This window comes from Lonchura striata, chromosome 6, assembly GCF_046129695.1.
Source record: "Lonchura striata isolate bLonStr1 chromosome 6, bLonStr1.mat, whole genome shotgun sequence".
In the NCBI taxonomy this organism is placed as follows: domain Eukaryota; kingdom Metazoa; phylum Chordata; class Aves; order Passeriformes; family Estrildidae; genus Lonchura; species Lonchura striata.
Genome location: NC_134608.1, coordinates 57,228,270 through 57,285,941, shown reverse-complemented (window position 1 = coordinate 57,285,941; position 57,672 = coordinate 57,228,270). Strand labels below are relative to the sequence as shown.

The window sequence follows — 57,672 nt, the reverse complement described above, 5'->3', positions numbered from 1 at the left end:
ACATGAATGGAACCGAGTGAGGCTGGGGCAGGAGGGTCAGGCCGAGCAGAGAAGGGGGACCCTCCCTCTGTCCATGCCAAGGCCCAGGGCAGCCCTGTCCCGGGAAGTGCGCAGGGAGTGGATCCTTGAGCTGCTGCACCTTCGCACTGCCCTCGCTCAGCCCAGAACCCCCTCATTGCCCGGGGCAGCTGGTGGCACTGGGGAGTGGAGAGGGAAAGAAGCAGAACACAAGGATCTGTCCTACACCCCCACATGGACTGTGATGCCAGCTTCACGGGCTGCAGCAAATGGCTGCCCTGTTGGGACCACCAGCAGAAACCTCCAGCAACATCCTAATTTACTGCTCCGGAAAAATTAAAATCCCAAAGATTAACTCCAAGGCGGATCTTTGAATATCTCCTTGGCATCTAGAGATCTACTATCTGAATCCAATCATGAATGTCCTTCAGGTCTCCTTCCCCAGGAGCAGTTAAACATGAGATGGGGTTAAGGCCTTCTTTCCTTCATAGATCTAAATCTCCCATGCCAGCAGATGCTCTTTTGGTTAACAAAAACATAATTTGTTGCGAACCTTTAAGACATGAGAGTCTCTTGCAGTCTTCAGTTACAATTAAAGCCGTGGCTTTATTTTTTTCTAATCGTATTACAAGTCAAGCTGTGGCTGCACAATTTTGCAAACACTGGGGCCACCCCTCGCCGAGGGGTTTAACATTTTAGCAAGATGGGCCATCGGTCTTCAAGTACAGCCCTGCGGTGTTCTTGCACTAGAACTCCTTTGGCGTGCTCCTGTTCAACATCCACATAAAATTCAACTTCTTTTTCCCTGTCTGGAAGGACTAGGGATCGGTTCATCTGCTTTTTAACACTTTAGAATTCTTCAGAATTCTTTAAAATTCTGCCTTACCTGGCATGGATAGCAGTGTTCCAGGGAGACATCCGTGGCTCCAAAAGACCTGCCTTGAACAGGAGCTCAGTACACAGGCTGGAACCCCTTTCCTTCTCTCCCTTGAAACAGGGCATTGCTTTTTAGACACCACTTGTCCTGGTGGCTCCAAAGTGATTTGGGGAGGTTCCAGATCTAATTTTCCACTTTTCTGTGGGTCTGCCCACACCTCTGGGTTTACCTCTCAGTAAGTAGGCCTTCTCAGACATTTGACACTAAGTTGCAATGGTGGTAGCTTCTTTATCAGCTTTCACAGTGATGACTGACATTCCCATTTTAGCCATCAAATCCCTGCCCAGTAAATTGCAATCACAAGTAGGCAGAAACAGAAATTCATGCATGTTAGACCTATCTCCACATTTACCAATAGTAGTAGGGTGTTGCAGCATTTCTGAGAGAGAGAGAGCGTGATTTATGTTTGGAATAAGATTGAGCCACTCCAGTCTAGGCCTCAGATTTGGGCCTTGTGAGGCCCTCTAAGCCTGAGACGAAGTTAGAAATTTAGAGTTTGTGGTGCAGTTAGAGATTATATTAAGGTGTGATGGGAAGCACTGGGCTGCCTGGGTGTGAAGCAGTATAGCTTTATAGTGTGAGGTTTAGGCGAACTTAAGACAAAGACAAACAATGTTCACTTGCCAATGAGAGTGCCTTTGTAAACTCTAAACTCTATAGAAGTGTATATAAACTGCCATCTTCTCTCTAATAAAGGCGGAACGTTGGATTAACCATATTGGTTCGACGTGCGTTCTGTCCTGTCCAGCTTTCCTGTCTTATGAGGACCCTGGTTTCAGCAGAATCCTGTGGGAATTCTGCTCTCTGAGCATCCTCTCTGCTTTTAGCTGTTCCCAGTGTCCTTGTCCCACAGAGCCTGGCTCTGCCAAGTGCCACTGGCTTCTCTGGGTGCCGAAGGCTGTCCAACAGGAGAAGGACAGTGGTGTTACAGTGATTTTTCATGTGGAATTGCCTGGGACAACTTGGACCAGAACAATATCTATGATGCTGTAGCGTTGGATGGGATTCATCCCAATATGTCCCAACAGGAAGCCCCTAAATCCTCTGCCCAAGATCCTGAATGACAAGGAGGTCCATGCTGGCTCTGTGTTCTCCGGCTGTATCTGACCTGACAGGAAGGGCTTGGACTCTCCAGGAAACTCCAGCCCTGATAATCTGATCTTGATAGCAGGAAAGGCCATCATTGGCTCTACTGGGAAGTGATGGAAGGACAGGGCCAGCATCTGGACAGGGCAGCGTGAGATAACGGAGGGAAATGTAGGAGAACAGATTATGGGAGGCAGGGAATGGGACTGTGGCCCAGCCTCATCCCTAATGGGGTGCAGCTGTATAAGACAGGTGAACAGCACTGAAGGAACAGAAGCATTGAATGCTAATGTTTATTGGCCAACCACAAAAGAGTAAAAGGCCACTCAGTTATTATGCATGTGAGGGAAAAGGGTATAGAAGTTTGTACTGGGGAATAATAAAATGCTGGCGCTTGAAACCTCCCATGGTGTCAGTCACGAGTCTGCAGTCAGGGACATTCCTGTCTGATTGACTGTGCCACTACCAGCAGGTCACCCGTCTCCTGGATGATGGGAAGGCAATGCAGGTTCTATTTGAGGATTTGGAGTTTTGATTCCGTCCCTTGCAGAAAACATCTGGAGCAGGTGTCCAGGTGTGAGACAAACAGAGACAGGGTGTGCTGGGTGAAGAATGGGCTGAGGTACTGGTTTTCAATGGGATAGGATCCATTTTCTTCCCAGCGAGCGGCAAAGAGCTGGGTTTGGATTCAGGACAGGAATGTGGTAGATAGCACAGTGATGGCTTGGATGTTGCTGAGCGGGGCTTGCCCTCCTCAAGGACTTTGCAGTGTCCCATTGGATGACCCATGTCCCATGCTCTGCCAGCAAGGAGGTGAGACCATCAACATTCCCCACTTCATCCCTGTGTGCCACTTAAAGAAGAATCTTCCACCCACTGTGCTCCAGAGAGCTGGCAAGTGCCCATAGGGAGCCCCCTGATCCCTGCTGGGGCCTTGCGGAGGGCGGGGCCGAGGCAGGGCTGTGAGGGCACAAAGGGGCAGAGCGCTGGCGTGAGGCAGGGCTGTGATGTCCCAGGGCTTTGCTGGCCGCAGCATTGTGACATCGCTGCGACATCACCGCGCTGTCGCTGGATAAAAGGGGCCAGCGCCTGCAGCTGCCAGTGCAGTCGCGACGGGACGTGCTGGAGCCATGGGTGCCGGTGACGTCCTGATGGCTGCGCTTGTCCTGCTGCTGGCCGCCGTGGCTGTCTGGTGGGCCTTTGGCCACCGGCAGCCACGCAGCCGGCGGGCACGGACAGCCAAGAGGAGCAAGCGCCGCGGGGCCCGGCCCAGAGGCTCACGGAGGAAGCGAGGAGCCCCTGCAGCTCCCAGGCTCCCCAGGCCTCGGGCCACTCCTGGCAAGCGGCCGCGTGCTCCCGCCAGCCCCCTGGGCAGCCCCTGCGGCTGCGGCCCCTGCCTGGCAGAGGCCCGGGAGCTGCGGGAACTGATGCTGCAGCTCTGGGATGGCAGCGGGACACGTGCGCCGCTCTACTCGGGGATGTGGCAGGTCTTGTGGGCAGAACTGCAGGAGCTGCTGAAGCGAGGCCACCTGCCCTGCTGTGCCTCGGACAGCTCCTCCAGAGGCCTCCATCCCTTCCAGAGGCTGCTCCCAGAAACATTCTCCATCCCTGGGAGAGCCTCGAGGCCTGCAAGGATGGCACAGCAGGCGGGAGACACCACCATCCTTGCAGGAACCTCCGGCTGTCAGAGACCCTGCACCCTGCCAGGAGCCTCTGCTCTCTCTGACAGCCTCCATCCCTCGCAGAGGCTCAGTGAGACCCATCAGCCTGCACAAGGTGCAGAGCCCGTGGACAGGTCTCCCAGCTCCCTTGGACTTGTGGACATCAGCAACACGGGCTCAATCCTGACCATTGACGTGGCAGGGGAGAGCCCGCAAGTCCAAATGGGAGCCCAGCCCGATGCAGGGGAGCCTTCTCAGGAGCAGCTGGCAGGGCAGCAAACATCCTGGAGCCAGCAGTGGTCATCCCACAGCGGCCAGGACGACCAGGACGCTGTGCTGGTTGTGCCAGCCAGCAACAGCCCGGGCCTGGTGGTGGAGAGGAGCCTCCAGACACCAAGGAGGTTCCTCCACCTGCAGGGAGCTGCCCCAAGACAGCCCTCGAGTGCCGAAAAGGGCTTCCTAGTACCAGGTGAGATCTCCCGCGGGGCTCTGGAGGGGCGCGGCCCGGCCAGGCCAGGGCCCCCGAGAGCAGCCTAGTCGCTGGCTCTTTGCAGCGCTGCGATGCACGGTGTGAACAAGCCCTGTCTGCTTTGCAGCCGCTCCCGGGACTCCCCTGGGCCAAGGCTCGGGCTGCAGCCCCGGCCGTCGGCAGGAGCGGAGCCCAGCCCACGCCGCCGGGGACAGCGACGGTGCCGCCCCGGCCCGCTGCCCCGGGGCTGCCGCAGCCGCCTGTGCGCGCTGCCCCGGCCCGGCTCCGCCGCTCGCCAGCCCGGCGGCTGCAGGGCCGTGGCCGCTGCCCGGCGCGCAGCACGAAGCAGGTGAGAGCGCGGCGGCCGCGGGGGCCCGGCCCGCTTCACTCGCGGGCACTTGCGGGGCGTTCTGGGCGCCAGGCTGACGGCTTCTCTCGGCCGCAGGGCAGAGGAGGCAGCGGCAGGAGCGGTACCTGCTGGGCCCGCAGCTGGGCAGCGGCGGCTTCGGCACCGTCTACTCGGGCATCCGCCTCTCGGACGGGAGCCCGGTGAGTGGCCGCCGCGGCCGGGCGGGGCAGGAGGGGCAGCGGCGGGGAGCGGCAGGGCTGGAGCTCAGCCCTCCTCTCTCCGTGGCTCGCAGGTGGCCATCAAACGCGTGGACCGGGAGAGCGTCCTGCAGTGGGACGAGCTGGTGAGCGAGCGGGGCCAGCGGGACAGAGCGGGGCGTGGCGGGCAGGGAGAATCCCGGGGCGGGCTCGGCGTGCGGAGCCGCAGCCCCGCGGGCCCGGGCACGGCCAACAGCGGTGCCGGGGCCGGGCAGGGGCCCCCGAGCATCCCCCGGGCGGGAGGCAGCGCAGGCGGCAGGGAGGCTGCGCCAGGGGCACTGGGGCATCCCGGGCAGGGCGCAGCGCAGCCCCAGGGCTGCAGCAGCAGCAGCAGCAGCAGCAGCTGCAGGCCTGCCCGAGGCACCGATTGTCTCCCGCTGACAGCCCGACGGCACCCGCGTGCCCTTGGAGGTGGTGCTGATGGAGAAGGTGGGCTCTGGCTGCCACAACATCATCCAGCTCCTGGACTGGTTTGAGCTGCCCGACAGCTTCGTGCTGGTGCTGGAGCGCCCGGAGGCATCGCAGGATCTCCTGGAGTTCCTGCAGGAGCAGGGCTGCCTCTGCGAGGTGCAGGCGCGCTGGCTTTTCTGCCAGGTGCTGGAGGCCGTGCGGCACTGCACCGCCTGCGGCGTCCTGCACCGGGACATCAAGCCGGAGAACCTGCTGGTGGACCCGGAGAGCGGCGACCTGAAGCTGATCGACTTCGGCTGCGGCGCCTTCCTCCAGGAGCGGGCCTTCACGGGCTTTGCCGGTGAGCCATGGCCTGGGCCCTGCTCCCGGTGCCTTCTTGGCCTCGCGGAATGGTTTCGTGCCTTTGGCCAGCTGGCCGGGGGATGCGGGGTGGCCTCGGGGGGAAGCTGTGGCCGTGGGTGCGGGCCCTGCCTCGGCCAGGAGGCTGGCGCCGGGCTCTGGAAGGCAGCAGCCTGCGCCCGGCCAGCGCCGCCCGTCTCCCCTAGGAACCCACGCGTACAGCCCGCCCGAGTGGATCTGGCTCGGCTGCTACCACGGCCACGCGGCCACCGTCTGGTCCCTGGGCGTGCTGCTGTACGTCATGGTGTGCGGGAGCCTCCCCTTCCAGGACGACCATGCCATCGTGCTGGGCAAGCTCTCCTTCGGGCAGCAGCTCTCTCCAGGTGGGTGTCTGGCCTCAAGACGCCGGGCTTTGGCAGCTGGCGGTGCTCAGCCCGGCGTGGCCCTCACCAGCTCGGCGGGACGTGGATCTGCCTCCAGGGCCGGCCGCAGGAGGGGCCCGTGCCGACGGGGGCAGCTGGCCAGGAGACTCTGCCGCTGACCGGCGCTTTCTGGCTTCTCTCCCCAGAGCTCCAGCACCTGATCCGATGGTGTTTGGCCAAGCACCCTGCGGACAGGCCGGAGCTGGACGAGATCTCGTGCCACCCTTGGGTGCGGGGCCGGCGTTCTTGATGCCTTGCCGGAGCCTCTGCAGCACCCACTTACCGAGTCCCACGCAGGACGGAGGACCCGGAAAATAAAACAAGAAATCCATTGCAGTGTGTCAAGGATGGTCCATGTCAGCAACTTCAACTAAAGTGGGATATTGGTGGGGAAAAGGGAGACAAAGGATTGCTTGGGGGGCTGAAAACGCTAACGGTGGTGCGGGAGAGCCCAAGACACTCCTTCTCCGTATCCCTATCCCTTCCACTGGGGAAGCCCTGGCTAAAATCCAGGAAAATCAGTGCTGTGGATCCGAGGATCAGAACCAGGATCTGTGTGGAGAGCGGAGCTCACAGGAGGCACATGAATGGAACCGAGTGAGGCTGGGGCAGGAGGGTCAGGCCGAGCAGAGAAGGGGGACCCTCCCTCTGTCCATGCCAAGGCCCAGGGCAGCCCTGTCCCGGGAAGTGCACAGGGAGTGGATCCTTGAGCTGCTGCACCTTCGCACTGCTCTCGCTCAGCCCAGAACCCCCTCATTGCCCGGGGCAGCTGGTGGCACTGGGGAGTGGAGAGGGAAAGAAGCAGAACACAAGGATCTGTCCTACACCCCCACATGGACTGTGATGCCAGCTTCATGGGCTGCAGCAAATGGCTGCCCTGTTGGGACCACCAGCAGAAACCTCCAGCAACATCCTAATTTACTGCTCCGGAAAAATGAAAATCCCAAAGATTAACTCCAAGGCGGATCTTTGAATATCTCCTTGGCATCTAGAGATCTACTATCTGAATCCAATCATGAATGTCCTTCAGGTCTCCTTCCCCAGGAGCAGTTAAACATGAGATGGGGTTAAGGCCTTCTTTCCTTCATAGATCTAAATTTCCCATGCCAGCAGATGCTCTTTTGGTTAACAAAAACATAATTTGTTGCGAACCTTTAAGACATGAGAGTCTCTTGCAGTCTTCAGTTACGATTAAAGCCGTGGCTTTATTTTTTTCTAATCGTATTACAAGTCAAGCTGTGGCTGCACAATTTTGCAAACACTGGGGCCACCCCTCGCCGAGGGGTTTAACATTTTAGCAAGATGGGCCATGGGTCTTCAAGTACAGCCCTGCGGTGTTCTTGCACTAGAACTCCTTTGGCATGCTCCTGTTCAACATCCACATAAAATTCAACTTCTTTTTCCCTGTCTGGAAGGACTAGGGATCGGTTCATCTGCTTTTTAACACTTTAGAATTCTTCAGAATTCTTTAAAATTCTGCCTTACCTGGCATGGATAGCAGTGTTCCAGGGAGACATCCGTGGCTCCAAAAGACCTGCCTTGAACAGGAGCTCAGTACACAGGCTGGAACCCCTTTCCTTCTCTCCCTTGAAACAGGGCATTGCTTTTTAGACACCACTTGTCCTGGTGGCTCCAAAGTGATTTGGGGAGGTTCCAGATCTAATTTTCCACATTTCTGTGGGTCTGCCCAAACCTCTGGGTTTACCTCTCAGTAAGTAGGCCTTCTCAGACATTTGACACTAAGTTGCAATGGTGGTAGCTTCTTTATCAGCTTTCACAGTAATGACTGACATTCCCATTTTAGCCATCAAATCCCTGCCCAGTAAATTGCAATCACAAGTAGGCAGAAACAGAAATTCATGCATGTTAGACCTATCTCCACATTTACCAATAGTAGTAGGGTGTTGCAGCATTTCTGAGAGAGAGAGGGCGTGATTTATGTTTGGAATAAGATTGAGCCACTCCAGTCTAGGCCTCAGATTTGGGCCTTGTGAGGCCCTCTAAGCCTGAGACGAAGTTAGAAATTTAGAGTTTGTGGCGCAGTTAGAAATTATATTAAGGTGTGATGGGAAGCACTGGGCTGCCTGGGTGTGAAGCAGTATAGCTTTATAGTGTGAGGTTTAGGCGAACTTAAGACAAAGACAAACAATGTTCACTTGCCAATGAGAGTGCCTTTGTAGACTGTAAACTCTATAGAAGTGTATATAAACTGCCATCTTCTCGCTAATCAAGGCGGAACGTTGGATTAACCATATTGGTTCGACGTGCGTTCTGTCCTGTCCAGCTTTCCTGTCTTATGAGGACCCTGGTTTCAGCAGAATCCTGTGGGAATTCTGCTCTCTGAGCATCCTCTCTGCTTTTAGCTGTTCCCAGTGTCCTTGTCCCACAGAGCCTGGCTCTGCCAAGTGCCACTGGCTTCTCTGGGTGCCGAAGGCTGTCCAACAGGAGAAGGACAGTGGTGTTACAGTGATCTTTCATGTGGAATTGCCTGGGACAACTTGGACCAGAACAATATCTATGATGCTGTAGCGTTGGATGGGATTCATCCCAATATGTCCCAACAGGAAGCCCCTAAATCCTCTGCCCAAGATCCTGAATGACAAGGAGGTCCATGCTGGCTCTGTGTTCTCCGGCTGTATCTGACCTGACAGGAAGGGCTTGGACTCTCCAGGAAACTCCAGCCCTGATAATCTGATCTTGATAGCAGGAAAGGCCATCATTGGCTCTACTGGGAAGTGATGGAAGGACAGGGCCAGCATCTGGACAGGGCAGCGTGAGATAACGGAGGGAAATGTAGGAGAACAGATGATGGGACGGACAGAATGGGGCTGTGGCCCAGCCTCATCCCTAATGGGGTGCAGCTGTATAAGACAGGTGAACAGCACTGAAGGAACAGAAGCATTGAATGCTGATGTTTATCGGCCAACCACAAAAGAGTAAAAGGCCACTCAGTTATTATGCATGTGAGGGAAATGGGTATAGAAGTTTGTACTGGGGAATAATAGAATGCTGGCGCTTGAAACCTCCCATGGTGTCAGTCACGAGTCTGCAGTCAGGGACATTCCTGTCTGATTGACTGTGCCACTACCAGCAGGTCACCCGTCTCCTGGATGATGGGAAGGCAATGCAGGTTCTATTTGAGGATTTGGAGTTTTGATTCCGTCCCTCGCAGAAAACATCTGGAGCAGGTGTCCAGGTGTGAGACAGAGACAGGGTGTGCTGGGTGAAGAATGGGCTGAGGTACTGGTTTTCAATGGGATAGGATCCATTTTCTTCCCAGCGAGCGCCAAAGAGCTGGGTTTGGATTCAGGACGGGAATGTGGTAGATAGCACAGTGATGGCTTGGATGTTGCTGAGCGGGGCTTGCCCTCCCCAAGGACTTTGCAGTGTCCCATTGGACGACCCATGTCCCATGCTCTGCCAGCAAGGAGGTGAGACCATCAGCATTCCCCTCCTCATCCCTGTGTGCTACTTAAAGAAGAATCTTCCACCCACTGTGCTCCAGAGAGCTGGCAAGTGCCCATAGGGAGCCCCCTCATCCCTGCTGGGGCCTTGCGGAGGGCGGGGCCAAGGCAGGGCTGTGAGGGCACAAAGGGGCAGAGCGCTGGCGTGAGGCAGGGCTGTGATGTCCCAGGGCTGTGCTGGCCGCAGCACTGTGACATCGCTGCGACATCACCGCGCTGTCGCTGGATAAAAGGGGCCGGTGCCCGCAGCTGCCAGTGCAGTCGCGACGGGACGTGCTGGAGCCATGGGTGCCAGTGACGTCCTGATGGCTGCGCTTGTCCTGCTGCTGGCCGCCGTGGCTCTCTGGTGGGCCTTTGGCCACCGGCAGCCACGGAGGCGGCGGGCACGGACAGCCAAGAGGAGCAAGCGCCGCAGGGCTAGGCCCAGAGGCTCACGGAGGAAGCGAGGAGCCCCTGCAGCTCCCAGGCTCCCCAGGCCTCGGGCCGCTCCTGGCAAGCGGCCGCGTGCTCCCGCCAGCCCCCTGGGCAGCCCCTGCGGCTGCGGCCCCTGCCTGGCAGAGGCCCGGGAGCTGCGGGAACTGATGCTGCAGCTCTGGGATGGCAGCGGGACACGTGCGCCGCTCTACTCGGGGATGTGGCAGGTCTTGTGGGCAGAACTGCAGGAGCTGCTGAAGCGAGGCCACCTGCCCTGCTGTGCCTCGGACAGCTCCTCCAGAGGCCTCCATCCCTTCCAGAGGCTGCTCCCAGAAACATTCTCCATCCCTGGGAGAGCCTCGAGGCCTGCAAGGATGGCACAGCAGGCGGGAGACACCACCATCCTTGCAGGAACCTCCGGCTGTCAGAGACCCTGCACCCTGCCAGGAGCCTCTGCTCTCTCTGACAGCCTCCATCCCTCGCAGAGGCTCAGTGAGACCCATCAGCCTGCACAAGGTGCAGAGCCCGTGGACAGGTCTCCCAGCTCCCTTGGACTTGTGGACATCAGCAACACGGGCTCAATCCTGACCATTGACGTGGCAGGGGAGAGCCCGCAAGTCCAAATGGGAGCCCAGCCCGATGCAGGGGAGCCTTCTCAGGAGCAGCTGGCAGGGCAGCAAACATCCTGGAGCCAGCAGTGGTCATCCCACAGCGGCCAGGACGACCAGGACGCTGTGCTGGTTGTGCCAGCCAGCAACAGCCCGGGCCTGGTGGTGGAGAGGAGCCTCCAGACACCAAGGAGGTTCCTCCACCTGCAGGGAGCTGCCCCAAGACAGCCCTCGAGTGCCGAAAAGGGCTTCCTAGTACCAGGTGAGATCTCCCGTGGGGCTCTGGAGGGGCGCGGCCCGGCCAGGCCAGGGCCCCCGAGAGCAGCCTAGTCGCTGGCTCTTTGCAGCGCTGCGATGCACGGTGTGAACAAGCCCTGTCTGCTTTGCAGCCGCTCCTGGGACTCCCCTGGGCCAAGGCTCGGGCTGCAGCCCCGGCCGTCGGCAGGAGCGGAGCCCAGCCCACGCCGCCGGGGACAGCGACGGTGCCGCCCTGCCCCGCTGCCCCGGGGCTGCCGCAGCCGCCTGTGCGCGCTGCCCCGGCCCGGCTCCGCCGCTCGCCAGCCCGGCGGCTGCAGGGCCGTGGCCGCTGCCCGGCGCGCAGCACGAAGCAGGTGAGAGCGCGGCGGCCGCGGGGGCCCGGCCCGCTTCACTCGCGGGCACTTGCGGGGCGTTCTGGGCGCCAGGCTGACGGCTTCTCTCGGCCGCAGGGCAGAGGAGGCAGCGGCAGGAGCGGTACCTGCTGGGCCCGCAGCTGGGCAGCGGCGGCTTCGGCACCGTCTACTCGGGCATCCGCCTCTCGGACGGGAGCCCGGTGAGTGGCCGCCGCGGCCGGGCGGGGCAGGAGGGGCAGCGGCGGGGAGCGGCAGGGCTGGAGCTCAGCCCTCCTCTCTCCGTGGCTCGCAGGTGGCCATCAAACGCGTGGCCCGGGAGAGCGTCCTGCAGTGGGACGAGCTGGTGAGCGAGCGGGGCCAGCGGGACAGAGCGGGGCGTGGCGGGCAGGGAGAATCCCGGGGCGGGCTCGGCGTGCGGAGCCGCAGCCCCGCGGGCCCGGGCACGGCCAACAGCGGTGCCGGGGCCGGGCAGGGGCCCCCGAGCATCCCCCGGGCGGGAGGCAGCGCAGGCGGCAGGGAGGCTGCGCCAGGGGCACTGGGGCATCCCGGGCAGGGCGCAGCGCAGCCCCAGGGCTGCAGCAGCAGCAGCAGCAGCAGCTGCAGCTGCAGGCCTGCCCGAGGCACCGATTGTCTCCCGCTGACAGCCCGACGGCACCCGCGTGCCCTTGGAGGTGGTGCTGATGGAGAAGGTGGGCTCTGGCTGCCACAACATCATCCAGCTCCTGGACTGGTTTGAGCTGCCCGACAGCTTCGTGCTGGTGCTGGAGCGCCCGGAGGCATCGCAGGATCTCCTGGAGTTCCTGCAGGAGCAGGGCTGCCTCTGCGAGGTGCAGGCGCGCTGGCTTTTCTGCCAGGTGCTGGAGGCCGTGCGGCACTGCACCGCCTGCGGCGTCCTGCACCGGGACATCAAGCCGGAGAACCTGCTGGTGGACCCGGAGAGCGGCGACCTGAAGCTGATCGACTTCGGCTGCGGCGCCTTCCTCCAGGAGCGGGCCTTCACGGGCTTTGCCGGTGAGCCATGGCCTGGGCTGCTCCCGGTGCCTTCTTGGCCTCGCGGAATGGTTTCGTGCCTTTGGCCAGCTGGCCGGGGGATGCGGGGTGGCCTCGGGGGGAAGCTGTGGCCGTGGGTGCGGGCCCTGCCTCGGCCAGGAGGCTGGCGCCGGGCTCTGGAAGGCAGCAGCCTGCGCCCGGCCAGCGCCGCCCGTCTCCCCTAGGAACCCACGCGTACAGCCCGCCCGAGTGGATCTGGCTCGGCTGCTACCACGGCCACGCGGCCACCGTCTGGTCCCTGGGCGTGCTGCTGTACGTCATGGTGTGCGGGAGCCTCCCCTTCCAGGACGACCATGCCATCGTGCTGGGCAAGCTCTCCTTCGGGCAGCAGCTCTCTCCAGGTGGGTGTCTGGCCTCAAGACGCCGGGCTTTGGCAGCTGGCGGCGCTCAGCCCAGCGCGGCCCTCACCAGCTCCGCGGGACGTGGCTCTGCCCTCCAGGGCCGGCCGCAGGAGGGGCCCGTGCCGACGGGGGCAGCTGGCCAGGAGACTCTGCCGCTGACCGGCGCTTTCTGGCTTCTCTCCCCAGAGCTCCAGCACCTGATCCGATGGTGTTTGGCCAAGCACCCTGCGGACAGGCCGGAGCTGGACGAGATCTCGCGCCACCCTTGGGTGCAGGGCCGGCGTTCTTGATGCCTTGCCGGAGCCTCTGCAGCACCCACTTACCGAGTCCCACGCAGGACGGAGGACCCGAGAAATAAAACAACAAACTCATTGCAGTGTGTCAAGGATGGTCCATGTCAGCAACTTCAGCTAAAGAAACCTCTTGGGAAAAGGGGGAATCAGATTGCTGTCTTCAGCTTTTGTCAAGCTTTCCATGTCTTTCCTCCAGAGTGGCACTTTTGTGTCTTCACGCTCAGGCCGTAGTGAGGGGAGGAGGGGCTTTACGAAGCCAAGATATGCAACAGTGAAACAACAGCTGCCCTTTCAAAGTGGTAGGGCTTCTTGGTGTCTCCTGAAGTGGCACACAGCCCGCAGGTTTCAGGGACAGAGACCTTCTTCTCTTACCAGAGCTCTGACGAGAGCCATAAGGTACAAAATATCATTTCTGGTTGACCCCTGCTGAACTCTTCTTCCTCCCTCTGAAATGGGAGGCAGGGCTGGGCGCTTGACCAGCTGGGTATGCACCATCTTAAGTCATGTGCATGGAGCCCACAGGAAATGTTGAGATGCCAGAGTCATTCCCATGGTGCTGGTCTCATTTTACCTTCCAAAAATATCTTCTGCTGCCTTAAAAACAACCAATGGTAATGAAAAGTGCAGTAACCAGTCACAGGAAAGCACCCAGGTGCCTGCCTGTGGGCAGGTACCATCTACTAAACCTGTGCCACCTTCTGCCTACTGCCCTGACCTCCCAAAACAGGGAAATAAATGTGGGGCTTTTTTTCATAAATGTGCCTGCTCTTTCAGTTTTCTTCCCTGTTGCAGAATTTCTGAGAGCGAGAGGGCATGATTTATGTCTGGAGTGAGAATTCAGCTACCCCTCAGACTGGGCCCCTGATAAGCGGCTTTGATGGGGCCTAGGAGCCTTTGACGCAGTAAGAAATTAGTGTGGGGCAGTTAGAAATTATGTTAAGGTAGCTACAAAGTAATGAGCTATCTGAGTGTTAATTAGGGTAGAGCTGCAGTGTGACAAGCTTGATCACCTTAAGGCAAAGGTAAACAATGTTAGCTTGCCAATGAGAGTGCCTTTGTAAACTGTGAACTATATTGAAGTGCATATAAACTGCCATATTCTCACTAATAAAGGGAGAATGTAGCATTAACCATATTGGTTCCATCTGCATTCTGTCCTGTCCAGCTTTCCTATCTTATGAAGACCCTGGCTTCTCTTCCCTTTTATGCTGGCTGCTGACTCCCTTGTGCCCTGAATGGCGCTCCCAGTCTCTACCTGTAGACCTGACTTGAGCCGTGATCCTTCCAGCCAGGACCCCACTGTGACAGGATGGTGAGAGCTCTGTGTGTCAACCATCATCTGGAGCCTGAGCTGGGAGTGGTAATTATCCCTTTTCCAGAGGCCTGTGAGTGGTGACTGCCAATTGTCCAAGGATCATGACACATTTCCTCCAGGAGCTGGAGTTCCCCGTGTCTGCACAGCTCTGGGATGCTGGTGACCGCAGGCCTAGAGCCATTGAGAACTGGAGGTTTCTGGTCACCCCATGCTGCAGTTTCTCGTCAGGCTACAGGAGATGACATCAGTCTGGGGCCTGCCAGGGTCCCACCTCACCTGGGAAGCATGTGGATGTTTGACACATTTGGGTGTTTCCCCAGTTTATCCTCATTTCTTCAGGGGGGGCACTTGCACCTCCCAGCTTGCCCTAAAATGGTGGCTCCTCCCTCACCCTGGCCCTGGTCATTATGAGGGGACATTGGGGCTCAGCTGGGGGTAGAAATGGTCCCAAATGGTATTGAACTTCTGTGGGAACCAGGCCAGCAAGGAGGTGACACTACTTCTTTCAGGGAACTGTACAAAGTCAGAAGATCCTCGCAGAAGACCTTCTCCATTTCTCCAAGATGAGCTCCTCCAGCCGATGTGCTCCAGAGCCTTGACTAAGGGATTGCTTCCAGCTGCTGAGGCACAAGTCCTGAAAAATTCACCAGCAGAAAATTCGCCGTGTCTGCCACCTGGGGAGATGCTGTGCAAAAACGAATGAGTTTTTCACTGTGGTTGCCAGGATAAAAGGGAAGGAGCTATTTCAGGCACAACTGAATGAACTTGGGATCCGCCGATCTGCTTACCCAAGTAGCTCCACTGTAGCAGGGACAGCCTCAGGGACAGACCCAGGGACAGCTCAGGGACAGCCTCAGGGACAGACCCAGGGACAGCCTCAGGGACAGCCCCAGCGACAGACCCAGGGACAGCTCAGGGACAGCCTCAGGGACAGCCCCAGCGACAGACCCAGGGACAGCTCAGGGACAGCCTCAGGGACAGACCCAGGGACAGCCTCAGGGACAGACCCAGGGACAGCTCAGGGACAGCCACAGGGACAGCCCTAGCGACAGACCCAGGGACAGCTCAGGGACAGCCTCAGGGACAGCCCCAGCGACAGACCCAGGGACAGCCACAGGGACAGACCCAGGGACAGCCTCAGGGACAGACCCAGGGACAGCTCAGGGACAGCCACAGGGACAGCCACAGGGACAGCCTCAGGGCCAGCCTCAGGGACAGCCACAGGGACAGACCCAGGGACAGACCCAGGGACAGCTCAGGGACAGCCTCAGGGACAGCCTCAGGGACAGCCCAGGGACAGCCTCAGGGACAGCCCCAGGGACAGCCCCAGGGACAGCCTCAGGGACAGCCCAGGGACAGCCACAGGGACAGCCCAGGGACAGCCCAGGGCCAGCCTCAGGGACAGCCCAGGGACAGCCACAGGGACAGCCCAGGGACAGCCCAGGGCCAGCCTCAGGGACAGCCCAGGGCCAGCCTCAGGGACAGCTCAGGGCCAGCCTCAGGGACAGCTCAGGGACAGCCCAGGGACAGCCCCAGGGACAGACCCAGGACAGCCCCAGGGACAGCCTCAGGGACAGCCTCAGGGACAGACCCAGGACAGCCCCAGGGACAGACCCAGGACAGCCCCAGGGACAGACTCAGGGACAGCCTCAGGGACAGACCCAGGACACCCCCTGGGACAGCCCAGGGACAGCCTCAGGGACAGCCTCAGGACACCCCCTGGGACAGCCCAGGGACAGCCTCAGGGACAGCCTCAGGGACAGCATTATGGACAGCCCCTGGGACAGACACAGGCCAGCCCCAGGGCCAGCCTCAGGGCCGGCTCCCGGGCGCTTCCCCGGCTCCGCCCCGGCGCCGCCCCCGGGCCGTGCGTGCCCGGCGCCGCCCAGGAGCGGGAGCAGGAAGCGGCGGGGCCGCGGGCATGGCGGGCAGCGGCCCGGCGGTGAGTGAGCCCGCGGGCGGCGGGGCCGGCGGCGGCGCTGACGGGCCGGGGCGCGGAGCGCGGCCGCGGGCCCCCGGCAGGCGGCGAGGGCGCAGCCGGGGCGGCCGCGGCGCCGCCGGGGTCTGGCGGGGGCTCCCGGGCAGGAGCCGTCCGTGTCGTGCCCTGCGTGTGCCTTGCCTGTTCCCTCCTGTGGGTTTCTGCTGCACGGGCGGCACCGTGGCTGCCAAGTGCGTTTCAAATCTTCCCCGAGGCCGTAGGTTGTTTCTGGAGGGGCAGCGCTGTTGTAGGTGAGGCTGCTGTGTCGGGAACCAGCTCTGCAGGGTGCTGAACGCCTCTGTGATTCCTCCTGATGCACCTTGACCCCATCCCTACTGCTCTCCGCAAATGGAAGGATTGGTCTCTTGCCAGGAGGTTTTATCTGTGCTTTGAATTCACATCTTCGTTTGTATTAACAGAATTTGTCACGCCCAGTGAGTGCTTCTGGTAAAGGGCGAGGCGTGTGTGGTGTGCAGCCGATAAATAACAATGGTTAACAATTGTTTTGTTAACCACCAGTGTAAAAGCCATTGCCATGGGCCTCATCGACCTCATATGCACAGGAGCCACAGCATCCATGAAGATAAAGGTCTCCCAGGCCCATATCCCATTGCTGAAGACCCCAGCACCTGTGATATTGTCAAGGCTACACAGTAAGTACATGTTCTGAGTGTGCAGAGTGTTGAAATCGATGGGAGTGTCCTCAAATGTAAGCCAGGCTGGATATTTTTACAAAGGAAACATTTTCAGTTTCATTTTCCCCTGTAGTGAAAGAAGAAGAATAACTTACTGTTGCTATTGTAAATAAAAACATTTTAAGCAGCTTTGTTTAAGTAGAAAATTCTACTCGTCAAGGCACAGCCCCACTCTTTTTACAAGGCTTCCATTGAATGTAATGTGGAATTTGCTCCAGTAGGATCTGCTGTGTGATGCTTACTGAGATGTATTTTTTCTTTGGGGTGTAACTGTCTCCAGACTGGAGAATACTGAAAAAATGATAAGTAAATTGATTTGTTTTCTTTCTCATTTAAGGTATGGAATGCTAGAGCGATGCAAAGAACTGGTAGAAGCAGGATATGATGTTCGACAACCAGACAAAGAAAATGTGACTCTTCTTCACTGGGCAGCAATAAACAACAGACAGGAGCTGGTAAAGTAAGCTGGGAGTCCCTGTGACAGTAATACAGTGTATTCTGCCACTGTTACCTATAATCTCTTTGTTGCTCTTGTACTTGAAATCAAGGGAACGTGCTGCTTGAGAAGAAAAGGTAGAATTCAAATTTTAATGTACTTATGTTAGTGAAAACGTCACTGAAATGTAAAGGTAGCCCGTTTCTTTATATGTGAAATCATGTAGTACATGAAATCATTAGATTTTCCTGGGTTTGTTTCTGTAACAAAGATGAAACCTGATTTTAGAAATACCTTGCTAATTACTCTTATTTTTTCTTCAACATTTTCTTGAAATCGCATTATTTCCTACTAAACCACTTTTGTCCACTTGCTTCTCTAGTGAATTTTTTATTATGAGCAATTTAATCCTTTGGCTATGTTATCTTTAGTATAATGTTTTGCTATTTAATTGTGCTATTATATTGTGTTTGCTATCATATTGTGTTATTGCCTTATTGTGTTGTTGTTACACAGATATTACATTTCCAAAGGTGCGGTAGTGGATCAGCTGGGTGGGGATTTGAATTCTACGCCCCTGCACTGGGCCATCAGGTAGTGCTGCTTGCAACCCCCAACTGCAAATCTGTGGGTATTTACAACTGTGGTAGCGTTTGCTGAGATCCAGAGAACAAAGCACTGCTTGTCTGGAGAAAACATGACCTGAAATAATTCTTCTGGGAAAACTTCTCTGAGTGGGAAGTCTCCTGTTGGAAGATGAGTGCTTTCTTCTGGACTGTCAGTCTTTTGCCAGAGTCAGAGGCTTGGATAACTGCTCACAGGAGAAGTTACTGTAGAATAACCACCATAGTCTAAATTAATGCTTTGCCCTAGGCTCATTTATTGATGTGTATATATTTAATATAATTTAATTAATAATGCCACAAGAAGCTGAAATATTTTGTGGGATGCCTGTGAGAATTATTAAGGCAATGCTTTCATTAAAGTATCCATTTTTAAAATCATCTCTATAGTTTCATTTCACATATTGTTGTAGACAAGGACACCTTCCGATGGTGATGTTATTGTTGAAATGTGGAGCGGATCCCAGTCTTATTGATGGGGAAGGATTCAGTAGCATTCATTTAGCAGTGCTGTTCCAACACATGCCCATCATAGCCTACCTCATAGCAAAAGGCCAGGTATGTTGCTGATGCCCCAAATGTTTTTTGCTTACAAGTAGCTGCCTGTGTATGGGAGACATTTCAGAATTAACTGGGTTTTTTTTCCCTAGATGAAAAACAGTGATTTTACACGTATTTTTATGTGCTAGAAGCACAGGCAAACTTAGATGTTTTTTATATTTCTATATAGAATTTTTTAATACTCTTCCCTATTCCTGTCATTCCTTACATCCAGGTTCATCTACATTTCAGCAGGTTTAGGAGTTTTGTTATGGCTTGTGGATTTGTGGTGCTGTGAAATAACCAATGGCTTTTAAACGTGGGAACAAAAAGCAGTATATGATGTGTAGACATCATTAAGTATTTATGATTTGGTTACACCTTTTTAACTAATTATGCAGTTGTCAATAAGTTGAAGAAGGCAGAATGAATGATCAGACTAGAATTTTCTGAAATTTCATTAGAAATTTCTGTCTTGTATCCATGGTAGTTGATGTCTCTTAGCTTATATGTGAAATGAGCAGAATTGGTGGCAAGTGTAACAACATGCTAATAAAAATGACAGGAGAGTTCTTATATGATCTAGACTGATTCTGAGAAACAATCTAGTGTTAGGATTTAAAAGTTTGCTAAGTTTATTTTCTTTCTCATGAATTTCTTTTTAAGGAGAGTAACTGACTTCTGGAATGTAGGTGTAGTGGTGTATATCACAGGCTTAATAAAGTTGTTGCCCCACCTATATTCTACTAAAAATATCCAAGTGAGTAATTCTTTTAAGTAAATATGTGCTAATGTAGTGATGGATGGAGGCAGGAAGCAAGGAAACCTTTGTTGTGAAGAAGGAAGAAAGGTCAGAAAGAGGAAGGAAGATAATTTAGGTTAGATGTCTTGAGATACGTAATCCTTCTTTGTTGTTTTAATAAGCTGGTTTTATGTATTTTCTGTACATGTTTTATGTACATCTATTTACACATGGGACATGGTTAGCATTGCTTTACAAGGTCCTTCTTATTGATAGTATTTCTTTGCAAAGAAATACAATTGACATAATTCACTTAAAAATATCCTTAGTGGAGACTCAGAATATTTTGAAAGGAATGACATGCAAGACTTGTAGAGGAGGAAAAAAATTTAAATTAGTGTTGGCTTCTTGGCTGATATATTTTGATTTCTGTCCTTTTTCTGTTTATTAGTGAAGTTAAGACAGTTGTATAGCCCCAAGTTCCACTGTTTCCTGGAATCACTGGTAACCACTTGCTTGTTATCTTATTCTTAGAACATAGACACGACAGACCTCAATGGACAAACACCCTTAATGTTAACAGCCCAAAAAGCCATTGGGTAAGTAGAGAATAACTGGAGAAATGTCTATTGTATTGTACTCAAGAAGCAGTGAGGTAAATTTTTCCTTACTGTCTTTTTTAAAAACTGATATTCCTTTCCCTTCCATTTGTACTAAAATACAAGGTGTTTCAGAAATCCAGAGTTTGGGGTAGCTCATTGAATATAGCAAAGTGAAAAGAGTTTGTAAAAGAAATTTAGGTTTGAGGCTGAATCATCTGCAGCCTTGCTGTATTTTCTGTAAAATGAAAACAAATGGGTGTGGATGCAGTGAAATGCATTTAGAACTAATAAAATGGGGAGATACAAGCTATGGTGTTGTAGAAGATATAGTCTGTGTTATGTACCTCATATTTGTTAAAATGGCAAGGTAACATAATCTGGAGAAAAACTTGCAAGGCAGGTATGGAATTCTAAACATGGGTCTACCATTGATAAACTGGTTGAGAAGGCATTATGTATCTGCTGTTGTTTCACAGATGGGAGCTGTTGTTTTATAAAGTGTTCAAAAATTTAATTTCCAATCTAGTTTGTATTCTGTTTGTTAACTGTTATACTTTATTTTCATCTAGACCAGAACCCACGAGGTTTCTCTTAAAGTTTAACCCCTCTCTCAATGCTGTAGACAATGTTCAAAAGAATACTGCACTACATTGGGCAATAGCCTCAGGAAATACTAGTGCAGTGGATCTGTTGCTGGAAGCTGGTGCCAGCCTGGACATACAAAATGTCAAGGTAGGATTTCCTTTGTGATATTTTATCCCATGTGGCATGAATGTATATAATGAATGTAAAGAAAAATCTCAGTCTTCTCCATGTTGGATGTAAATTGCAGCAGGGTTTGCCTAACAGCAGGTGTTCTTAGCCTTTCCCAAAAGGGAGTTAGTACCTTTCTTGAGGTGTGGCTCAAAGTATGAATGCAGAGGTTCTTTGCAAACTTTGTGTAATGAACAGCCAAGCCTTTCCCAAAAAGGAGTTAGTACCTTTCTTGAGGTGTGGCCCAAAGTATGAATGCAGAGGTTCTTTGCAAACTTTGTGTAATGAACAGCCAAGCCTTGTGTTCACTCAACAGTAATTGTGTCCTTTGCATTCTGCTCCCTTACCCTTTTTTGTTTCATTTTCTTGGGGTGTTTAATTAGTTTCATTTTCTCGAGGCCTTGTTTCATTTCTTTATCATTTTTTTATTTGGCTGTTTTCTACTTAGAGATGTTGTCATGAGGACTTGGGCATATCTTAAAAAATACGTTTCTTAGTGTTCAGTCAGACTTGTAAAGACTTCAAATTAAGTGAATGCCCTCCTGTGAAAGCTGGTGTTTGGCAATGCCTGTTTGTACATTCAAAAGGTTACCATGTATGAAAGGCTTCAACTTAGTATTTGTAGAAATTGATAGCATGAATGTTGAAAGTATTGTATAGATATGTTACTGGAGGCAGTCCAACAGATAAGCAGATGCAATCTATTTATAAATATCAGTTTTCAGAACTACGAAGCTCTGATTTAAGCATGTTAGCACTTTGAATTTAGCTTACCTTTACGTTAAAAAAATAGTGGCGGGGGAGGTGGGGCTGGGAAATAACTGCCCAGTTAGTCTGGTTTTAATGATATTAAATTCTTGCTTTTGTTAGAAGTGAGAGTATTTATGTGTTAAGTAATAAATGAATAACCCTCTCTCTTGTTAAAGGGAAAGACACCGCTTGATATTGCTTATCAAAGTCAGAATCACTTCATGGTTTACATGATACAAGAGGAAGAAAAAATGAGAAGCAGGAAAAATAACAGGTTACTGAAAATAGTAGAGAAATATGAGGTAATTTCCTGAGTAATAACTAATAGAAATAAAATTAGAGCATGATGTGTTTAGATTGATATGCAGATTAACTCTAAGAAGAGTAATTTCTGAAATTGGATGCACAAAATAGAGTTCTTTAAAAGCACGATGGAATGGTTTGTGTCAGAGTTTTATGTCATACCTCACCCCTGCCTTTGATGTATTGATTCATTACATGAACTGAATACTTTTAAGTAAGACCTACGTGAGTACTTTGTTATATTTTAACAATAATTATTTTAACAGCTCTTCCTGATGTTAGCATCTTTCTTGACATTCGTGTGGGCGATTGGATACATCATGGACTTAAGTTCTGATTCTTGGCTTTTAAAAGGAGGTTTGCTTCTCGGCCTGCTATTTGTGATGTCTCTGTTTGTGAGGTTTGTGGCTTTTTCTCACTGTTTATGTACCTACTTGTCAAAGACACTTCAAAAAGCATCTGATGCATAATTCTTTTCAGAGTTCAATTTCAGTTAATATGAAAGATACCTCCTGAGAAATGGTTGCACAGTGTGTGAAGAATTTAAATGCATGTACTTTTTAGAATAAATGACCATAATAATTTAATGCATTTAGGTGCACACAATAATAGTTTCTTGTCACGCAAAAATTTGAAAAAAAAAACCCCAAACCCAGTCTGTTAGTTGATTTTATTGTCAGAATGTTACTGATGGTCTGTATCTGGTAGACATTGAGATATCTGCTCAGAAATGTCCTTTATCACATTTTTTTTGCTTTTTTCCTGCTATATTCTGTCGAAAAATGAGTTTTAATGAGCTATCCCCTCTCTTGCTCCCCAGACCTCCCAGTGTTATCCTGAGCCATTCCTCACTTTTCCTGCCAAAGTCAGTGGTCACTGATATGGCAATGCTATCTTTGTGCAAATAGACAGAGATGGGACTTTTCACTCAGTCCTACAGCACTTCTCAGATATATAATATTGTGCTGGAACAGAGCACTCTTCAGTTTTATTTTTACATTGTTAACCCCCTATGTGTACGGATAAAGAATGCTTTTGAGTGGAAGTTCTTGATTGCTTTGAGCAACTTGAAATATGCATGAAGTTTTTACAGTTACAAACCAGATGATTTATATTCTGTGGATTTATGTTTCAAATATATTTTGAAAAATATTTATTACTTTTAATGGTCTTTCAGGCAACTCGTGGGGCTCAAGAATCTAAGGTATCTTCCCACAGCATTTCTGCTAAGTTCAGTTTTTTGGATGTCCATGACCTGGTTTTTCTGGTTCCTGCCTGATATCCTTTATACTCAAGAAAAGCAACTTTGCTTGGAGTTTCTTGTAAATCTAAACCTTGTTGTGTAAATTATGTTGAGCAGTACCAGATAATTCCATGTAACTGTTAATTGGGATTTTTAGTATGGTATAGATGGGAACAAGATGGAGGTTTTAGGGCGGAGGCAGGTTCTTCTTCCTCGCCTTCTTCTTCCTTGTTCTTCGTAAGTTTGGGTGATGTCTTGTAATTGGTCAGAAAAGTCCACATCAATTTGATCAACTGATCAAGGGATCAGTTACTGGGTTAAAAGGGAAAATAATCTAGGTGTCATTTCTTAATTGGATAGCTTAGTCTTAAAAGACCTTGTTACAAGAGATTGTTGGCCGTTTTTGCAGTGCTTTTCCAGCGTGCAGACTGGTATAGGTGGCGTGCAAAACTTTAGATAAAATAACAATAAGCAAGAAGCTGAAGACTAAAAAAGTCCTGTGCATCTCCTTTTCGTGACACAGAACCACTCCAGGAGGGTTTCCCTCCGACAGGGGAACCCCCAGGGAGAGGCCCAAGTGGGGCAAAGAGACCGATCCTAAAGCAACATAATGTATTGCTACACAGTTTCAATTAATTTTTAATTCAGCCTTTAAATTGCATTTTCTCTTGTACTGTTCAAAATTAAAATGTCTTTAATGGAATTATCAGAATTATCTTTGATGAACTGATTAAGTATATTCCTGCTGGGGATTCACACACGTGCTTGTATAAATGGAAATGGTGTTATTCAATTATTGGGAAGGTTTAAGGTTTGTTTTATTGGTGTCATCTAAGTTAAAAGGGAAAAAAATTCCACTGTTAGGGATTTGAGTCGGACACTGCTGACGATAGTGAGCATAGCAACATTCTTGAAGTGCTAACCATAGCTTGGTGAGATGGGCCAGTACATAGGTTTCCATTTCACTGTCCAACCCTTTTTCTCATGAGTATGTTTTCCTCTGGAGCTGGTGACAGACCTGGGTGTTATAAAAGTTTTCAGGATTTTAATTAGCTGTATTTGTTTGTCAGACTTCCTCTGGACTGAGTGGAAATCCAGCCATTCTAACTAAAGATTTCTCTGAGCTCCAAAAAAACAATACCAGTGCAAATAGACTAGTAGTATCCACAAGAAACACACCATCATTTTGACTTCTATAGTTTTATCCTGCAACTGCATTGTAACAAACACAGCTGGTGTTTGTACTAGTATTTCATAAGTTATCACTTTGAATTTAATTAGAACTGTTTGCAGTGTTGTTAGTTCATAGGACAAAACAACTTTGAGGTTGCCATCTTGGATTTTTAAAAATTGTTTTCACTGGAGTTCATGGAATGACTGAGGGGGCACAGGACATGCAATTCAGACTTGAGCTGTCTGCCTGCTCCTTGGTGGCAGCAGAGACTGTTCTTTAGCAGCCTGAGCTCTCAAGTTTGATGTATGACTTTAATTTGTATGAAACTTGTCCTACCCCACATTCCTCTGTTGTTGTGTAGAGACAGTTAATCTTGACATGTTTTTCTTCCCCAGTCACCTGATACACAAATGTTTTTAGTTCATAGTGTAAAAATGGTGTTGCTAATGTCCTTTAGAAGAGTTTAGCAGTGTGTGCTTGGGCTTTTTTTTGTGTGACAAAAATAGCTTCAGGATGACTTTCAGTTACATTTTTGAATGAGTATATTAGTTGCTTTTGGCTGAAATGAATGGGACAAGGTAAGACTAAGAGGCTGTTTGAGTTCAGGGTGGGTGCAGCAGCCAAATGAATCTCACAGCTGCCAGAAGCTTAATAGCTCTGCATGTCTGACTGATATTGTTTAAATAGAGTACAAAAGCTTCAAAGGGGAAAAAAGCAATCGAATTTGTTTCATACCTATGAAATATTCAAAGGCAAAAGTGTGGAGGACTTTTAAGGAGGATCACACAGAGCTGAATTATGATGTAGGTTTTTATAGTTGTAAAAGTCTTCAGCACTCAAACTGGGCAGAATATTCAATTTCTCTGATAAGATTGCCTTGGAAGGACAGAGAGGATCCCACTGTAAAAGTGCAAGTAATTTTTTCCTTCTTGTGTCTTGCTTGTAAAGTAGTATTAACTAATTTTAGAATTTTGATTGTTTGATGAATAGTGATTGTGTGAGTTATAAGAATATAGTCCTTAACCTGACTATCACATACCACAAATGCAATTCTTAAAATCACTGTTGTGTTCAGCATGATGGGTCTTCTCTATTATTTCTATAAAACTTGGAGTACTGATCCTGGATATATAAAGACTTCAGAAGAAGAAAGAAAAGAGGTAGGTGATTTTGTAAAAACAAATGGAAGGGCGGGTGTGGTGCAACATGTATCAACCACTTCTAGTGGTTGTTTGTCATCTTGAGAAGCTTTGTTAAACTGGAAAGCAGTGAAATATTCTTCCTTAAAGAGGTTTTGGCAATGTTGTTTAACAACACAGATCTTGGAGAATTTCTCCTTCTACTGCTTGTTCCTTATCTTTGTCCTGCTATAATTTCCTTGCCTCTATCTTCTCATTGAAATGTGAGCTTTGGCCAAATATTGTACAGACCCACTGGTGTTATCTGTGATATGAATTCACATAGAACTTCACTTATATTTTTAAGTTTTGCATGGTTTCTGCTTCAGTTGTCTCTGGTTAGAAAGGAATAGTCACAGTGCTTTCCTGTTATATCATATGCTAGTAATTATTATGCTTTGAGGATGTGTATAATGGTTGGGCTTTTATGCTTTAACATTGTGCAACTCACATGCTGTTTCCTAACTATTTTATAGTGGCCAAAAGAAGTCACGGGCAGCCAGTCAGTAGAGAATTTAGTGCCTGGTCTCTCCAGCCTCTGGGTTAAGGAAAGCATTTTGTTTGTGATCTCATGGTTCTTATTGAGGTTGTATTTCTTCCAATTGCCAGGGAGAATAAACTGCAGCTTCAACATATTGCCACAGAACTCATAAATGTTGTGTCCTTGTAAAGGAGCAGGCTTCATCTCCCTGAAGTCTGGCTGACTATATGAGAGGTGGCATCTCATTTTAAGGAATATTTAATTCACATAATTTATTAACTTTGGCAACACAGAAATACTTTTCTGAGTAATCTTGTGCAGGTGGAGGTGGTATTAGTCTTTACTGGTTTGTTTTTTCTTGTGCACCTCTTTAAATAATAAGTTCTTATTCCTGTTCATGCTTGGCACTTAAAATACTTACAAACTGCAAAAGTCCTAATATAGAAATCTTCATAGCACCTATGGAAATGTTAACCAAATGCAAGCACAAAATACCTTATCTTTCAGAACATTATAGCTCTTGCAGAAGCTGAATGCTTGGACTTCAGAACATTTTGCACATCATGTCTTGTAAGTAGGGCTTTTGTACTACTCAATACTGCCATAAAAATTGTTTTTCCTCACTGCTTGTCATTAAGGTGTTACACAAGTAGTTTGTTATTTGTTGTTTAGATTTCTTTATATATTTTATGGTAATAAGAGATGCTTTGAGATCCTTGAACTCTAATATTTTAAAAATTCCATATTTTTTTTAATTAAGGTGTATGGTTCTCATATATGTTCTGTGTTGTGAGGTCTATGACATAGTAATTATGAAAAATGTGGTGGTAACTGTAAGATAATGCCTTAAATTTTGAGCAAAGTAGATGCTTCTGCTATGAGTGTGTTCTTTCCCTTCCTTCTCACCTAGGTAAGGAAGCCTTTGAGATCTGTCCATTGCCTTGCTTGCCAAGCATGTGTAGCCAGATATGATCAGCATTCTCTGTGGACTGGACAGTGCATAGGTGAGAGGGTGTTGTTTCATCACATTTGAAAATGCCACATATTTCAAAAGCTGCAGAGATAACATTTATCCCCCTAAAGAGAGAGCACACATGATGCAAGAATAGCCTGTTGATACTGAAGGACTCTGACAGGTGCCATAGGGAAATAAGATGGAAGAGAGAAAAGCAAATAAGATTATTTAGGGGTTGTTAGAGTGGTCACCCTAAGAACACATACTACACAATCTGTAAGTCTTTACTTGGAGAGAGAAGGAACAGGTGATGCGCTTGAGACTTTAAAAAAGGAAAGAAAAAAAAAATATTAAGATGGTGGCTCAAGTAAATACAGAATTATTAGCCAAGCATGTCATAGTAGAACTAGGGTTTTAAAATGGGTAAAGGAGAAATGTCTCCACATGGCAGACAGGGAAATTTTGGAGCTTGCTGCTGTAAGGTTTTGCAGACACAGGCAATATCAGCAGGTTTAGAAAGGGATTAGACAAACTTTTTTGGACAATCTGTCCAGGAGTAAATACTAAAAGAACCAGACAAGTGTGCACAGTCTGACATTTTAATGCAGTAGCTGTGGATGAGGAAAATGAACTGCAGGAAGTGACTGGACTTGTGTGTCCTCCTGAACTTCCACTGCCCCTTGTCATTGTTAGGGACAGTTCTGAGTGGAGCAGCTGTACCACTGAGATAACCCTGCAGGGCATTTCCATCTTCTTGGGTTCTTCCCTCTTGCCCTCTCTCTTCCTTTCTGGCTCATTACTGGTGATGCTAAAGATAGGAAGGTGAGAGCTTCACATTTGTAACAATATATTTTTCTTTTTTCTTTTTTTTGCCAACAGCCTTTTTCCTAGTGTTAAATGCTATTTTTGCAATATTTGCTATTACAAGGTGCCGAGACATCCTTCTGATGAGCAGTATCATTGAAATGTAAAAAATAATATCTTCATGAAATTGTTTTTCTGACAGAGGTCTAGGGTTTTTTGTGTATGTTTTCAATTCTGAAGCACACAAGGTCCAGCAAATTGAATAGCTTAGATTTCTCTGTATGTGAGACAATTTTATTGTGCATGGGAGGGAGTTGTGATTGCTTAATTAGGTCTCATCAGACTAAAACAGCTGAAGGTATGCTCTGAAAGAGAGACAAATCCTGACTGACTTTATCAGAACTAATTCTAGTATATAAATTAGGATGGCTTACAGGACAAAGTTGAGAGAGAGATCAGCCTTGCCAAGCTTTCATGTGGATGGCAGAGGTTAAAATAAGAAATGGTTTTGACTCTTTTTATTCCTGCTAACTTTAGTAGAAATGCAAGTACTGATGAATTTTAAAATGTCCAACTTTATTTTTTTTTTCCTTTTTTCCCTCAATTTCAGGTGTTGGGAACCATTACTACTACCTGTTGTTCCTGGTTTTCCTGACAATGACTGGTGTCTGGCTGCTTTATGGAACTCTTCAGTGTATGTATCCATGAACTTAGGTTTTTTTAGCTTTCAAAATCATCTATGTGTGGTCTTTATTTTTCAGCATTTCATTTCCAGCAAGTGCAACCTGCACAAGTGATACTTTATTTCAGCAGTGATGTTACTGTGTAGCTTAAGTGAAAATGCATCCTTTCTGAGTCTTCGGGCAAGTATCTGATTCCATTTGTACTGAGCAAGAACAAAGATGCTGCTATAGGGATATCCACTGGAAAATTGCTTAGCAGGAAGCATTTTTGTTAGAGAGGAAATAGGGAAGCTATGTGGCAGAAGATCAGGTGACAGGTTCTAATCTGGATGCCCTTTTCTGTAACAGAAAATAAGTTTGTAAATACATTATTGCAAAAGCTTGATTGATTTTCTTTTTTAATTTGGGAATATCCACACCAAACACAGACACTTCTTTTTGGTTTTAAAGTAGTTTAATTCTGAAGAGAAAAAAGTAGATTATTCATTAATGAGTCTGAACTGTTGCTTTATAAAATTAAAAAATCTATTGGAAAGAAGAGGCAGCCCTTATAATTTAGTTGCTGAGGATGAATTACTATAGCACCAACCTTTAAAAACAAGGATGTTTTTCTATGGATCATGAACACAGAATGTAAAGATTGTGCAGGCAGAATAGCAAGCACTCACACATCTGTGTGGGTGCTTTTAGGTGGCAACGGGTTAGATGAAACATATTTCTAGAAGATGTTGCTATGTAATATTAATTTCATGCAAATAATCTTTCCTCAGCTCTTAAGGGCTTAAAAACACAATTAACTGATTGTGTGTCTTGTCAGATTGGTCCAACCACTGTGCAGCAAATTTCCATCAAGATGGAGTGTGGACATACTTCACCCAGACAGTGTCCTGCTCTCCCTGGGTTTCCTACATCTCTTCAGTAGCCTGCTTCCACACCCTGTGGGCCTCTGTGTGGCTCACTGTTCAGCTTTATCAGGTAATGTTTTCCTTCAGTTTGTGCTTCTTGTCTAATTAAAGCTCTTCCCTGGATGATTTGCTCCCATAAAAACTCACTGCCTGCTCTCTCTGGTTACTGTCACAGCAAGGTGCTTCTCTTAAATCTCAGGGCAGACCTTGAAGTTTTACAGGTTCAGCTTGTGCACTCAGCATTTCTCTGTTGGAAGTAGAATCACAATCTGCAAATAATTCCTATAACTGAGCTTTGGGTTTACTACTCAAAATTCCAAGCCTATAAAAAGTTGTATTTAAAGACAAGAAATTTATTTGACTAATATAACTGGTATTAATGCCCCCAAAACTGCATGCAAGCTCAGTAACACAATTATTCCTGAGTTGAAAATTCTGTGGCAGAGCTCAGCCATGTATCATTAGACTGTATTAAATCCCACTGCTACTGTAAAAATATATGACCTGGATTTTATCTTGTTGAGGACTGTCAGATTTCTTGTTTATGTTTTTCAGATAAAACCTTGGCTATGCAAACAAAATTGAGAAGAGCTGTCTTAAAACATCTGTAAAACAGCTTGTTTAGCAGCTCTTAGGAAAGGGGTGTCTTTGAAGTATGTGTTAAGCACACTAAGCTAAGGGCTTGTTTTACATCTTGTTCAGTAAGAAAAACCCAGAAAACAAAAAACTCCACAATCTTAGATGTGTAGTGCTACATTTTTGCAATGTCTAAGACAGTGGGATATCATGCTGGAAAAAGACAGGGAGGACATACTTTTCAGTCATCAGTTACAGCAGTGGCTACTTATTTGTTAGATATGTCCAAGCTCTTCCCTCCTACTCCCTTCTTATTGGTATATTTTGCTCACTAGATTTTAATTTGTGGTGTTCATGTTGTAACCATTATTTATGGTTCTTTTTTTCCAATCAGACTGTGTTCTTAGGGTTGACCTCACATGAAAGAATGAATCTCCTGGTACAGAGAAAATCCTCTAAGCATCCTGTTTCACTCAGGAGGACACCATACAAGTGGGTACTAATGAATAGAGTGTTTTAAGCATGTTATCTCTTCAGTGCTGATTTGTTTCACTGCTTCATAAATGCAAAAACACTGTTTTTGGGGTGAGGAAGTGCTGTCCAAAAATTTGTTCATCAGTCTCTGTGTCTGTTATGTAGGATCAGAAAGAGAATTAAGGTCCGAACTGTCCCCTTTCTGACTTCTCATGAAGTATTTAGCTCCATTAATAGAGAAATTATTACTAAGGTTTCCCTGTTTCCTCAGGTGTACTAATAGATAAGATCTCACTAGCTTTTAAATATTTGAGTTCAACTTAATCTGCTCTCATTTGTTGGAGTAAAACATGTTGTAAAAGTTCAGCAAAGGAATAATGTTCAGTTGAGAGCTCTTCTGTTTCTTCTCCCTGAGCTGTCTGCCTTGACAGGTTAATACCTTAAGTACTGTCTCATGGTGAAGTGGTATTTTTCACGGTTGCAATCTTCTTTTTTTAGGTTTATGAATGCATATTTTTCTCTTTTTTTTCAGCCTTGGATGCTTCCAGAATCTTGCAGACTTTTTTCAGTGCAGTTGCTTCGGTATGTTCAAACCCAATGTAATTGACTGGACCAAGCAATACAAACTTTTTCATCTGGCAAAGGAGAAAAATGTTCATTCTGTGTAAAGTTTTGCTTAATTTCTAAGACAATTGAGCTGAAAGATAAATAAAACTAGATATTTTGTTAATTTCTACAAATTCTTCTGAAGCTGCTTGTTTCTATTTTTTATTATTGTTTCAAATATTAAACTTACCTTACATAAGATATAGCAGATTTGTATATGGAACAGTCACTGTGTGTCTGTATATGTATAGTTTGAGCTGAAACTATTTAAAATTTTATGTGAGGAGATGACACAAATATATATATTTTTAAAGGTAAGTTTTTGGGGCAGAATTTCAAAATTATGTTGGTACCGTTTGCTTTAATTTTCTGGTAACAAAAGACAATTAAATTTGAAAATTAAGGTGAGTGTTCATGTTTAAAAACTCAACATTACAATTACATTGTAATTTTATTGCTTTTGCTGTGAAAATCTCTATTGAGTCTTTGTATTTGAAGAGTTTACATGTAATAAAATAGAGCTTTCATACTTCTAAGTGTATTTTTGCAGATTGAAATAGATTTTAAGGGATATGTGACCAGTGAGGTATTTAAGAGTGGGTGGGCACAAAACCATAAGAAGGAGCCTGACTCTTTGCCTTATGTTATTCACATATATATACCCTGTTAGGGTATGGAAATGGGTAAGTTTTTGATGGAAGATAGCAATGTACATTAAAAGAGGGAATTGTTTCCCACTGCGTCTGTAATAGCTAATGCCAGCCATGTTCCCAGGAAATGGAGGGGCCAGCTGGACAGTGTGATATGAATGTAAGTCAAAGTAGGTAACAATGACAACCAGCAGGGAAAGAGTTCAAGATCAGGAAATTAAAGCCAGATACCATCTAGAATAGACATTTTAAGTACTGTAGTGAAATGCAATTCTTGTGAGTGGTTTCATTCACCTTGGTGAAATCCATTTATCTGAAATCTTGTAGAATGCATAAGCACAAGCAAATACAAATAAAAATAATGTGAAGCAGTAAGTAATTTATTGTAGCTCGAAAACAGGCAAAACTTACAACACTGTATTCTGAGAAAATGTTGGGGTTTTTTAAGAAATCACTCCCTCAGAGAAAGATTATTTCAAATTCTTTTTAATTGTCTCAAAGCAAATAACATCTACTTGTTTAACACAAATGTCAGCATGCTGAAAACTCAGTTAGGAGACTGGTGGAAATACAGACAGGTTAACATTGTGAAAAAAAGAAAATACAATCTAACTGGGAACACCTGGACCCTTCACTTCAGAAGGGATCCCTATCATAATGGGGCACTATGAGTCTAAAATTCCAGACTAAAATGTGACAAGTACTAGTTTAAGAAGCAATAATGTTCCATGAGGTTCCTTGTCTTTATATACTAAACACAAATACGAGTCTAGTTTTATCATTGTACCTTTTTAATCTACTCTAAGAATTTCTTAAGATACAACTCACAATTTTTTCCTGCAAGGAGGAAAATCTTAATCAAATGCCCTAGATACTTAGCAATGTGTTGTTTAATGTTTTACTTGACAGCTATCACTTGGTGTCAACAGCAGTTTGAGTCTGATGCATCCATTTCTTCTCATTCACACTCTTTCTTTTCCACTTGAGTGAGGCCACCAAACCCAATTCCTTTGGGACCAAAGTTTTTTGCATAGCAAACTGCAAAAGAAGGAGTGGGAGGTAAGTGGTACTCTGAAGGGTCTCAGAGGTAGATGTCTTTCGGTTTTCATTTTTAAATTACTATCAAATTAAGGTTGATAAAAAGGAAGGAAATATGAAATAATGTATTTCCCATAAGTTTATCCAGGTCTTAGTAGTGAAACTGGTATTATGTATTTGAATTGCACAGAAGTTGCGTCTGGTGATCTCAAAGAAAGTTAAGAAATTATATATTTTTTAGATCTAAGTAATACTTTCATTAAAGCTGCTTTTCTATCTGAAAATGTTCAGAAAACTTGGTCTGATGAGTAATACAGAGTAAGCCAGAGATTTTTAAGAAGAACTGGAGCATAATCCAGAAGCTATTGATGGGCATTTAAGTAATTCCATTTGAACTCTCTATTGGTTAGTATGTGCCTAGTTGTTTATCACAACTCTGCTAAGTTGTAATGGTGAGGATGTTTCTCCAAATATGCCAGTTTGATCCACTTGTGGTTGCCAAACTGTACCCAAAGTCACAGAACTCCAGTATTCTTCAGGGTTATCTATATATACAAAGTTTAGCTTTGTATATAAAAGATTCATGTACTTTTTTTCCCCTTAAGCTATTGCTAGGAGCCAAGTAAAGTCTGTGAACTTTGTGAATCTGACAAGAACATCTAGACAATTTTTGCATTATCTTCTGTGCTACCAATGCAGTGGAAATATCTTTAAAATTTTACTGGCAAGAATTCTATTTGGAGGACCAAAGATCTGTATCTTTGTGGATTTTTTATTCTAGTGAGTGAGACTGTGCAGGTACAAGAGCCTGCCCAGCAGATATGGCCAGTGCTCTGTTAGAAGGTCTGACAGATTTGAGGGGTTGTCCCATTTGTAGAAAAATTATAGCTTTATAGCTAAATATAGTTAATAGTAGAAGCTGCAACTGCAATGTTACTGTAGCTCTTTGTTTTCAGAAGGTTGTTAGAAGACAAAAATGGAAATTTTGGGGAGTATTAAGCGTACAGCAAGGTAAATCACAGTGGCAATCCTAGGTGAAAAGAGACTCACTTTAATTTGTTCTGTAGCCCCAGTCACTCTCACCTTTACAGTAGAGCTCTCCATCCTTGTCCGTAACGTTGGTGGATTCCAAACTCTTCCCACAAATGGCGCAGCGGAAGCAGGTCTTGTGCCAAGGCTGGGCAAGGGGAGACAATTCATTGTGGGACACAGAAAGTGCACAGCCAGCAGGCACAAGAAACAAAGAACTACTGCTTTGTGTGGTGTGGAAAGGTTAAAATTCATTTGTAGATCTTGTGGCTTCCATTTTTAGTCATTCTGGATTAGCTTTTTTTCAGTTATGTTGTCTAATATGTCTTCAATTGCCACTACACATAAATGTTTATAAATATACCTAGAGATGGAGGAAGAGCCAGCTTGTACAGTAATCTGTGCTTGGTCCTCAGATATCAGTAGGAAGCAAAAAAATTTTAAAATATTTACAAAAAGTACAAGATTTTAAACCTGTTGCAGCAATTTGCAAATTCATCTTTGTGTTTCCTTTATGAATGAAAATTTAAATGATCAAGGGCCTCTTAGCTATAATTTCTCACCATTATAAAATGGTGGAGGTTTTTTCCCTAGTGCTGAAGTCACTACTTACTTTTCCTCCTCCCATGATCTTTTCTGCAGCATACACTGATTTGCCACAACGGGGACATTTATCCACATCTACCATCTTTTTGGCAAACTTTGAAGCATTAGTTGGTGTTGAAGGGCGAGCAGGCTTTGGTGACCCCCTAAAACAGAAGTTTTTAAAATCTTACCTTCTTTAGAAAAAGGATTTAATTATTTTTTTAATAAGGCATTAAAAAATACTAAATTGCTTATATCTGACATGCAAAAAGGGATAAAAAAAAAAAGATAAGAAAATCAAAGTATTCTATTGAATTCTGTGTTGTGTGATTGAGAAGCTGGTACTGTAAGCTCTGATGTTACCTGTTCTGGGCTAAGTACATGGGGCTGGCAGCAGCCACATGCACAAAAAAATATATTTAATGAAAATTGACTTAAAAACCAAGGTAACAGGGAAAATACAAGGAAAAGAAGTCTCTAATCTTTGTAACTGGTTATCTGCTGGTACTCATCAAACTGAAAAGAGAAATTCAGGTTTTGCATACCATAGTTTCATTAAGCAGTGAGTTGGGGTTCTTACCTGGCCTAGGGACAAAATGACATCAGAAAAGTAGCTTTGTTTTTTATTTCTGGACTTTGTGCTTTAAATCATTGTGCATAAAGCCTTTCACAGAATTATTTCTGAATTACCAGATAGTTGGACTGCAACAGGTCATTTTATCCACAGGATGCAACAGTTTTGGGTGCAGAACTCTGCCCATAATGGCTTTGTATGGTACAAGGAGCTACAGTTAAATACATTGTTTAAGCTTTTATTTCCTGCACAGCATATTGGTTAATTGGTTTCTTTGTAGCAGACCACCAGAAGGAAGAAGAAGCATTGTTGATTTAGAAATGTGCAGCTTTGAGAATTGCAGGAAAATCCTATAAAAATGAACTGTCAGAGCTAATTATGTGCTTTTGGAAGATGGTATCCCATTAGAATTTCTCTGTTCAAACACATTCTCAGTCTGTTGTAAGTGTTATTAGAACCACAGGGAGGATTTAGAAATGTTATTTCCCCCATTGAGAGGAGAGCTAACAGTATGGGGTAGTGTGATTATTTCTCTAAGAGTAAAACGTTAACTGTGTTTTAGCCTCTAACAGGAAAAAAAAAAAAAATCTTTTTCTATGGTCAATGTGCCTTTACCACTGTGCTACAAATGGCAGATTACATTTGCAGTGAATATTTACATGTGTGGTGGCATACAACAGCTGCTTCTGCAGAATAATTGCCTGTTGAAGGAGGGTACAATTTGTAAAGCAGGCTTAAAGAGACTGAGCATCGTTAAAAACTGTGAATTACTGTGTTCAGGGAAGGAAAGGGTGTAGGAAAGTCAGCTCTGCTCCTTATGCTAGATGTTGTTATGGAAACAGTATGAAATATATAAAACACCCTGGTAAGAGACAAATAGGACCAGAAAAAGGAGCTGTCACTGGGGTTTGACTCACTGCTGCAGGTTCAAGCCCAGGTGGTCTCCGGTGTCAGTGCTGAGGCATCCAGCCCCTTGTCCAAAGCCAACCCCTTTGGGGCCGTATTTTCTCCCATAACAGGTTTTGCAGTAGATTTCAGATTCGTGAGCTGCTACTGTGGTGCTGTCCAGAGCCTTCCTGCAAGCCACTGAAAACAGGGAGAGAAAGGCACGTATCAGCAGTTGCCTTTTCAAATTTGAATTTATGTGGTCTAAAATAATTGCAATTAGTATTTCTTTTTGTTTAGCTTTAAAAATGTGGGGAAAGGAGCCAGCCAGCATGAAACTTGTCGGTATGAAACTTGACTGGGCTGTTGCTGAAGAGGGAGGTATGTGTGTATGCACATAACCTGTTCTTCTTTTGCCACTATGAAGTTAATCCTGTAACCCCAGGGAAATCTAGATCTGTGAAGCTTAAAATGGGCTTGAGATTGAAATTGGGCATCCTGAACTCCCAAACCTTAAATAAGGGGGGAAAGGTGTTGCAGGGACATTGATCTGAACTTCTCAGAATACTTGCTCTGAGTCTGTGGGGGCTTTCTCAGCTCAGCCCAGGCTGTTTTGATGTGTGTTTCTGAAAGAGGCTTTAACACTGACTCCTCTCTGGAGTCAGACAGGACATATTAGGGGTTTTTTTGCCATTATTTTTTTGTTGGAGCTGTAACACCAAGGCAAAGCAAGCGTCAGCTCTGTCAGACTTCCTCCAGGATGACAGGAGTGTAGCTGTAGCCATTCCCAAACAGAGCTCTTACAAATCATCTTTGGTACAGAGAACGACAGCTTAGCTTAGCTCACTAAGAAAGGTCTGGCAGACTTTTGGACAGAAGGTGTCATAGGAATGCCCAGCTTTCATCAGGGAGTACAAATACAAATTACAGATTATGTTCTCTACAGCACTCTTAATAATCAATGGGGAAAAAATATAGTAGCTACACTCCTCACTGCTTAGGGAGCCTGTGTTTGCTGCACCACTTGGGGAACTCAGCGTGAGACAACCTCCACCCCACAGAGAGAGAGAGGAAGATCTTCCAATTCAGAGTCTCTCTTGAAAACCACGATTTTGCAGTATGCTAAAACATTACTATTTCAGTACTTCTTACAAACTCTTCACTGTTCAACAGCGATTGATTAGAAACGGGAAAAAAATAAGCAAAAACTTTCTCTTCAGGTTCCTTAGTACAATGCTTGCCCTGCAGAGGGCATTCCAGGCACGGGTTATTGATAGCTTGGGAAAGTTGCTGAGTTCACGTATGCAACAGAAAGCTGTGTAATACAGAGGTGTTGGAAGTGTCTAGAAGTGGAAGTTCTGGAGGAGCTGCCTGAGGGTTTGATTAGCACCTTTCCTCCACGTTTACTTTCAATGTCCTCCTCTCAATCCTATTTATTCACCGCAGGGAATTTACATCCTGCAACCTCTGCAGCTTTTATTACAGACTCCTAGAATGGTTTGGGTTGGAAGTGACTTTAAAGATCATGCAGTTCCAACCCCCAGACCAGGTTCCTGTTAAGGGGCAGTATAACTAGGTATACATCCCCAGCTCTCTGGTTATCTTTGTGGCTTTCCTCCTCCCTGTATTGCATGAAGGAAGAAATAATTTGCAAAGACCTTTATACTAAACAGAAGTAAAATTAGGCACTTCTGTAAATGTGTGAACCTGATCTCCTCATACTACAGTCTTGCTTTGAGATGATAATTGTATTTGCTAAGGGAGTTAAGGGATGATGGAAACTCTAGCAGTGGATTAAGTGTTTCTATTTCTGGTACCTTAGGGATAGGGTATTAATTCACCACAACAGATGGAGCAAAAGGCCTTGAAGTGCTGTTGAAATAACTTTGAGACCTGTCATCTGCCAACAGCTCCTGTTCTCCTGCCGGCACTGAGGAGATCCAGGTTGGTGGTGTGAGATCCTGCCAAATGTCCATCACAGCTGCACTTTGGGTAAAAGCTGTCAGTGAAACATCAGTCTGCAGGTGAGCAGGAGTCTGCATGGGAAGGAGGGATTGCTGGAAACAAATTTCTCTCTTGCAATACTTGTAGGGAAAAACTATGGAGCAGAGAGAGTGTTAGAAATAATTTAGCTTGTCTGATTCTTCCTGTGTTAACAGATTGCTTTGAGTTGTTTATAAATCTGCTGAAATTGAACTCTTTGACCAAAAAATACTGGTGTGTTTCACGTGTCTGGGCAAATATAATGTGAAATAGAAGATATATTTGAAATAATTCTATATAGAAATATACAAAAGTACAGCTAAATTGAGTGTTTGCATGCCTGAGTTTAGGGTTAAGGAAAAATTGGTTTCCTTCTGTTGAGAAATGAAATCCTATAAATGGTTCATAAAAAAGTTCACAAATGTGATAGATGATCCTGAGGCATTCAGAGCTTCTGAATAGTGTACATGAATCATGGGGGAAAGTAAAGCCAATTAACATACCTTTCATATGCCAGCTGGGCAACTTAGATGCATCTTTAAGTTTTGACCTTAAACATATTTCTGATGGGAATACTATTTTTAGTATCTAACATATTAATAATTAATTCAGACTTAAAACAAGGGACAAATAAAAGAACAACCAAAAAAAAAAAAAAAAACAACACAAAAAAACCCCAACAAAATACACTACCAACCAAGAAAAGCCCCACAACAAACTAAATATTTGATAGAGCTAATGAATGTAAGTTGTTTATCATGAATCACTAAAAGAAAATAATTAATTTGTACTATACTTGAGTAATAGTCGTAATTATGCTTCATAATTATGCTCTATTAGGATAGATCTTTATTTTTATTTACTATTTATTGTTATAGGCAGAACATGGAAGCATTTAGAAAGTTTTAGTTGAGACTGAGATTTTCCTTTTAACATTCTGTAAGAATTGGCTGAAGGTTGTCAGTTAACTGAAAATTTTTTGAGGGAATCTTTTCTTACTTGGCCTTTTAGGCATCACCAAAGGCATAATTTGGACTTTCAGGCATCACTTTTGGGGCACCTGGAGAAAGGCAAAGACAGCTCAGGTGTGTCCTTTGGTCTCATTCTGCAAAGAGCTGTTCTGTATCAGCTAAGCACATAAAGTTAGTCTGATGCCTCCAAATAAGAAGTCTCTATCCCTCCAGAAAGGGAGGGAGAAAATTGGATTCAGTGGCTCCTAAACTGTCATGCTGGGAGTCGGACTGCAAAAGTACCAATCCCAAGTATTGTCTGCAAAATCAACTCTTCAGCTGTCTTTATTTCTTAGCAAACTCTTTGCTTTCTCCCTCTCCACAAACGACAAACAGAGCTGAATTGGTACCTTCTCTCTGAAATTTTTTTGTTTTTTAATTTTTACCTCTTCTGCAGAGAAAGCAAAATTCCTGGAAGCCAAGCATCAGAGAGGAGTGTGGAGGGAAAGAGTAAGTGAAAAGGCATAGACCCTGTTCATTTCAAAATGGGACTACATGAAATATGGGGAGGAGGCTGAGGTAAGTGCAGAGTTGGTGGGAGGTTTTGATGACACCAGGGTCTTTCAGCTTTAAGGTGTGAAACAAATTAATGTCAGGATTCGCTGTGAAAGTAATCATCTCCTAAAAGTAAAGAAGTAATCATCCTTTTGTCTGATCAGTGCTGTTTGTTTAGTTCTGCTGGGCTTTTTAACCTGAAGGAACCTGTGGTATGCCACACTGTGGGACAGAAGGAAGAAAGTCCTGGAGATGGACTTAGATACTGGGATTCTGCAGCACCTTCATGTCCCTGACAAAATCCATCTCATATTTGGACAAAGAAAAGCCAGGAGCCCAAAAGGCAGATTGCTCCAGGTAAAAGGCAGCAAAACTGCCTGCCAAGTAATACAAAAATAAATGTTCTGGCTTTAATGGAAGAGTTATACAGAGCTATAGGGGTGCTGTGATGTTAAACCATTCAGCCCAGCTTACTGCAGAGGAAGCATGACTTGTGAAAGCTCCTTCCATTGCACTGGATTTCCTCAGCATGGTACACTGTCTTCTCACAGGCTCCACACTTGGCTCCTCCTCCCCAGTTCGGCATCCTTATCTGAAGGGTTAACCTAGGAAATCAAATTACATAAATAAATGCAACAGCAAATGTGAATTCTTTTAAATGGAACAGCTTGACTGAAAAAAATATATTTTTTTCCTCCCTCTCCAGTCAACTGCTACTGCATACTTGCAATATACTTCGTACCTGTGTGGTAGCAGAAGTGAGGGTGCTACCCTGGTGCTTTGAGGACAGGACAGTCCAAATCCCTGTGATTCTCTCGTAAAAAAGGATATTCCTTAGCTTGGAATATTGTGATGGTAAATATGTGAAATGATTGCGAGGTGTTTCAGTGAAAAGGTGCTAGGATCACTCAACCCTCTTCTGGAAAAGAGGGTCTAGGGTTTATTTTCCATCAAGTAGTCATTTTCTTTCAACACTGCCCTCTCCTGTACCCCAGCATAACCTTTTCTGAGTTCCTCATGAAGCAGCCACAAGATCTCTGTGCTGCACAGCCATTGTAAAGTAATAATGGACAGGTTGCTGAGGTGCTTGAGGTGTGGTTTTTTCCCTTTGTCAATTGTATTTAAAATTTAAACATCAAAGAAAACAAAGGGCCGTGGTTTCTGTTCCATTCTTGCTGTTCCAGTTTGTACTGAAGTGCCTTGCCCAAGGTCACACAGGAGGGCAGGAGTCCAGCCCAGGTCTCCTGATGTCAGGCTGAGTGCTTTTCCCTGTGATTATGCAGTCACACACCTGGAACAACCCCAGGCTCCAGTCTGCCCTCCTGTTTTCTTGTTTGAGTCATCGTTTCTGGAAAGACTGGGATGTCATCTGCACACAGAATTATCAGGTTGTTCCAAGCTCCTGGCACGGGCCTTCCTCCTCCTTCTTGGAAAACCAGTCACCTTCTTATTATAGTTATTTTGAAGCCTGCTTGTACTATTTGTGTTTGATTAAATTCACCAAAAGGTACTTTTAACTAAGAGGAGGATTTTGAAGGCTGAATCAGGCCTGCTACTTGAGAATTTTCTTCTGAGCTCAGGTGATAGAGAGAGGGGAATTTATCACAGCAGTGATGTAGCAGCTGGTCTTTTCAATTAGTTGCATTTTAGACTAGCATTTTACTATATATTTACATTGGACTAATGTCCTGTGCTTATCATCATCTCAGTGACTTCTGCACTTTAATCTTCTGGATTTCAGAATGAAATGAACAATGTCTGCATGCCAGCTCTGCACCGTGAGGGGAATCCTTTCTGACAACTAACACCAAAAATCCTGCAGTGGTATGAAAGACTTGTCTGTCCAGCGAAAGGAAGGGACACAGACTGAAGCAATAGCACTGGAGACATGGCAGTGGGGGCAGGTTTTGCAATCTGTGTTTGATAACAGTGCAGATACCAGCATATCCAAACATCTCTGCCTTACCACAGCAGTTATTAGCATATCCTTAACCCTGTGTAATTAAATGTCACTGTTGTAACTGCTACCTTCACTAGACAGTGTACCTGTCATCCTCGTGCAAGATCCAACCTCTCCTCCTCTTTGTGAGGCTGACTTCTGCTCAGCTGAGCACCCTCCCCAGCTCAGCCAGCCCAGCCTCCTGCTGTCACACTGCAGCAGCATTGTTAATCTCCTCCAGACCCTCCCAGCTCTCTTGGGAGGCTGCTCAGGAGCAGAACTGCTCTGGCAGTTCCAAAACAGCAATGATGCAGAAAGGAAATGAAAACTCAGCTTTTTTCTAACTCTGTTTATCTGTAATGTAACAAGTGAGAAGCAAAAAAAAAAAAAAAAAAAACCCTGATGTAGCTGAAATAAGAAACAAAACTCTGCACAATGAATAGATGATGAATTTGATCTCTCTCACTCAGTGAAGCTTTCACTGAACAGCACTGTTGAATTGGTTTTTCAATTTCTTTTAAATGTGAGATAATGGAACAGAAAGGAATCTTTCATGTAGGTAAAATCTTATTCTCACTCTACCATTCTATATTTTCTTCTGTTTTTAAAGTACTTTTGTATTGGTGCCATTTTTGCTTTCTCTTACAAAAACAGTTCAAGCAATACTTCAAACATTTTAAAAGAAGGAAGAGCAACTGTGGATAAAAATCAGTTTTGTGACACTTCCTTGAAAATTAAATGTGATTTTTTTTTTTTGTCTACAGTGTTCCCTTTCAAATCAGGTTTCCAGTGGAATCCCTTCCCAGCTGAGGCAGCACTGACAGCTGGCTGGGAGGAGAGTGGTTTGTACCTCTGGTCTCTGTAAAGCTGCTTCCTCTCTCTTAGGTCTCCTCAAAGGCACACCAAACCTCCAAAACTGTGGCAGCAAAGATAGTTGTTGGAAAGTAACTCCAATTACATCATCAGCTGAAGGGGAAAAAATAATCTCTGAAAAATTCTGATAAAGTATTGATAGTGAACCTTGTGCTGTCAAGGGCTGTGGTTGAAGCTCTTAGAAGGATCATTGTTCCTGAGGCTAATTATAGTAACATGACTGGGCATGCATACACATTTTCCATGGGTTTTTGGCATCACCTGATGGGAAGCTGTAGGAGAAAGAAGAAAGGCATGGCAGAAATATTTCTGTAAGGATACTGGTGTAAGAACAGGAGTGCATGCTATGATGTCTGTGCTGGCTGGAGGAACAGCTGGGTGAGTTACCAGGGCACATCTGTGCTCCTCCTGTCCGGGCTTTGCTCATCCCTTGGAGCTGAGTGGCCATCCCTGGAGATGCTGCCTGTGCAGCAGGGTCACCATGAGAAGGTAATCTCCACAGGGGATGTGGCACTCATGGTTTTGTACTCATCTAAATTATAACAGTGGACAAAGCTCCATCCTTTCAATAGAAATAGAAATCGGTCTCCCATTTGTCGTCAGAAGAAAATAGATCCAAAGTCTCCACTTCCCATAATTTCATTCGGTGTCAGTGTCTAAATCCCTGTGAAATTCCCTAACTTTGTTGTCTTAATCTAGTTAACTTTTCATGTCTGCTCATCACACGGTTATATTCTGGTGATCTGGTGGGAAGTGGAGCAGACTCATCCTAAAGGTAAGAAATGTGTGACACAGAAACTTCTGAGTGTTAGTTGCAACGTGTGGGCACTCAGGGTGCTGTCAGGCTGGAGGAGCATTCTCAGGCTTGCTCAAATGCTGTTCAGCAGCTTGTGTCATTCTTCAGAATGTAGCTTCTATATGGAGCAGAATTTATACATCAGATGTGCAGCCAAGGATTCATGCCTCCCATTATTTAGAGCTTATATCACTACTTTGTAGGCTGGGTTTGGAGCAAGGAAGCCTTTGAAGTGTTGGTGTGCTCCCAACAGGCATGAAAACATTGTGATCTGTCTTCTTTTGGGCTCTTAGTCATACTGTCCAAATCTGGGTGTCTAATCTGTCAGATTAGAGGGTCTCTCTCTAATCAAAGTGCTATTGATAAGGATAAAATCCATAAATTAATTTTGATCCATTGATCTAAGTGGGTGGTGGATGCACTTCAGGCCTGATGCAATGTGGAGTAAAAGGCAGTGCTAATGCCTGACTGAGCTGCAGGTGAAAAATGTGATTAATTAATGAATTAATTGGAATTAATTCTGGTGCTTCCTTGCTAAACACAAGGTTTTCTCTTCTGTGTGCTCAAGCATTTGACAGTCTAGAGCTCAGGTATTATCTGAATGGACTGCTGAGTTGTGTATTTGCCACATGTGCTGCAGGATGGCTTTGAAGGGGATAAGCAGAATGGGCAATATTGGTCTTTGTGACCACTGGCAGTAGAAATGCTGAGTGGGAGTGGTGGGCAGGGTGTGCCTTGCATCCCTCTGCATTTTAGTCCCAGCTAAGCTGCTTAGTCCAAACTCAGAGGATAAGAAAACCGATTCCTTGATTCCTTACCTAACACACAAGCAATAATAATATAAAACTCACACATCCCTGTCTACATTGAAATGCAAAGTATCAAGGCCGTATTGGAAATTCTTTTCCCAGCTGAAGTCTGTGGGAATGCTACTGCAGCCAGAACTTAACTCTGGTATCTAATCACAGCTCTGCTGTGGCCTGTCCTGTGACCACCGTGACTCATTTGACCGTCCTTAGTGGTACTCACCCCACCAGCAACGGGGGCTAACAAGATATGTCTTCCTTTATATAATAGCCATCAAATGCTGCTGTGGTTTTTCTCTGCAGCTGACACTCACGGTGAGGTTTGCTTTTGATGTGTCTGCATTTGAGCTGCCACTACATCTCGAACAGCCTGGAGGTGTTTCTGTCAAAATCCAGCCCCTTGTGGGACATGCTTCTCCCTCAGCAGGAGAGATTCACAACAGAGGGAAGACTGAGCTCATTTGTGTTTGAAGACTGAGCTCATTTGATGGAGATGTGATCTTGTTATGTGTTTATAATCATATTTCTGATATTCCAATGCATTCACTGGGCTGTGGCTACAGGTAAATTTTCTTAGTCAGTGTCATACATTGAGGTTCCACCACAATCTCATAATAACCAGCATTTTCCCTTTTACATCTTGTTGCAGTAAAGCAACACAGAGAGGTCAAGGTATGGGAATTCTAACACTGGAAAGTAAATATTGATTTTTCACTGACACTAGTCATGCTAAGTTACACGTGGCACTTTGAAACAAAAGATTTTAACTGACTTGATGTGAAGCACATGTGCATTGCTGAGGGGTGATAGTGCCCCATTCCCTTGCTTTTATATCTGTTCTTCCACTTTTTCTATTATTTTCTAGCCTAGTTATGCCACTTGTCCTTTGAAACTTCCTTGATGCACACTTTTGCAGAAATTTAAGATTGCATCTCCAAAAAATACATTATCCTGACTCTAGAACAAGGTACTTAATTCTGACTTAAAAACCAGCCCCACCCCACATTGGCATGTTGCACACTCACACTCATGGTTCAGTCTGATCCATGTGGCTGTGGAAAGCTGCACCCTGCTGTACAAATGACCCATTCAATTTTCCAGGCTTTATCCTGGGCTACCAGCTTTCAGTATTCCTTCCACAAGATCCTTCTCTAAATCCTTATCCCTGCACTAAGTCCATTAAGTGCCAGGCAAAACTGTTACAGACTTTGAAATAGTACTGTGATGACCAAGATAAGACACAGAATTATTTTATCTACATGCATGTCTTTACCTTTTTTCACCTTTAGGCAGAAAACTATTAAAAACACATATGTATTTATGTAGTTATTTATTTATTTGAATGATTGAGGTTTTGTTCTGAAGATTAGACCAATCATGCTCTCTTAGAATGCTTGAATAATGGATTTGGGAATAATTCTTTCATCCTGCATTCTTACCTAACCATTTCTTGTCAAATCTGCACAGAAGTTTTCTTCTTATTTGATATGAAACTAGTTGGTCATCAACATTAAATATTTTGAAGATTTTGGGGGGTTTGTTTTGTTTTTTTTACTTTTAGGATACCATTATGAAAGCACACAAATTTGTGTGCTGCATAAATGCACTTTCTAAAGACTGACTGTTGGCAGAAAAATAATTCTGTAGCTTTGTAACAAAATTTTTAAACATTCTGAAACTTCTGCTATCCAGTCTTGCCTAGTCCAAACGAGTGTCTCTAATGAGGATCCCCCCAGCCCTGCTCTTGCAACACCAGTAGCTGTTCACCTGGCTGAGACAGAAGAATCTCTCTGCTGGCTACTCCAAACCTAAACACTGCTCTGTAAGACTCATATTTCTGTACTATACCTACATGGTTTGCTTTGTCAGGCAACAAATTGATTCTATCATCTGTTAGGAATAAAAAAAATACCCAAACCCCTCTTTTTGGCAGAACCAGTGGGACTCTACTCACCGGAGTTGCCTGAAGCTTCTCCTCCTTTCCTTGGGTCTCAGAGGGTTTGAACGGGAGGGGTTCCTGCTCTCTTTAAATGCAGTGACCACCTCTGCCAGCCCTATAAGCTGGGAGGGGAGGGGAGTGAGAGTTTCAGGGATCTGAGCAATGCCATTGCTATCACCAAGCTGAAAATAACCTCTGACAAAAGCCTGGCATTTTGTTCCCTTATGTCTGCTTGTGAGTAGGTGGACAACAATGCAGCCCCTCAGATTACACCTAAAGGACATTCCTGACTTCAGCCTAACAAATCAGAAATAAAGATTAAAGTTGTATAGTTGCTCTACTGCATTGCTTGAATGTGAATCATAAAATAACAGTCCTTGAAATTATGATCTTGTTATTAATGGTCACATTGTCAAAAATAATTTACCAAAATAATTGTTAAAAATAATAATACATCAAAACTTGTTTGTAGCACCTCCAGGAAAACAGCAGTTTTAAACTAAATAGCATTTCATTCTGCAGATCATGATTTGAGAAATACAAGTGGTTTGTCTTCTAGGATACAGAGGATTATGCTTTTACCTAAAATCTTTCATTTTTTACTGTTTTTTAAGGCATTAAGATGGGTAGATAATATGTATAATATTTAGCCTGTGTAATTATTGCAATTATCTTTGCTATGCCTGCCTGAGCTCCTTGGAAATGGATGAGGCTGCAGATGTGTTAGAGATGTGGGCAGTAAAGTATGAACTTTTTTACAGGTCTTTATTTTTAGGGCTTTAAAAGTTTAGAAGTTAATTCTCATTTTTCTGAGCAGATGCCTGAATTTAGCAACTTTGCTCAGGATCATGGACTTTGCTGTGTGTGAAAGGGCCCATCCCAGGGGTTAAACACCAGAACTCTCAAGCTGGAAGTCTCAACTTGGGGATTCTGATGGAAGTATAAGAAAATTAGATGACAAATCCATGTCAGACTTTAGGATTTAGGGGTCTGTTAGCTGAGGCTGCTAAGAAAACTCCTAGGAACCTATATATCTGTTTGCTGTTGAGTCTGGCACAGATTTTATAATGCAGAGACAGGTCCTTGATGTAAAATTGAAGGGCTAGTTCTTTTCTGAGCAGAGGAGCTGGACTCCATCTCTTCTGGGTCATTCTCCCCAGATAGTTAATGGAAATATTCTGTATCAGATAAAGCCAAAGGCGGAGGGGACAGTGCAGTGTGTGGTATGAGGGTTCCTTGTAAGAGGGCAGCAAGAAGGGGTTGGGGCAGGCCTGAATTCCCTCTTGGAATACAAGGGAAGCACTGAGAAGCTTCTTAAATCTTTGTGTTTGCACCCTTGATGACTTACATTAGGAACCCTGACATTTGTGAGGGATGAACCTTCTGTAATGTTCACTCATATTTTCTAGATAATGCATGTGGATGGATTTGCACCATAACCAACTGCAGGGAATTCTGTGAAGGAAGCTTTTGTCCCACAATGTAAGTATTTTCCTTTTGATTTTGGCAGAGGATTTAAGGGAAAAATGCAGGTGATGATTATTTAGTTTTCCTGGTGCTGGGTGCTGCCTAATTTCTGTGCTGCTGTGTGCCCCTGTAAGGATTGTTGAAAGGCTCTTTACAGTGCCAAGGAACACTGGGTCTGTACAGGTTACTGGGATTGCCTGTCATTCCAGGTCAGCTGTGGTTAGCAGGACCTGGGGTTGGAAGAAAAGACTCGAGATACACAGCTGGAATTGCATATGCATGGAGTGAGGAGGTAGAGTTTTCTATAGATCAGTGGAAGTAAAAAACCCTGCCCCTGGAGATGGAACACAGCAACTCCAAAGCAAAGCCAGCCTGGGGATCAGATGGGCTTCCCCAGAGCACATCAGGCACTCAGGGCACGTTCCAGGGGAGGTGAGGCAAGGTGGGAAGAGCAACGAGCTGGGCTGTCAGACAAATGCAGATCTGCTGGGGCAGGAGACCCTTGGAGCTGAGAAAGCAGCAGCTTTTCAGCCTGCAAAACCAGCACACAGGAAGAAAAGTGCTCATGAAAAAGCAACTGCAGTGTGTCAGGAGGCAAGGGACACTGGACAGAAAGAAAACATGCTCAGCTTTCCAAAATATGCTCAGCTTTCTCAGCACCATGTGTGAGAAGATCATTTCACCAAGCCCAATTACTGTAGTTTGTCTGCCAGCTGTGGTGCTCAAAAATGAAAGGGGTGTAGTTTTTTTCCTGAGTAATGCAAGTTTCTAAAACCTTTGTCTTTATATTTCCAGAATGAAGTTGATAGCAGGTGTAAGGAAGATCAGTTATCTCTTTGGAATAGATCTACTCAGTGCTCTAGTGAGAATTCTTCCCTCTTCCACCTTTTATTCTTCTTTCCCCCTCATTTAGGAATATCTCAATAGTGATCCAATTCTGTCAGGTATATTTTGTATTAGAACTTTGCACTACTGAAGAGCAGACTTTTTTTACTGTGGTAGCTTTTTTTTTTTTTTTTGTGCAGTCCAAGCCTGAATCTTGGGCTTTGCTATGATTTCTCCTATCCCAGGTTGGTCTGCCAGGCACATTTCACCTGGGAAGGCAGATACACTGTATTTGTATTTTTATTTCATTTGTCAGCTATTACTTATCTGAGTGTGAACTGTATGAGGAGTCTTCATCTTTCTTCCTTCAGTGTATGTGAGACACTACTGTCCATATTTAAATTCAAGTGGTTTGATTGAACCTGTTTGGAACTTCTGTGACATTTGGATACATGTTCCTGAATGCACCAGGGCGATATCTTACTTCCTAACTTTTTTGTTCTGACTTGCTTTTAGGAGTTGTAATATCTACTGATAGGGGTTTAGAAGTTACATTGAGTTACTTAATTCACTTTTTCACAAAACACCATTTCCCCCTCCTTCCTTCAGAGCCCAGCAACCCCTGCCTGACAAAAGAAGAGTTAAGAGATGCCAGTGAATATGCAATATATGGATATGCAATGTGTAACTTAAGTAATCTAATCTGATCAAACAGAAAAAGTCAGTGTAGAGTTTTATGTAAGTTTAATCTGAACAAATTGATTTTAAAATACAGTATAAATAATTCTTAACTTATATAAAATTGATTAAGAAAATTTGGGTAGTTTTTTTGTGCTTATTAACTTTACAAAAGACTATTATTAAACACAGAAGCAAAACATTTTACCTATGGCCTTTTTGCTAAGACATCAAATATTTACATGCTCACAGTACTTTTTTTTTTGGTGCAAAATATGTACTGACTGATAGACTGTACCTTTCTGTACAATTTCAGCTTACTTTGCATAGAAGAAATCAACACACATTCACAAAAAAAACCCACTAGACACATAACTTTGCTGTTAAAATACTTCACGTAAGCCTTTTGGAAAAATTCATTAGGCATTAACTTTCTCCTTAAGAGTCAGTTTTATTTTCTAAAGCATCAATTAAGGCTATTCCAGCATTGGGGTCTTGGCAATACATGTCCAAACCATTGTCCATCAGACAATGCCAGATGTGTGCAGTGTGTTACCAGCAATTTTGCCTGCTAACACAATCAGCAATTCCCTGTCCCAAAATTAGTCTTCTGAAACTTCAAGTTTTCGTTGAGGAATACATAGAGTTCCTTGAGAGGTTCTCTGGGTACCATCTGAGTTTGCAGATAGTGCAGGGTCTGTGTTTGGCCCTCCTGGTGTGCGGAAAAAGTTCTCTGTAACTGCCTGAGGCTCCTGAGGTTCCTTTGGAGCAGAAGGCTGAAGAGAAAAGAGAAAGTTACTGTCATTTATGGGGGAATAAAAAGTAAATTCTACTTCTTAGTTTCTGCAGGATGCTAGCAAACTTTTTTTTCCCCTAAAATTTAAAACCAGAACTTTTTACTGAGGATATACCTGCATTCTTGTATATATATCTATGTATAAATAGATAAAAATATGGTTTTTCAAATCCCCTTCTTTTTTAACATAAACATATATTAGGCAATACAGTATTATATCAAATATAGAGAGAAAGTTCCTGTGGAGAAAAAAATTATTTAAATTGTACAGTTCTATCCTATTAAAAGAATAGCTATTAATAAACACAAGAACTTGAGGGTAGATTAGGGAAGTAACAAGAAGGAAAGAAAATAACAAAGGGACAGTTTTTTAATAAGGACAATCTCAAATTGTGCTTATTAAAATATCTCTCAGATATGTAAAATCCTCCCTCTAAAACAGTTGTCTCTTCACATCTTGTCATCTTCCAGCTGGCTCCACTTCCACCACAAATAAGTCACTTATCTTCCTTGCTAACCTCTCATTTCTACTGTACTTAGGATGGCCTTCACTGCTAGCTCTTTTTGGGCAATGCTGATTTCTAAAGATCAAAAAGAAATGTTTATTTATAAATTTTACCTGCTGTAAGGGAATTACTGCACTGCACTTCCCAATCAACCCCCCCATGGTGGAGTTGCAATATATTTTAACTCACCTTCCCTTCCTGCACGTTTGTGCTCCCTGAGCTATGGCTGATATTTTCTGACTGGGAAGAGATTGGCACGTGCTGAAGAACGGGATTTGCAGGAATTTGCACACCAGCAGGTATTAGTCCAATGTGTTGCAGCATAAAGTTCAGAGCTGAAGAGCTTGGATTTGGGGCAGAACTGGTACTGCTCGAATTGAGGCAGGAGTTGCTCAGTACAGGTGCAGCAGCTATGGAATTTGGTGACAGCATTATGTTCAAGGGTGTTATATGAAAAGCAGGAATATTGACTGTCTTCAGTTCTGAGGCTGGCATTGGAATGACACCTGGAACAGAAACATCAAGTGTTGAAAGGAGTTAGGACAAGCTGGTCCTGGCCCCTTGACTGGCCCCCGTGCCTGTTTCCCTGGACACTCACCAGTGATGGGAGAGCTGTAGGCTGTGTGCTGCAGAGAACACACCCCAGCCTTCTCTTTAGTGGAGCACTCTGCCTTGTTGCCATGGGTGCAGTGAGTCAGAGGAATGAGATAACCAGACGGGAAAAAAGTCTGAGAAGGAGAGAGACAGCCCACCTTTAGCCCAAACATGGAATAAACAAACCTCAAGTTCTCTCCAGAACTGCAACCCTCCCCCTGCCTTGTTCTTAATCCTCCGTGTCCTCAGGATGCCATAGCCCATGCCTGTACTACTTTCAGTCTGAAATGAGACACAACAGACTCAAGGACATGATCTTGCAATTAAAACCACTCAGAAGGCAGCTGGCTCCATTTCCAGCTGATACTCTTGGTGGGGAACTGGAACTCCACCTGGGATTAACACAGTGCAATTTGACCAGATGGAAAAGAAACCCTGATACTGACTACTATTTTTCCAGAAGAAACATTCTGGACCCAGTAAATCATCACATCACTTCATTCTTGGATTGTGTTTTTCCTAAAACAAATATTTTTTGTTTGTCATAAAACAAATATGACAAAACTTTTGCATTTACATATTCTGTTTTTGTCAGCAGAACTGTTCTTTATTCAGGTTCTCTACAGCAATCAATCTTAACTGCAGAATACTGAATTTTATTGATGAAGAGAGTCTCGTGTGATTCTGTTTCAAAGCATTTGACAGTAAGTATAATGCAAAGAAAAGATGGGGAGGTAAGGGATCTCAATATTGCCCTCAGCTCCTTAAGTGAGACCTTCATTCCAGTGGAAACCTGAAAGCTTCTTTATGTCCTCTTTTTTAAGTGCTCAGCATAGAAACAGAAATCCTACATTCCTACAAAGTAAGGTTTTAAAAGCACACTAAAATGAATTCAGCCAAAGACAACCTATGTAGGTGTAGTTTGTTGTAGTTTTGTTTCTTTTGCAGAGACTCCAAAGTAGTGTTTTCTTAGGGAATGGTAAGACAAACCTTACCTCAGGAGCAGGAATGGCAAATGCCACAGGTAAGTCTTGTTTTGTTTTGATTTTATCTTCATCTTCTGGAATATTTTCTTTTGTACATTGCTCACAGCAAGTTGCCATGTTTTGATCTACTGTTTTGGTTTCATTTTGTCTCTCTTCCTGGACATTGTCCATTTCATGATTAGTTTGTGAGCTATTGGATGGTGGTTTTTCATTCTTAGTGGGTTCTCCCTTTGAAAAAAGCACATACAAAAAGAAAGGCAGGTGTTGTAAGGCTTAACAATCCAAATTAGAGCCCTACAATGATAGTTATACATTTGTAAAAACTGGAAAGAAAGCTTTTTACTTCCTCCTCATTCCCAAGTAAGTACTATAAAATTTTCTGGTCACTAGGACAGCCAGGCCCTTGTTATCTTGTTTCTTCCCAGCTAGTGCATGCTGGATAGCATGTGCTGTCATAACACACCTATAACATAGGATGGCTGTTTCAGCAAGCCAAATTTACAGCAGATTTGCAATTTACAGAGATGCTAAAACAATCAGCAACTGAGGAGTAGAAAGCAATCCAGCCCCAGTCTCTCCATATACATCAAGTTTATCTGAACCTTATTATCTGCATGTGCTGTTGTATTATGCCTACAACAATATTACATAGGGTGGAAATACTTAGAAGGCATCAGGATTTTGGGACATTCCCTGTCCAGTGACTTTTGTACATCCACTTTCCTCCTAAGACCTCTAAAGCCAAGAATGGATGCCAGCAAGTTTACAGAATCCTAGAATTCAAGGGACCTTGAAGACCTCTTGCTTCCAACCTTGCTCTCAACCTGACCTACTCCAAAATCATGTATAAATAGGTAAGTTTTGACATTGTGTTTTGTGAGCTGCTTTATTTTCACCTGTACATTTTGTCTTCTTAGATAGAAACCCCAGCCCCTCAAATATCAGCAGGCACAGCAAATGAACACCATCTCTCCAAGCCTGATGTTATTTAAAACACCTACACACACTGGCAGGTTCCTACATCACTTTGAAAATGAGTAGGTGGCAACATCACTAAGCCATAAAGTGACATTTTAAAACTAATTTAACTTACCAAAGAAGTATCAAGGCTTTCTTCATCACTTTTACGCCTTTTAATTAAATTAGTCTCTGGTAGTGCTTGTGATCTTTTAAGGCACCGCTGAGATGTTTCTGATTTAGTTTCAGGTCTTTCTTCAGCTGCCAAGGATTTTGGAGGCTCATCCAGACCTCTCTGAGTGTTCCCTTCCTCAGTGGTTATTTTATTTAATACTTTTGAATTATTACTCTTAATTCCAGTTACGTTAGCACATGGCAGAGGCTGCAACATGAAGCCTGGGCTGTAGGTTGTCACGGTGTGGGCTTGGGAAGGGTGCAGATAGATTGCATATGAAACCCCAGACTGAGGGTGAGGTAGGATGACTGGTGACACAGAGCTGTGGCTTGCAGGGCACACCCCGAGGGGCTGGCTCAGAGCTGGCTGCTGAGAGGGCTCAGGCTTGGGGACAGCCTCAGGCGAGGACAGGGCACATGTCATTTGCATCTCGTCTGCTGTCCTTCAGCAAAAAACAAACAAACAAAAAAATCCCAAATGTGTTTTAATAACTTCATGCAGAAATTAATGTTCTGACAAATTATCTTCTGTAATGTATGATATTATCTCCTGTAGTACAAAGGCTTAACATGAACCTGTACTTCTCAATCCACTAAAGAGAAAATAAATTAAAAACTAGCCTGCAGTGCTCAAGGTTACTGTTTTTTGCAGGCTATTGACCCATTTGCACTGAGCATAACTTTAACTTGTTCTCACCTTTAAACTTGTGCAAACTTACTTGGCTTGTCCTTCCAGCTGATGTTTAGTGATTGCTGGAATCTGAGCTATTGTATTTGGGAAAACTGGTAAACTTTGGTAAGTACCTGGTTGGAGAAGAAGAAATCAGAACAGTAAGTTCATAAAATTCAAAGTAAAAATTTAACTTTAAGTTGAAGAGATTGCATTATGTAAATATAACATTTAATGAGATAACTTATCCTCAAACTCAGCCCAGATTTGATTTGATCTGGACACCAAATCTGGACATCAGCTTAAATCAAACAAAATTTAAAGGCCCCAGAAAGGATCACTAGAAAAGACATGAACACTAACAGGTAATTTTCTGGCCATGTTTTGGGATACAGAACTGCTTAGATAGCACAAACCAAAGCAGAGTTTCTACAACAAAGTAGGTTCAGAGAAGATGCAATATTCAGTGATTCTAGACAAACAGAAGGTTTGTAGCCATTTCTGTATTTTTGACAGCTCTTAAGATATATTTTTTGAAAGGAGGCGCCACCCACACATCTACATGTCCTGTGAGAAGAGGGCAAGCTCAAATATCTAATGCAAGACCTCATCTGGCTTAAAAACAAAGGAAAAGAAGTTCCTAAAAGAAAAATGATGAAAAGATACATACTGGCACTTATTTTAACTGGGGTGGTTGGAGCAGACTGGATCTTCCTTCTGTCGTTCTCTATACTCTTAACTAATTTTATTAGAGATGAATGCCGAGTGAAGTTTTGCTTTCCTTTTGAAGGAAAAAGGGCTTTTGAGCACTGCTCTTTGGAAGTGATGGATTCTGAAATAGGTGAAGAGGTTGTAGAAGTTGCTTCAAGTTTTGTATCTGAAAAACAGAAGGAATAAAATATGTATCATATGCAGATTTAGTAATTAAAAGCAATTATTTGAGCCTGGCTCACAATTCTTGAATTACCAACAGCAGCAAACATGGATATTCAAGAATCTCAATAGCTGAACATCACTGTATGCAAATAGATACTGGTTGCTGTGCTGATAAGGACAGTGGTATGACTAGTAAAAGATTCTCTACTTAGTTATTCTGTCTTTTGGCCAAAAATTTTAGTGGAGAAAACAAAACAAACAAAAAAATAACCAATTAATATCATCAGCAGAACAAAAGGAAATGACACATACACCTACCCTGAGTATTTGGTAAGACCTCAGGTCCTGTCCACTTGAATGCTGGTTTTCTACCTCTCTCCTCTGTAACATGAACTTTTTTTATAAGTTTAAGGCTGCTGAGAACATTTGCTATGTCATAAAGTCTTCTAATTTTGGCTGAAAGAAATAAATGGAAAGTATAGCAACTGCAATTAACAAGGTAGCATGTATCAGATAAAGAAATGGTGTAACACCCTTTAAGCAGCTGAAAGGAAAAAGCTTTTAAAGATGATAAGAACAATTTTGTGGAACAGGTATTTATACAATGAAATAATATTGTGATACAAAGTTTACATGTAAACATACATGTTTATACAGATCTAGAAGACACTGCAAAGTTTATTATGCTAAATATGGAAAAAACCAACATTTTCAAAACAAGTTAATTTCTGTGCAATGATCAAACCTACACAAATCCTGTAGTAAATATAAGTAGATTAAAATGCAGGTACACACATGCAATGGCAAACATGGGAACTGGAGGGAAGAGACACACTAAAATCCAACAGGATAATCATCCTGCATATCTTCCCTGTATCTAGGTTGAGCTATTAGGGAAAAGTTTCAGGTAGAAGCCAAACTACAAGTGAGTTCTAGAGCAAAGTGAATGTGCTTAGGAAATGGAATTTTTTGGCTTCAAAACCAAGAATGTGGTAAAAGATGAGATTGATACTTGAAATAGAGGTAGACAGATGGAATGCCCTGGAAATGCTTTTCTTGTGAGACAGGTTCTTCTTATGGAAGAATAAAAGCAAGCAAAAAACCCTATTGAGTAGCCACCCACCCTTTCTATGTTGCTGTGAGGCAGTGGAAAGGAAATCATGAACTGAAACCAGCAAGGATCAGTACTCACATAGACAATTCCACCAAAAAAACCTCAAAACCAAAAGAAGAAATAACCCAAAGAAGCAAAGGAATCTGAGAATTAAGGAAGAGTCTAACTTTCAATGAAACCCACAACTATCCCTCAAAAGCAGCACATTTTTAATTATTATATATCTACTGACCTAGACCTAGAAATACCATTTCATTTGAATGGAGGGGAAGGGGAGGAAGTGTGCAGGGAACTGAGAGAAGGGTAAAAGAATGAAGAAATAATTGGCAGTTAGAGCAAATGGTTTCACTTCCTCTGACATGCAAGTTGGTCACAGGACTTTTACAGAATTTCTTTCAATTTCTACCAGGTTAGTTATGTGACCAGAACACAGATTTTGCATGATTCTGGGACATCTGTGGTGAAATGATGCTGAAAACTTTCACAGGCTGCTTGAGGAAAGAGAAATTGTTACCAATATGGAGCCTTGTGATAATACTTCAGGAGGGAGGATTTAATGGACTTTTCCTCTCAGGTGGGCATTATGTATCAATACAAAAGTTATAAACTGCAGAAGGTGTTTAGTGAGTTTTTGGAGGCTTCAAATAAACATTTGTGGGAGGAAGAATAAGACTGTATTTTTTTTATATGAAGTAGCACTGGGATAATTAATTTAGCTTACACTTGCTGTGGTACTTACTTTTAAACTTGCTTTTATCCAAGTCTTCTAACTGATCTTCTCCAATCAGGATTTTAGCAGCAATTTCAAGGCTTACTATTTGAGGTGTTGATACAAGAAACAGCATCACAAATTTCTGACTCATCACTCGTAAGGACTTGTATTTCCTGCCATTCACTGACGCTGCAGCAGACAGGAAAAAGGATTTAAGTATTCAGCAACACACCCACTACAAACATAAAACACTGGAGAAATTTGTCAGTAATATTAATTTTAAGAATAACAAAGAGACTAGGCAGGGCCAGTGCTGACTCCAGAATCACGTTTCTACGTGACAAGAAACAGATGACTGATTGGGTGGATACCAAGTCTACGTATACATTTCCCATTATCTGACAACTTGTACTCTTAAAGATGCTTAACCCTTAATTAAAATTTCTTCCATGAATCAAAGCTAATTTAATAAAACAAATTGAGGAATTTATGCTTCAAGTTTCTGCAACATTCAGTAGTAACTTCTGGTTTCTATAACAATTCAGTGGTAATGGCAATTGGATTATACATTGGTGTATTTGATAATTTCACCTGATGTAGAAACAAATTAAAAGAACTGAACTAATAAGACAAGTGAAAGTGCAGAGCACTTTTTCTCACTACAAACAGTTGTGGTGCCTTTGGGGCAGCACCACCTCAGAAAAAAAAAAAAAAAAAAAAAAAAAGGAAGGCTAATAAATGGCTCATAGAAATGTATCAGTATTATTCTTGGCATTATAGAGAATTATTACCAGCACGAAATTCCACTCCTGGGAGCTCGACAAAAGACATTTCTGACTGCTCACTTGAGCCAGAAGAACTTGCCATTTCTTCATTCCTTTCACTGTCAGGATCGAATTCATGCTCATACTCTCTTTTCTTGATCATCTGGATTTGCTGTATGTATTTGTTGTCTTCCCCCACCTTTTTCAGGGCCTGCAGGGTCTGGGGGAGGTTGTGGCGCCCGTGCCAGACGTATCTGTTCCTGGCCAGGCGGCTCACCATGTGCAGGCTCTCCAGCACGTTCACAATGTCATAGATGCGCCTGCGCTCCACGTCTGCAGAGGGAAAGGTGAACCTGAACAGCTCTGCTACAAAACACATGTGCACTCATGCACTACCTGCAGCACAGAGTCCTGGCCTTCCTCTTAGAATACTCCCAAATCATTTTTGCCAATTCCATAGCACAAACTGAAAACAGCCCTCCCAGGTCTTGCCAGCAAGGAAAACAAATCTTGCTTCGTATATGCAAGGACTTGCTGTTCCAGAATTATACTTGGCTTTCAGCATTCCTTAAGAAATAAAACTTACTGTTGCCAGAAGAGCCATTACATGGGTTTCAACCCAGCTTTAGAAAAAACAGCATTTTTAATTATTCACTGCATTGATTCTAGATTGTGTCCTTAAATAGCCTTGGAAACTCATGGTAGGAAACTGTTTTATAACTTCTTTTTACGTGTCATTTTATTAGCACACTCTTTTTTTTCTCATTTGCCTGATAAACTCTTGGTTTTGACCAGACATTTCCTAAAAGTTATGTCCTTTTGTACAAAGTATACAAAAAGGTAAATCATACACAGCTTTAAAATTTTACAACTGTTATCCATATAAAAGCTGGAGAATACTGTAACTCCAGAACTTTTTTTGATTTCAAAAAGCTTCAGCTTGATGTTAGAAATGTGGAATCTGGAGAAATTATTGGTTCAACATAAAAAATAGTGATATAGAATAAGGAAGTTAATATACTATCAATAACAGAAAGACATTTCTTGCTTTGATGACATGATTGGACAGGAAGCTGTGGACTCAGTTTGAGAAATGCTAGTTCCTGCTGCAAAAATCTACCACTAATCTTAGGTATCACCTCTGAATCAAAAAAACTGCAACTGGTTATTTGTGGTATAAGCAATAATTTAGATGTTCAATATGAAACAGAATTCAGAGCTTCTCAGTTTAATTCACTGAGGAAACATCAGCATTCTAAAAGAACTGCTGTAGGAATTAGCAGTTTAAAACTGGGTTTAAATAAATTTGAAAACAGAGTAAGCATCCAAAATTGTATGGAACAAAAATGGCAGGTTATTGGCCAATTTGCATGAAGAAATATTTAATAGGATGAACCCCAACTTA

At 44.6% G+C, this 57,672-nt stretch overlaps 5 protein-coding genes across 7 annotated transcripts in view; 3 read left to right on the top strand and 2 right to left on the bottom strand.

Moving 5' to 3' along the window:
- The first annotated feature begins 3,171 nt into the window (after positions 1–3,171).
- LOC144246533 (serine/threonine-protein kinase pim-1-like) lies at positions 3,172–6,215 on the top strand. The gene is made up of 7 exons (XM_077784446.1): positions 3,172–3,233; positions 3,870–4,171; positions 4,617–4,720; positions 4,813–4,863; positions 5,162–5,528; positions 5,734–5,910; positions 6,096–6,215. Exons 1-7 carry the CDS (start codon positions 3,172–3,174, stop codon positions 6,197–6,199), a joined length of 1,167 nt encoding a protein of 388 aa, XP_077640572.1. The 3' UTR covers positions 6,200–6,215.
- A 3,482-nt stretch (positions 6,216–9,697) lies between these two features.
- On the top strand, positions 9,698–12,729 carry LOC144246532 (serine/threonine-protein kinase pim-1-like). The gene is made up of 6 exons (XM_077784445.1): positions 9,698–9,759; positions 10,396–10,697; positions 11,143–11,246; positions 11,691–12,057; positions 12,261–12,437; positions 12,624–12,729. Exons 1-6 carry the CDS (start codon positions 9,698–9,700, stop codon positions 12,725–12,727), a joined length of 1,116 nt encoding a protein of 371 aa, XP_077640571.1. The 3' UTR covers positions 12,728–12,729.
- A 3,193-nt stretch (positions 12,730–15,922) lies between these two features.
- Positions 15,923–31,075, top strand: ZDHHC13 (zDHHC palmitoyltransferase 13). Of its 3 annotated transcripts, XM_077784371.1 has the most exons (17): positions 15,923–15,987; positions 16,543–16,676; positions 17,056–17,178; positions 17,671–17,748; positions 18,191–18,335; positions 19,594–19,658; positions 20,231–20,393; positions 21,341–21,466; positions 21,734–21,867; positions 22,645–22,748; positions 24,923–25,044; positions 26,051–26,113; positions 26,454–26,547; positions 27,913–27,996; positions 28,803–28,960; positions 29,861–29,958; positions 30,473–31,075. In XM_077784371.1, exons 1-17 carry the CDS (start codon positions 15,967–15,969, stop codon positions 30,606–30,608), a joined length of 1,848 nt encoding a protein of 615 aa, XP_077640497.1. In that variant the 5' UTR covers positions 15,923–15,966; the 3' UTR covers positions 30,609–31,075. The 3 variants fall into 3 exon arrangements, with proteins under 3 accessions (XP_077640497.1, XP_077640498.1, XP_077640496.1); XM_077784370.1 differs by lacking the exon at positions 15,923–15,987 and having other exon boundaries at positions 16,083–16,676; XM_077784372.1 differs by lacking the exons at positions 15,923–15,987; positions 21,341–21,466 and having other exon boundaries at positions 16,081–16,676.
- Positions 31,076–32,089: 1,014 nt separating this feature from the next.
- Positions 32,090–39,381, bottom strand: CSRP3 (cysteine and glycine rich protein 3). The gene is made up of 5 exons (XM_021546037.3): positions 39,270–39,381; positions 35,340–35,508; positions 33,877–34,012; positions 33,318–33,411; positions 32,090–32,234 (listed from the first exon to the last, which is right to left on the bottom strand). Exons 1-5 carry the CDS (start codon positions 39,379–39,381, stop codon positions 32,155–32,157), a joined length of 591 nt encoding a protein of 196 aa, XP_021401712.1. The 3' UTR covers positions 32,090–32,154.
- An 8,788-nt stretch (positions 39,382–48,169) lies between these two features.
- The window catches only part of E2F8 (E2F transcription factor 8), an 11,466-nt gene continuing 1,963 nt past the window's right edge, over positions 48,170–57,672 (bottom strand). Inside the window, exons 4-13 of the mRNA XM_031505085.2 lie at positions 56,295–56,600; positions 55,531–55,692; positions 53,996–54,133; positions 53,472–53,678; positions 52,851–52,935; positions 52,094–52,574; positions 51,010–51,228; positions 50,019–50,148; positions 49,610–49,926; positions 48,170–48,894 (exon numbers count right to left, since the gene is read on the bottom strand). Coding sequence (XP_031360945.2) covers positions 48,721–48,894; positions 49,610–49,926; positions 50,019–50,148; positions 51,010–51,228; positions 52,094–52,574; positions 52,851–52,935; positions 53,472–53,678; positions 53,996–54,133; positions 55,531–55,692; positions 56,295–56,600 — 2,219 coding nt within the window. The 3' untranslated portion in view covers positions 48,170–48,720. The remainder of the gene's footprint in view (positions 48,895–49,609; positions 49,927–50,018; positions 50,149–51,009; positions 51,229–52,093; positions 52,575–52,850; positions 52,936–53,471; positions 53,679–53,995; positions 54,134–55,530; positions 55,693–56,294; positions 56,601–57,672) is intronic.

Coding starts and splice junctions, on each gene's coding strand:
- CSRP3 (XM_021546037.3), bottom strand. CDS start 39,381: ATGCCGAACTGGGGAGGAGGAGCCAAGTGTGGAGCCTGTGAGAAGACA. Junction 33,412..33,876: donor AGATCATGGGAGGAGGAAAA/GTAAGTAGTGAC, acceptor CCCCTTGCCCAG/CCTTGGCACAAGACCTGCTT. Junction 32,235..33,317: donor TGGAGAGCTCTACTGTAAAG/GTGAGAGTGACT, acceptor CTTCTTTTGCAG/TTTGCTATGCAAAAAACTTT.
- LOC144246532 (XM_077784445.1), top strand. CDS start 9,698: ATGGGTGCCAGTGACGTCCTGATGGCTGCGCTTGTCCTGCTGCTGGCC. Junction 9,760..10,395: donor CTGGCCGCCGTGGCTCTCTG/GTGGGCCTTTGG, acceptor TGTGGACATCAG/CAACACGGGCTCAATCCTGA. Junction 12,058..12,260: donor GGCCTTCACGGGCTTTGCCG/GTGAGCCATGGC, acceptor CGTCTCCCCTAG/GAACCCACGCGTACAGCCCG.
- LOC144246533 (XM_077784446.1), top strand. CDS start 3,172: ATGGGTGCCGGTGACGTCCTGATGGCTGCGCTTGTCCTGCTGCTGGCC. Junction 3,234..3,869: donor CTGGCCGCCGTGGCTGTCTG/GTGGGCCTTTGG, acceptor TGTGGACATCAG/CAACACGGGCTCAATCCTGA. Junction 4,172..4,616: donor AAAGGGCTTCCTAGTACCAG/GTGAGATCTCCC, acceptor TCTCGGCCGCAG/GGCAGAGGAGGCAGCGGCAG.
- ZDHHC13 (XM_077784370.1), top strand. CDS start 16,513: ATGGTTAACAATTGTTTTGTTAACCACCAGTGTAAAAGCCATTGCCAT. Junction 18,336..19,593: donor ACCTCATAGCAAAAGGCCAG/GTATGTTGCTGA, acceptor TCTTATTCTTAG/AACATAGACACGACAGACCT. Junction 25,045..26,050: donor CAGAAGAAGAAAGAAAAGAG/GTAGGTGATTTT, acceptor CTTATCTTTCAG/AACATTATAGCTCTTGCAGA.